Source organism: Chenopodium album, chromosome 2 (assembly GCF_948465745.1).
Source record: "Chenopodium album chromosome 2, dcCheAlbu1.1, whole genome shotgun sequence".
NCBI lineage: Eukaryota > Viridiplantae > Streptophyta > Magnoliopsida > Caryophyllales > Amaranthaceae > Chenopodium > Chenopodium album.
In genome coordinates, this window is record NC_137835.1 from 50,289,613 (window position 1) to 50,361,701 (window position 72,089).

Genomic DNA, 72,089 nt, shown 5'->3' on the forward strand with positions numbered 1-72,089 from the left:
CACATGCGCCAACTCCCATCTTTCTTTGGGACAAGTAAAGTAGGCACGGCACAAGGGCTCATACTTTCCCTCACGTATCCTCTAGTCATAAGCTCTTCAATTTGCCTTTGCATCTCCTTTGTTTCTTCCGGATTACTTCTATAGGCTGCCTTATTAGGTAAGGGTGCTCCCGGAATCAAGTCAATTTGATGCTCTATCCCACGAATAGGAGGTAGTCCCGGAGGTAATTCCTTAGGAAAGACATCCTTGAATTCTTCTAAAACAGATTCCAATTCATACGGCCTCTTTGCTTGTTTATCTTGATCAATTCGAATCTCATTAGAAACAAGTATATATACCACATTGTTGCTGCAAATCTCTTTTTCTAATTCCCTCTCACTAATCAAATAAGAATTCTTCAAATTAGAGGTAACATTAGAAGACTTGTTGCTTATCAAAGGTTTTAAAGCAACCGGTCTCTCTTTTTCTCCTTTTCTCACAACATACACATTAGTCCTTCCATCAAACTTCACAAATCTATCATATTGCCAAGGACGGCCTAATAGTATATGACAAGCATCCATAGGACAAACATCACACAAAACTTTATCATGAAATTTACCAATTGAAAAGGAGATTAAGGCTTGTTTAGTTACCTTAACATCACTCGAATTATTAAGCCAATGAAGCTTATAAGGGCTTGGATGTTCAGTAGTTGGCCACTTCAATTTGTCTACCAAAGTAGTAGATACCACATTAGTGCAACTCCCCGTGTCTATGATCATGTTACACAACCTATCTTCTACCTTGCACCTTGTAAGAAAGATTTTCTCCCTTTGATTGTTTTCCATAGGTACGGTTTTAGAGTGTAGCGCCCTTCTTAGAACCAAACTTTGACCATGAGTCTCGGGATCAATTTCGTCAATATGCCCCTCCTCTTCTTCAAAGTTTTCCTCTTCGTTCTTTTCTTCATAGTCACTACCCTGCTCACACTTAGCTTGTTCTTGTTCCCACTCTTGAGCAGTCATTACTCTTTTTGATGGACAATTAGTTGCAATGTGACCAACACTACCACACTTGAAGCACTTCCTATCTTCAACAAGCTTTTTAGGAGCTTCAAAATTTGATTTAGTCTCCTTGTAGTTCGAACTAGAACCACTTTTCTCCAAGCTGTTCTTCTCAAAAGGTTTAGTGAAACCTTTTACAAAGGGCTTAGTGTACGTCCCTTTCTTCCCCTTTATCTGTTTTTCAACTTTCAAAGCTACCTTGCAAACATCCTCAAAGGACCAATATTGTTGCAATTCAACTTTTTCAGCAATATTATCATTCAACCCCGAAATAAATCTAGCAATCTTATGCTCAACAATCTCTTTTAAGCTACATAGCATGCATAACTTTTCAAATTCACCAATATAATTCTCAACAGTCATAGAATTTTGTTTAAAAAGTTGCATCTTAAGATAAACATCTTGAATATAATCAGTAGGTACGAACCTTTTTTTCATGTGCTTCTTGAGTTGTTCCCAAGTTGAGATTCTTGCACGCCCCTCCTTATGCCTCTTCTTCTTTAGATTATCATACCAAAGACTAGCATAACCGGTCAGTTTTAATTCAGCCAATTTGCATCTTTTCCTTTCATCATACTCCTTGTAATCAAAGAGTGTCTCGGCCCTTCTAATCCACTCAAAGTATTTTTCAGGTTCATTCATACTCCCATTGAATTCGGGAAGATCTAATCGAAGGTTCCTATCATCATCCTTTGGTCTATCTCTTCTCCTAGGCCTTGGTGATTCATCACTTGAGGAATAATTATTTCGTGGCCTCCTTGGGTTCCTCCTTGGTTGTTCTTCCTCACTTGAACCAGAATTAGGGTTAGAATTCCCTTTCCTTGAAGAATCTCCAGCAAGAGTATCAAGCCTTTTTAATATCTCATCCATCCTTGCTGCCAACTCGTCAATTCGCCTGTCTCTTCTAAGATTTTGAGCCTGTTCCAAGGTTAATCCCCTTGGAACTTGTGGAACCTCCTCGTCACTCATGATTCCTACACAAACCAAGTCAGTTTATGCAAAAATCTTGATTAAAAGATCGAATCTTGAAGGAAAACTAGGCAACACAAAAACCGGACTCCCATCCGCAAATCAGTGCACAAACACCAAATGTTTGAGGCTGTGTAGAACGCTTTACTCAACTTAAAATTATGAAATTTTATATGGTGTTATCTGGACGTTTTTAGAGTTCAATGAAAAAAAAATCACGCAAAAATTCCCAGCCAATTGTTCCCAGTTTAATTTTTGCCGAAGTTGCGCAAACCTGCTCTGATACCAAAGATGATGTGAATTATTGATCCGAAAATCAACAAAACACAAGGGATATGTTTAAGTCTAATTCTATACAGGAAATCCACCAAGAATTAAACAAAAACTAAGATTAATCAATTAATAATCCACCTAATTAATCAATCCAAACGAATGTTTTAACTAAAACAAGCAAAACAGCAATTGATCGCAATCAACCAAAACTCAAGTATGCAACTTAAGAAATAAATCTGAATATTAATCTATGTATGTTTATTCGTGTGTTTACAGCCCTATTTATAAGACTTAGTTTACCTAGGAAGATTAGGACAAGTCCCTAATTCAATCCTAATTAAACTAGAATTCTAACTTGCTTGAAGAGCAAGCACCTTGGAGCACAAGCATATGCCAATCTCCTTGGAGAACAAGCACACGCCTAAACTGATTTATTTTGCTAACTAACTGATTTTAAAAGCAACTAAATAAAGATTAAAGATCCTAATGCTTGAACCAAGAAAAACCCTTTCAAGTGAAAGGTAAAAACTTGTAAGCAAAATCTAAGTAAAGAAAATTCAAGAAAGTTCAAGAAAGTGAACTAGACTCCAAGAAAAGTCACTAAGCAAACCGTGGCTTTGCTTTGATATCCAAGAAAGTGTCCATGCAATGCTTGGCTTGAATCAATGTTTAGGGACAAGCTATCTTGATGCATGATAAGCAAATCTTCGAAGTTCTCCATGCTTAGACTTGCATCACATCGCCGCCTGCGAGTTTCAGAACTTGAACCCCAGTTTCTCTGCCTTCGCTCACATGCACTACTTGAGCAAGGCTTTAGGCGGCCATGGGGCATGGTATACTCTGACTACCTTGCCCCAATACTTAATGACTTTGGACAAAGTGTCCAAATGGTCCGGGTGGAAGGACAAGTTTTATTTGATTTCCTCCCCCACCCTAAGACACAACCGGACACTGCGCCGGTACAATACTGAACCGGCTCTCCTTGGACGCAAATGCCCTCTCTCGGCACTATCTACTAAGGCCCGGGAGCAAATAATGGAGCCGGGATTCTTTGAAACAACAACTGAGCCCATGGGGGATGGGACTCATATTATTGTACCCAAAAACTAGATCCCCCATCCGGACTTCTTCAAGGACGAGTGCTTCTTGTCCGCCTGCGGGCTAAGTACCATGTTTCCAAAGGGTAGAATACTTCTCATCCGGAATGATTGTTATTTTATTTTAATTGCAAACTTGCCTTAATTTTCTCTAACTTTAAATTCTTGTTCTTGCAGAAGAAGCCTTGAGGATGGTAGACCAGGAAAAAACTCCGGCTAAGTCCGCGGCGCTGCTGCGCAAGGAGGCGGCACTTGCCAAAAAGGCAGTCGTCGAGGCTAAGGATTCGAAGAAAGGCGGGGTAAGACCGCCTGACTTTATGTGTTTGTATTTTTTTTTTAACCGGTTAGGTATACTTACATTTTGTTTTTCTCTCAGGAGTCCGTCAAGAGGATTCCACGATCATTCTCCAAGCTGCCCAAAAGGCAAGGAGATGATCTAGAGAAGGCTCTGGCTGCGAAAGCCGCCAAGAAGGACCCCCCTCCTCCCCAGAAGCAAACATCTGCCCAATCCGGTCGTCCAACGACTGGGGGCAAATCTCCTGCTGTACTGAGAAAAATGAGCGAAAGCTCAGAACGCTCACAGCAGAAAGCGTCGGATGTCTCTACGGCATCAAAGGGTGGCGAGCCACCTGAGGTTGCAAGCGATGCGGCAACCACTGGGGAGGAGAAGAAGCCAGAGACCCATCCGGAAGCTTAAGGTAAGGAACGAACTGAAATACCTTGGCCACTTGATTTTATGAGAGTCAAGACCCATCCTTCAAAAGGGTCGGTTAGCAGCCGGCAACGTATGAATACCGACTACCCTGCTTTTATCTCACAAAGCGCTACTTTTAATGCAGATGTGACTTTTGACGAGCCGGATCTTGCAAGCTTTGCAAAACGGATGGTGAGGACCCTCACCCGGTCTGAGAAGAACTCCATACCTGATCTGCAGGTCGTGGACTTCGACCGGATAATGGGTTCTCTAGCCGAGGTAAAAAATCCCTCTACCCTTGTTTCGGGGGTTTTTGTCCCTCGGGAGAGTTACAACACTGAAACTGGATTCAACTGAGGATGCCTGTACCTGCAAAGCAAACGGACCGCCGGATGGTCGGTGGTCCGCCTCCGAAGATTAAGTCAGTAAATGTTCGGAGATAAAACGTGCGGAAGTAAAGTTATCTGCTTGGATTCCAAGCTCAGGTAAAGTGCTGTGTGTTCCTTGAAAACGACAGCTCTGTGGTAAGTGACGTATTGTCTCGTATTGTGTGTCAAAAATTCTCCCTCTGTCATAAATGACATAATGTCCCTATTTATAGGGTCCTTTTGAAAAGTGTGCCTTCCTAGGATCTGGGGACCTAGGAATTAGGTCACGCCGTTTTGCGGCGCCTCGGGATTTGGGCCTTAGAAGGCCGCCATCCCAAGGCCAATGCCTGAGTGACACGTGTCACTGTGCCCAAAGGATTTTGAAGCACTTTTTGTGTGACACGCGTCGCCACCTGAATGGTCCCTGCTGGACCTTCAGTCCACGTAGGACGGAGAAGAGTCCACCCTCCACGTGTCATCATTCTATAGGTCCAAATGGGACCTTTACGGAGGACACGTGGCACTTTCTGATTGGGCCACCTGGCCGGGTATAAAATACCCAAATCATTTGCCCCTCACAGGGGCCACGTGCATTGCACGTGACTCCTGTGACAGGTGTCAGTATCTGAGTGGTCAGATTCGAAAATTTACTGGAGGGAAAAAATTAGGGTTTTACCCCCCTATAAATAGTAAGGTTTGACCCCCCCTCTTGGATTCACACCTTGGCGAATCTCTCGAGAATCTTGGACTTTTTGACTTAAAGAATCTCAAAATTCCCTAAGCGTTTTTCAAGCATCCGACACTCGGCTACCAGTTCGACTGTTCTTTAGTTAACCAGGCGTCTTTCTCCCTTCTTCTAAAGGTAACGCCTGTATTTTCTTTTTACTCTTCATTTTTTCTTTGTTTTCGAAAAAATGGCTCCCCAATTGCATGCGGCACGGCGTAGGATAGTGATCAGCCGGTCACCGGGGACGGCTGAATCTAGAACTAGCAGTGCCGAATGCTTGGCCAAAGACCCTGCTTTGCGAACTTCTCCGAATCCGACCGTTTCCGTGTCTGTGCAGGACACTATGGCCAGAATCAAAAGAACAGCAAGGCAGTGTAGCTCCGATGGAGTTTTCTACCATTCGGATGGGTCAACTGTTTTTTCAGACGGCTCAATAAGAGTGCCTCGAAGTGAGCTGTCGGAACACCCTGACAGCCCTTCCTATCTTCCTCCTACCCCCACTTATTACCATTCGCCCACATCTAGTGGAACTCCTAGTGATGGAATTCTGGGGGAGGCGGATGAAGAATATCAACCCGGGCCTTCTGGACAGGCGCCGGAAGAGAGTCTAGGGGAGGACCCCGCTGGCACCGGTCGGCGGTCCCCTAGCTCTGATGAGAGCTCTGATGACGAGTCGACCTCGTCATCTTCTTCAGAGAATGCCTCCGTAACTTTAGAGGAGGCTAGATCAAACATAGATTCTGCCAGAGAGTCCCTGGCAGTGGATAGGGGGGAAAGCTGGGCTGAGCCGAGTGCTTCCAGGCGCTTGGAGAGAGCCCCCTACTATCAGCATGTTCCGCCAGGCAGGCGGAGCGCCATGGCGTCCGACCTTGCCAATTTTAGGCGCAAGGTCGTCCTAGGCTATGGCTACACTTTGTCGGTCCCTAACGAGGGCGACACCATAACCTGGCCGAGCCTGGCCAGCTATCAAGACAAAGCATTCGGCTGCTATGAAGCGGCCTTCCAAGCTGGCCTCCGCTTCCCTCTCCATCCGGCCGTGGAGAGGATCTTGGACGGATACCAACTGGGTATCTGGCAACTTGTACCCAACTCCTCGATCAATATTCTGGGGTACGTTGCCGCCTGTGAGATGCTGCAGGTGGAGGCGAGCTTTGAAGCGTTCGCCCACATGCACTATCTGAGCAGGGCGCCTGCTAGGGGCGGTGAAGGGTGGTACACCTTGACCACTTGCAAGGGGTACATGATGGCTGTTGGCAAAGAGAACAAGTGGAAAGACTTGAGGACTAAGTTTTACATAGTCAAGTCTGCCGATAGCCGCTTGAACCAAAAGTATAACAGGTGGAATAAGGATCCACCTCTCCTAGCAGGCAGGAGCGCATTGCCGCCTATTCCCAGGCGGGCAAAGGAGGAGATCATGGACGCGGGGTTGTTTACCGTGTCCGTGTGGACGAATGATGTGGGGGACAAGGAGGTCACCCCTCAATGCTATCTCCCTTTGTACAAGTGGTTTGAAGAAGGGACATTCTTAGCCGCCTGTGGGCTAAGTTCTGAGATGTCGAGAGGTAGTCGGCCGTCTATTTTTTATGCAATTTACTTCTGCTTTTCAGTACTTGTTTAATGATGCTAGTCACTTGTTCATTTTTGCAGACAAAGCAATGGAAAAGCTCTCGGCCACAAGGAAGCCGGCTGTATCTGCTGCTCGATACAGGTCGAATGTCTTAAACAGGGCAGAAGTAACCACTCACACCAAAGTGGACGAACAGAAAACTGGCGGCACCTCCAAGGTAGAAAATTGTTATACTTTCATTTCTGACCAATATTAAATTTGCCCGAATGATTTCTAACTTGCGTTTATCTTGTGTTGATGTAGGGTGCGCCTTCCAAATCTCCTTCAAAACCATCCGACCCTAAAATCCAAAAGACTAGGGCGGGTGACGTGAGCGCATCCGGCAAGGGGCGGCCGGAAGCACATTGCTCATAGGCCCAAGAAGGGCCCAGACGCCTCTTCTCTCGATGCTGAAAAGGAGATCAGCAAACCGGATGCCCAGAGGGCATCGAAGGGTGGCTTTAAGCAACCCACCACTGCTGTCGGCTCAGCAGGAGAGAAGAGGAGCCTGGGGAGAGAGGAGGAACAGAAGGACGACGGTAAAATCCATTCGCCCCTATTGTTCTTCCATTTAGATGTACCTCTTTATTTTTTCTAACTTTCTCTCCTTCTCAGTTCCTGTGCAGAGGCCGACTGTAGTTCAGATGGCCAAGTCCATGCTGAGGGCGGTTGATCCTGACGACAAGGCGTCTGTCAGAGGAGTCGGCACCCTTGACTTGGATGGCATCTTGGGGAACCTCTGCGAGGTATGAGTCTTAGCTCAAGCAATTTTTTATTAAGCATTATTTCTTTTTCCGCCTGGTTTTAACCATTCGGCTCTTTTGCAGGCCATGCTGCGCGTCCAAGGGCTCAGGCAACCCCTCAAGGAGAAATCCAAAGAGGTAACAGTCGCTAAAGCTCGGGCCGAGTCCGCCTTGGATCGAGCTCAATTTGATATTGCTCAGAATGAGTATCTGACGCTTGATATGATGTATTCGCAGGCGGAAGCCAATATGCAGGTGAAGAAGGACCTGGACTCGGCCCGCCTGCGCATCACTTCCCTTAAGAAAGAGATTACAACTCTTAAGGAGAAGCTCGAGCCTCTTCAAGATGCCAAAGAAGAGGCCGAGAGAGCCAAGCAGAAGGTGGGCCGCCTGGAGCAGCGCCTCAGCAACCAGGAGCATCAGCTGAAGTCCAAGTTTGAGTCCGTGGCTGATCAAGAGAGTGAGGCTCTTGTTAAGCAAATGATGAGCGATTATGAAGCCATCATGCGGGACACTTGGGCGGCTGTACAGCCGGACTCGGACTATCAGATTTGGAAATCCAAATTTGACGAAGCCAGCAAAGCATTCGACGCTCGCCTTATTGAAGAGGCTGAGAATGCTGAGGCCGAGGAAAGTTCTGGGTCCGACTCTTCTGGGGAGTCGTCCTCTGGTGGCGAGGAGGATCAGGCGGAGGAGCAAGAGAAAAAGGATGAATAGCAGCCGAAGGACGACAAGCCAGCTGCCACTGAAGAGGCTCTCCCCTGATCACTTAAGCTTTTATGCTTTTCTGCGGCCGAATGGCCATGTACTTTTCTTTTCCGGCCTGTGTGCCGAGTATTTGTATCTTTACCGACCGAGGGGTCGGGTAATTTGACAATCTTTCTGGCTTTGCCAGATAACAATCTTAACCAATCGTCTGGTGACGATTGGTCTTTTTTAATTTAAATCCTTCGGCCATTTGGCTGACGTTATCCATATTGTTGTTGTCCTTTGCATTTTGAATTTTTCATTGCATGTTTTTGGCTAAGTATTATAACCTGTATACCATGCGAATGTTCTTACCCCTGGACGGATGTCGAGTGGTTTTGGTTTATTGGATTGATTGACTTAGAAATTTTTGATACTTAGAAGAGTATGCATGGTTTCTAAGTCAATCAATCACTATGGTGATTGTCCCAAACCACGCGACAGACGTCCATCCAGAATTGGCAAACATAAGTGTTCATTCGGCCATTGGCTCGAACTAACTCAAATTTCCCAACTTAGCTAATTTGCTAAGGGTAAACCTCCGCTTGTTCTGCCCCATAAGCAAAAACAAGCGCCTCCGGCCATAGGCCTCTTTGAGATAAAATGCTAAGTTTGTAACTTAACCAATTTTCTTTAAAAGTAATTGTCCGCCTGTCTTGCCCCATAGGCAAGGATCAGGCGTCATCCGGCCAATAGCCTCAATAAGTGCTAAGTAGTTAACTTAACTTGTATATTAATCAAATATTCCGCCTATTTTGCCCCTGAGCAATAACAGGCGCATCCGGCTTTATGCCTCAATTAGCCTCTACTCATGAAACAGTGACAACTGCGTTAAATAGAAAATTCAGGTCTTTTAGATTTCACTTTCGATTAAAACAAACGACTGCGAATGCTGCCTTAGCATTCGGTAGGGCCGCTTGATATATTCGTAGAGCAATGTGCCACCCAAATGGGAGATGCTTCTCCTCGACGAATTCGCCCAAATGGACGTCGCCGGTTATCTGACTCATGTTGGAGCAGACTGTGACCATTCGGTCTCTTTTTGTTTATTAACATCCGGCCATGGGCCTCATCATGATTTTATCTGGCCTTAGGCCTCTTAAATGATTAAGTAAATATTCGTCAAGTGTTGGTGTAAACTTAATGAATTTCGTAGGAACGACTGTTCTACAACAATCGGTTCCTTCAGAAGGATTGGAATGTCTGCTGTTGAGACAAACACTCTACAAACGTATTGGTCGTCTGTATTGTATACAGGCGACACTAAGAGCTTAAATAAAAAGACAAGTTGGGAAATGAAGGCATATTCTCATTAACAATACGTGAGATTTACAAAATTGAGGTTTTTACATGCGTACTTAGAAGTAGTACTTTTTCAAGTTGTCTACATTCCAAGTTCTGGGCAGCTGCCTACCGTCTGGGTTTTCCAGGCGGTAGGTGCTGTCTCTTACTTCCTCATAGATTCGGTAAGGGCCTTCCCAATTTGGGGTTAGCTTTCCCTGTTCGTTCGTCCTACCGACTGCCTCCATTTTCCGTAGCACAAAGTCCCCCACTTTGAGAGGACGCTTGTGTACTCTTTTGTTGTATGCCCGAGTCATTTTCAGACGGTATATCTCATGACGCAAGGCAGCATTGCCCCTGCGCTCTGGAAGTGAGTCCAATGCTAGGCGCATGGCCTCCCAATCCGCCTCTTCATCATACAACATGATTTGAAGGGTCGGCTCATAGTGCTCAATGGGCAGAACAGCTTCTGCACCATACACCATTAAGAATGGGGTTTCTCCCGTTGCCCCTTTAGCAGTCGTTCTGATGGACCAAAGGACGTGTGGTAATTCATCCGCCCAAAGGCCACCAGCCCGCTCAATTTTCTTTTTAATCCCGTCTGAGATTAACTTGTTGAAGGCTTCGACCTGGCCGTTCATGGCCGGATGAGTGGCCTCGTACGTTCCATTAACCTGGAGTACGACCAGTTGAGAATCAGAGCAGGCGGATATCTTCTTCGCCCCTGCCGCCTTGCAATACCGGATGCCGGCCAGCAGGGCCTCATACTCGGCCTCATTATTAGAGACCTGAAACTTGAACCGTAGTGCGTATTCGTACTTATCTCCTTCAGGAGATTGACAGATAATCCCCGCACCACAGCCGTTCACAGTGGAGCTCCCATCCACATACACTTTCCAGACCTGGTCCGCATTGTCCGGAACAACCGGCCTTGTCATTTCGACAATAAAGTCAGCGAATGCTTGTCCCTTTATTGCCTTCCTTGATTCATAAGTGATTTCTAATCCTTGTATTTCAATCGCCCATTTGAGCATTCGTCCAGAAGACTCCAAGGTTGTGAGTGGCCGTTTGATCGGTTGGTCAGTATAGACCTCTACCGCATGCGCCAAGAAGTAAGGTTTAAGCTTCTTGATGGCCATGTAAAGGGCAAGGCCGAATTTCTCAACCATGGGGTACCGAAGCTCCGCATTTCTCAAAACATGGCTTATGAAATACACCGGGAGCTGGATGCCGTCTCTTTCAGCTAAGAGGACAGCACTGAGGGCATGATCAGAGACGGCTAAGTACATGAAGAGCTTCTCTTTAGGCAAAGGGCTGACAAGCCTCGGCAAAGAGTGCAGATGAGTTTTTAGCCTTTGAAAGGCCGCCTCTACATCATCCCCCCTGTTGTATATTTGGAGTATCAACCCGAAATATACAAGGGATAAACCAAGATAAGTAAGACTAATGAACCAAATAGCTTCTTAGCTACAGTCACACCACTAAGAAACGAAATGGGTTCATAAGATCACAAGCCAACTAGTAGTCTAAGCTAGTTAACTAAGCAAAGGAATTGAAATTCCAAATCCAAGAATTTCTGGTTTGTTTCTAATCCAAGAAACGAGTGTAAAGCACAAAGTTTGTTTGTTCGAATAATCTGCTTTTTTCATTCACATTTGCTTGCTATTTATAGTAAACAAGCATCCTTAAGTACAAGCTAATTTAAGTGGCTGTTTAGCTCACTTGTTACACGCCTAAGCTAAAGCTAAGTACAAATCAGTTTTTTGTTGTCTAGATACATTAATAAAAGAAGCCTTATTTAACTAGATACATCAAAGAGAAAATGGTGGCTTATAACCTCCAAATTAAGGCTGAAATAAAATCAGAATTAAGAGAGTGTAACTCCCCTTAATTCACGCCCATCCAAGCAGCAAGTTGGAGATGTATTTCCTCCAATATTCACGCCCAAATTCAAACAGCAAAGAAGTGTAAATCTTCCTTGGTTCAAGCCTTGAAATAAGCTTGAATGAATGTGGACAAGGGTGTACTTGGACGTCCTTTAGTTGCTCCAAAAGCTGACTGAATTAAACAGCCAATTGAAGGCTGAAATTAAGGCTTAAGATGCTCCAATGTTGACTGATATCAACGGCCACTTGAAGGCTGAAGTTAAGGCTTGTAATGGCTTGTAATTCCTCTTTGAAAACTGATTGTAACTCCCAAGTCAAAGCTTTGAAATTCCTTGTAAAAGAATTTCGGATTCCAAGCTTAAATGGCTGCCATTTTGATGTATCTTTTGCACTTGTACTTTTGTGTGAATGTGACAATATTTTTTGAACTAAAATCAGCTAAAAAGAACTAAGAAAAATATAACTAATTTGCAAACTTAAAATGACTAAAGTTTACAATTTATTCAAAGCATAAAAAGAACTAGAATAAACTAGTTAATAAGAACAACAAGAAATTTAAGGGATTGAATATCTTGCTGCCCATGGATAGAATGCATAGCACCAATACATGATGCTACGTCTTGAACCAAAGAAATGTCCATAACCAAGTTGTTAGGCTTGGCTACAACATTCCCCCCTTCTTGAAAAGAGTTTGCCCTCAAACTTGGCAACTCTTCAAACTCATCATAGTAAGGTGATAAATCAGCCACATTAAAGGTGCTAGAAACACCATAATCTCCGGGCAACTCAACTTTGTAAGCATTATCATTCACCTTTTCAACAATAGCAAATGGACCATCACTACGAGGACTAACCTTGGAACGCCTCTTGGAAGGAAATCTTTCCTTTCGAAGATGAATCCAAACTAAATCACCAGGTTGAAAACGGACCTCCTTTCTCTTCTTGTCATAGTAGGCTTTAGTCTTTGCATTAGTTTGTTCAATTCGAGAACGAACTTGCTCATGCATAGACTTGATTTCTTTGGCACGCACCTCGGCATCATGACTAAACTTGTTAGGTGAGGGAATGGGAGCAAGATCAATAGGAGTACAAGGATTGAATCCATACACAACTTCAAAAGGACTCAAACCGGTTGTCTTGCTAGGCACTCTGTTGTAAGCAAACTCCGCATGAGGAAGCATCTCTTCCCATTGCTTGGGACGTTTAGTAGCCAAAGACCGCAACAAGGATCCCAAAGTTCTATTAGTCACTTCGGTTTGACCATCTGTTTGAGGATGACTTGAAGTGCTAAAGTTCAATTTCGTGCCCATCTTTCTCCATAATGTAAGCCAAACATGACTTAGAAATTTTGGATCACGATCACTCACCATGGATTTAGGTACACCATGCAAACGAACAATCTCATTGAAGAACAAGTTAGCAACATGAGTAGCATCATAAGTTGTATGACAAGAAATAAAATGAGCCATTTTAGAAAAACGGTCCACAACAACCATAATGGAATCTTTCTTTCGTTGGGTCATAGGAAGTCCCACAACGAAATCAAGACTAACATCTTCCCATGGAGCTTGCGGAATAGGTAAGGGCAAAAGATAGCCTTGTGGAAGACTATGACTCTTGGCCTTTTGACAAACCACGCATCTTTTCACAATAAACTCCACATCACGAACCAATCTAGGCCAATGAAAGTACTCTTGCACAAGAAGAGTAGTCTTCTCTATGCCAAAGTGTCCCGCCATTCCTCCTTCATGAAACTCTTTGATAAGAGATTCTCTTAGGCTTGATCTTGGAATGCACAACCTGTTTCCTTTGAACAAATAGCCATCTAAAATGTAATAATCTTTGTAAGCATGATTAGAACATTTTAGAAATAAATCACCAAAGTCATGATCATTTTTGTAACTTGCTTTCACATCTTCAACACTAATCACTTTTGCCTTGAAAGAATTCAAGAGTGTGTATCTCCTTGAAAGTGCATCAGCTCCTTTGTTCATGGCGCCTCTCCTATGCTTGATCACAAAATGAAAAGCTTGCAAATACTCCACCCATTTGGCATGGCGTGGTTGGAGTTTTTGTTGGCTTTGAAGATATTTGAGAGCTTCATGATCTGAATGAAGGATGAACTCCTTGGAAATGAGGTAATGTCTCCAATGGTCCAAAGCACGAACAAGAGCAAAGAACTCCTTATCATAGGTGCTATACTTCCGTTGTGCTTCATTGAGTTTTTCACTAAAGTAGGCAAGGGGACGCCCAACTTGTGACAAAACAGCACCAATACCAACTCCACTAGCATCACATTCTACTTCAAAAACTTCATCAAAGTTAGGTAAAGAAAGAATAGGTGCACTAGTAAGTTGATGTTTTACCTCATCAAAGGCCTTTTGAGCCTTATCATTCCAAACTAACTTCTGATTTTTAGTTAGCTCGGTGATAGGTGCCATGAGAGTACTAAAATTTCGCACAAATCTCCTATAGAAAGAAGCAAGTCCATGAAAACTACGAACTTGTTGAATTGTTTGTGGCGTGGGCCACTCACGAATTGCAGCAACTTTCTTTTCATCAACTTCTATGCCTTGAGAGGAAACTTTGAAACCAAGAAAAATAACTTGGGAAGTGAAAAAATGACACTTCTCTAAGTTACCATATAGTTGCTCACGAGCAAGGGCTTCAAAAACCTGTTGCAAATGCATAGCATGCTCTTCTTCTTCCCTACTATACACCAAAATATCATCAAAATAGACTACAACAAATTTACCCATGAAAGGTTGCATAACCTGATTCATAAGGCGCATAAATGTAGATGGTGCATTAGACAAACCAAATGGCATCACAAGCCACTCATAGAGGCCCTCCTTTGTCTTGAAAGCGGTCTTCCATTCATCTCCTTCGAAAATTCGAATTTGATGATAGCCACTTCTCAAATCAATTTTAGAGAAAACTTTAGAACCATGCAAATCATCAAGTAAATCATTCAACCTTGGAATAGGAAACCGGTACTTGATAGTGATTTTATTGATTGACCTACTATCAACACACATTCTCCATTCTCCATTTTTCTTAGGTACAATCAAAGTAGGACAAGCACATGGACTAAGAGACTTACGAATAAGACCCTTTGATAACAATTCCTCCACTTGTCTTCTAATTTCCTCGGTTTCTTTGGGATTGGTTCTATAGGCTGGTTTGTTTGGGAGCATGGATCCGGGTACAAGATCAATCTTGTGTTGGATGTCACGCTTTGGGGGTAATCCGTGAGGGATATCTTTGGGGAAAACATGGGAATAGGTTTTGAGAAGAGAGGTGAGGAGTGGGTGGTTTTCTTCTTTGGACGGTTGAGAGGGGGTATCAAGTTGGCTCAAAATGAAGTGTTTGTGAACTCTATATTCATGGAATTCAGATTTTATGAGAGTGGTGAGGGAAGTGGGAGGCGTGGATATGGGGTGATCATTTTTGAGGATTAAAGGGGTAAGGACAATTTTCTTTCCATCCTTAGAAAAGGAGTAGGTGTTTTTGTAACCATCATGCATCACACGCCTATCAAATAACCAAGGTCTACCAAGTAAAACATGACATGCATCCATAGGCACAACATCACACCATAATTCTTCCTCATAAGTTTTACCAATGCTAAATGATAACAAGACTTGTTGTGTGACATGAATCCCTTTACTATGACTTAACCATTGAATTTTATATGGTTTAGGATGAGGGATAGTTTTCATTTTCAGCTTGTCTATCATTACTTGTGAAGCTACATTGGTACAACTACCTCCATCAATAATCAAAGTGCATACCTTTCCACCAATGGTGCAACGAGTGTGAAAGATTGCCTCACGTTGCAAGCTCCCTTCTTGGTCCAACATATTGCTAAGCGTACGTCGAACCACCAAGCATTCTCCTTCATCCGGACCTAGGCACGCATACTCATCATTCTCTTCAAGATTGCTGTCCTCTTCAACCTCTAATTCGTTCTCCTCTTCATACTCTACCAAAGTAACAATTTTTTTATTTGGACAATCACTAGCCATATGTCCAAGGCCTTGACACCTAAAGCATCTTCTTGGGGCTGGTTTTGGGTTGGAATTTTGGGTGTTTTGTGAAGGTGGTTTAGAAGTAGGCTGATTGGATGTGGGTTTGAAAGGTGGGAAATTGGATGTTTGCTTTCTTTGGGGAAATGAGGTTTGAGATGCAAAACGTGATGATTCACTTTTGCCTCTTGCTTTTTGTTGCTGCTCAATCTTATGTGCTAAGATAATGAGCTCTTCAAGGGTGGTGTAAGGGTGTAGTTCGGCCACATTGGCTATTTTTGGGTCAAGTCCACCTAGGAACCGAACCAAAGTTTGAGGCTCATCTTCCTCTACTCCACACTTCATAACAAATCCTTCAAACTCCCTAGCATATTCCTCTACTGATTTCGTACCTTGCTTCAGGTTATGGAATTTTGAAAAGTTTTCTTGCACATAGTATGTGGGAAGAAACTTTTGTTTCAACAATTTCTTCATCTTAACCCATGATCTCACTTTTTCTTTGTCTTGCCTTTCCCTCTTGGCGCACACACTAGCCCACCAAGTTGAGGCATATTTTCGTAGCTTCAAGGCCACAATTTTCACCTTTTTCTCTTCCGGTGTTTGCTTATAGTCAAACACTCTCTCCACCGTTCTTAACCATTCTACAAACTCATCAGCATCGAGTTTGCCATCATATTCAGGAATGTCTGCTTTTATGTCATTATTAGGCCGTGACCGTTCTCTTTCATGAGAAGGTCTATCATTGTGATTGAAATTATATTCACTCAATTCTTCATCACTATGATTGGGTGAGCCCTCTTTTTGATGGCGCAACTTAGTAGAAAGATCTTTTAACTGATCTTGCAAATATTGCATTCGTTGCTCCATATCTTCTTTCTCTTGTGCAACCTTATTGACATATTCTTGCCAATTAGGGGGTGGGATGTCGGACATGGTTTGTGTTTGGGTATGTGTTTGGGGTATGTGTTTGGGTATTTGTTTTGCTAGATCCCCCTCCTTCTAGCGCCAAATGTTGTATATTTGGAGTATCAACCCGAAATATACAAGGGATAAACCAAGATAAGTAAGACAAATGAACCAAATAGCTTCTTAGCTACAGTCACACCACTAAGAAACGAAATGGGTTCCTAAGATCACAAGCCAACTAGTAGTCTAAGCTAGTTAACTAAGCAAAGGAATTGAAATTCCAAATCCAAGAATTTCTGGTTTGTTTCTAATCCAAGAAACGAGTGTAAAGCACAAAGTTTGTTTGTTCGAATAATCTGCTTTTTTCATTCACATTTGCTTGCTATTTATAGTAAACAAGCATCCTTAAGTACAAGCTAATTTAAGTGGCTGTTTAGCTCACTTGTTACACGCCTAAGCTAAAGCTAAGTACAAATCAGTTTTTTGTTGTCTAGATACATTAATAAAAGAAGCCTTATTTAACTAGATACATCAAAGAGAAAATGGTGGCTTATAACCTCCAAATTAAGGCTGAAATAAAATCAGAATTAAGAGAGTGTAACTCCCCTTAATTCACGCCCATCCAAGCAGCAAGTTGGAGATGTATTTCCTCCAATATTCACGCCCAAATTCAAACAGCAAAGAAGTGTAAATCTTCCTTGGTTCAAGCCTTGAAATAAGCTTGAATGTATGTGGACAAGGGTGTACTTGGACGTCCTTTAGTTGCTCCAAAAGCTGACTGAATTAAACAGCCAATTGAAGGCTGAAATTAAGGCTTAAGATGCTCCAATGTTGACTGATATCAACGGCCACTTGAAGGCTGAAGTTAAGGCTTGTAATGGCTTGTAATTCCTCTTTGAAAACTGATTGTAACTCCCAAGTCAAAGCTTTGAAATTCCTTGTAAAAGAATTTCGGATTCCAAGCTTAAATGGCTGCCATTTTGATGTATCTTTTGCACTTGTACTTTTGTGTGAATGTGACAATATTTTTTGAACTAAAATCAGCTAAAAAGAACTAAGAAAAATATAACTAATTTGCAAACTTAAAATGACTAAAGTTTACAATTTATTCAAAGCATAAAAAGAACTAGAATAAACTAGTTAATAAGAACAACAAGAAATTCAAGGGATTGAATATCTTGCTGCCCATGGATAGAATGCATAGCACCAATACATGATGCTACGTCTTGAACCAAAGAAATGTCCATAACCAAGTTGTTAGGCTTGGCTACAACACCCCCATTCAAAGTTTGTCTTCTTTTTGATTGCTTGGAAAAAGTAGAGACACTTGTCGCCTGAACGGCTGAGGAATCTCCCCAGGGCCGCCAGACAACCTGTTAGTTTTTGCACTTCCTTCACAGTACGGGGCAACTGCATGTCGATTACCGCCTGTATTTTCTCAGGGTTGGCCTCTATTCCTCTTTGGTCAATCAAAAATCCGAGAAACTTCCCAAACTCAACACCAAAGACACACTTTTTTGGGTTAAGCATGACCTTGTGCCGCCTGAGTGTGGCGAATGTTTCTCAGAGATCAGCAAGGTGATCCGCCTGCTGTTTGGATTTGACTATCATATCGTCAATGTACGCCTCTATATTCCTTCCGATTTGATTAATGAAGACCGTATTAATCATTCGTTGGAAGGTAGCAGGCGCATTCTTCAAACCAAACGGCATCACCGTATAACAGAACAACCCCTGATCAGTGACGAATGCCGTCTTTTCTTGATCTTTTTTCCACAGGGGCATCTGATGGAAACCTGAATAGGCGTCCATGAAACTCATCAGGGCATGTCCGACTGTTGAGTCGACCAGACTGTCGATCTTAGGCAGTGGATAGCTATCCTTTGGACATGCCTTGTTGAGGTCTGTGTAATCAACACACATCCGCCAAGTTCCATTCGGCTTTTTTACTAACACAACGTTAGCTACCCACTCAGGGAAGTTGCACGGCCGAATGAACTTGGCATCTAACAGCTTTTTTACTTCGGCAGCTGCCGCCTGACTTCTTTCTTCGTCGTGGTTTCTTTTCTTTTGCCGGATGGGCTTCTTTTTAGGATCCACGACGAGTTTGTGGACAGCGAGATCCGGGCTGATGCCTGGCATCTCTTCCACTTCAAAGGCAAAGATGTCTTTGAATTCCTTGAGCAGCTGGTGAAGGTTTTCACCCAACTTTGCAAAGGCAATCGTCCCCACCTTAACAGTCCGCTCTGGACGGCTATCATCCAGAGGGATATCAATGTGCTCTCCAGTAGGCTGGGGACGAAGATCATCCGACCTTTCCCCGGTCAGTGATTGCTATTGCTTTTCTTTTTTGACCACCACCAGCTGATCAGTCTTTCTTTTCTTTCCGGCTGGTGGGGCCGACTGTTCTTCCTCGACATCGTCGAGGTCAATCATTTGCTTGCCCCGGCCGGATGCTGCGGCCGCAGGCTTGACGTCCGAGAGATAACACTCTCGAGCCGTCTTTTGGTCCCCATTAAGGGAACCAACTGTTCCATCATCCTTCTCATACTTGAGTAGCATGAGAGTAGGGATGATGACGGCGTTACACTCATTAAGAGTGGGTCGGCCAAAGATGAGGTTGTAAGCCGTGAGCTCTTCAATCACTAGGAAACGGATGGTCATGTGCCGACCGTCTCCCCTGCTTCCCAGGCGGACAGGTAGGTCGATTCGTCCGACTGGGTGCACAAGTCCTCCCCCAAACCCAACTAAGGTGTGGGTGACCTCCATCATGCTATCCGGTTTGTACTTGAGATTGGACAAGCATTTGAGGCTGATGAGGTCAGAGGAACTTCCTGTGTCAATCAGAATTCGGCCAACCAGCTGGTTGGCGACTTTACACTCAATAACAACAGGGTCATCATGCGGCCGACGGACTTTGCCTCTGTCCTGCTCGGTGATGACAACTTTAGGGAAGGTGGATGTGCTAGCTGTATCCCCCTCCTCAACAGAATTGACCATCTTTCTCAGATGGTCCTTGGTACCCCGAATGGTCGGGCCACCACCGGCAAATCCGCCTGCTATGGTATACACCGGTTCTTCATCAGTTTCGGCACTCACAGCAGGCTGGGGAGTCTTTTTCTTGGACTGCCCCGGATTTGCTTTTGAAGTAACTTTGGACTTCACATAGGACTTCAGCTGTCCTTTGTCGGCCAGACGGTCGAGCTCCCGCTTGAGACTAAAGCAGTCGTTCGTGTCATGGCCAACATCCTCATGGAAACGGCAATGCTTGTTCTTGTTCCGATTTTCAGCGGAACCTTTCATAGCAGTCGGCTTTTCAAGAGTTAGCCGATCCTTAATTTCCAAAAGGATGGAGCAGCAGTCCTTGTGGAATTCGTACCTTGGGACGTACGGTTTCCACTCTTTTTTCTTCTTCTGGGCCGGTTGATCAGAGTTATCAATGGCCCAGACTTGCTTTTTCTTTTTGCTCTCTTCTGGCTTAGGAGCTGGCTGAGCAGGCCGACTCTCTTTCTGTCGGTCGGACTTCTTATGGTCCGACTGCTTATTGGAGGAGCAGAGTTCGGTCGCCTGTATGTAGGCTTCCGCCTCTCGCAAGGCTCCTTGCAGGGTAAAGATTTGTTTGCGGACGAGTTCGTACTTAAAAGTAGACCCGTCCTTCAGACCCTTAAAGAAGTCAATGAAGGCGACCTCATCAGACAGCCCATGAATCTGGATTCGAACCAGATTGAACCGCCTGACGTAGGATCGCAAACCTTCTCTATCTCCCTGCTGTACATTGCCCAAGTCAAGACTTGTCTTTTTGGCAAGGATGTTCATAGAGAAGTTTGATGCAAACAAGAACGCAAGCGTCTTGAAGCTATTTATGCAGCCAGCCGGCAGGTTGCCAAACCACTGCTGGGCTATGCCCTTCAGGGTGGCTGGAAAGCAACGACACCATGCGGCATCATCCAACCCCTGTAAATACATGAGGTGGGTGTATGCTAGCAGGTGGTCTTCTGGGTTGGAGGTCCCGTCATAGGCTCCAACCAGAACGTTTTTAACTTTAGCCGGCTGTACGACTTCAGTTATTTCCCTGGAGAAAGCAGAGGGTTGATCTCCAAGGTGTTGCAGCCTAAGCTGCCAGTCCATCGGCTGATAGCCGTATGCCGCCTGTCCTCCATAGAGGGTAGGTTGCATGTAAGGTACAACTGGTGCCTGGTACAATGGTTGTGCCATGTACTGGGCGGACTGAATCACATGCGGCCCAGACTGAACCCTTTGGCTGCTTGCTGGGGTCTCATGTACAGACTGGGAACACCTCACATAGGTATTCTGAAAGCTATCATGATAAGTCGACGTTGAAGCCGACTCTGATTGCTGGGTTCTCCTCTCCTCAATGTATTGTCGAGCGTCAGAGAACGTTTTCTTGCTACCATCCGGCTGTATGTGCCGGATGGGTTTTCTTGCGCCCATTTCTGGGAAACGGAGCCGATTAAGGTCAAATTGGGGCCTGGCCTTCTCCTTAGGAGCAGGATGAGGAGTCGGCTGACGGTCCCTGACCGACTTCTGTTTGCCAGCTTGGGCTGGCTTCTTGGCCGACTGCTCCTTTCTAGGAGTAGGCGACTTCTTTGAGGCGAGCTGCTTGATTTCACCCCTGAGGCTGCTCAGGAGTGACATTAGCTCATCCCGAGTGACGGGAGTTGATCCTGCCGCCTGGGAAGGATCAACCGGCCGCCCCGAGGGCTTCTTTGGCTGGCCAGCAGTTTTGCTTGGTCCTTCCTGAACATGGGGACGCTCTCGCCGTTCCTTACTGCGGATGCGTTTAGAGATGAGGGATCCATTTGGATCCACATAGGTTTCGACATCAGCGTCGTCACCTGAGTCATGGTCCGTTTGGACCAGTACATCATTTGGAGGCCGAATGGCCTCCGGATTTGGTACAGGTTCTTGTGAAGCCATTCCAGAGGTACTCTCCCCATAGACGGCGCCAAATGTTTCGGGGGTTTTTGTCCCTCGGGAGAGTTACAACACTGAAACTGGATTCAACTGAGGATGCCTGTACCTGCAAAGCAAACGGACCGCCGGATGGTCGGTGGTCCGCCTCCGAAGATTAAGTCAGTAAATGTTCGGAGATAAAACGTGCGGAAGTAAAGTTATCTGCTTGGATTCCAAGCTCAGGTAAAGTGCTGTGTGTTCCTTGAAAACGATAGCTCTGTGGTAAGTGATGTATTGTCTCGTATTGTGTGTCAAAAATTCTCCCTCTGTCATAAATGACATAATGTCCCTATTTATAGGGTCCTTTTGAAAAGTGTGCCTTCCTAGGATCTGGTGACCTAGTAATTAGGTCACGCCGTTTTGCGGCGCCTCGGGATTTTGGCCTTAGAAGGCCGCCATCCCAGGGCCAATGCCTGAGTGACACGTGTCACTGTGCCCAAAGGATTTTGAAGCACTTTTTGTGTGACACGCGTCGCCACCTGAATGGTCCCTACTGGACCTTCAGTCCACGTAGGACGGAGAAGAGTCCACCCTCCACGTGTCATCATTCTATAGGTCCAAATGGGACCTTTACGGAGGACACGTGGCACTTTCTGATTGGGCCACCTGGCCGGGTATAAAATACCCAAATCAACCCTGTTATCTTTTATCTTTAATTTGGCTAAGTATCTCATAAACCAACTGTTATTGTCTCAGGCTATGCTGGGAGTGGACAGTCTCCGGGGCCCCTTTAGGCGGAAGCAAGAAGAGGTAAATGACGCCGAACGGAGGGCCCTAGAAAACCTCAACTTTGCTGAACATTCTGATTATATGTGTAATTTAAAGATTAAAGCAGTAGAGTTGAAACAGGAGGAGATCCGGAGTTTGACGGCTGCAAACGATGAAGCTAACAGCCGGGCTGATGACCATGATAAGCAGCTGAAAGATGCCAAATCAGATCTCAAGGCATTAGAAGATGTTGACAAGGAGAATGCCCAACTCCGAACAGACAATAACCGCCTGATGGTCGAGCTCATAAATCTGCGCAACAAGCAGTTGGACGAGCTGGCCCAAGAGCAGAACCGGCTGACTGAGGAAAATGAGCGGGACAACTTGGCCCGTCTGAAGATCACCTGGAGCCTCCTTTACCCATAAATAGACTTTGAGGTCTATAAGATGAGGTATGATTACGCCACCGCGGTGTATGATGCCCAGCAACTGGGTGATGCTCCACCGCCTCGCTTCAAAGACTAGGCTGCTGAGCAGGGATATAAAGTCTCTGATGACGAGGAGCCGGCGGCGGATGATCATAACGAAGGCCAAGCCAGCCAGACTCAGCCGGAGCAGCATCCACCTCAGCCTTAGGCGGGCCTCCCCAACTTCTGCGGCAGTATGCCAACCATTTTCTTTACTGGCTTGTATGCCGTGTTTTGTTGTATCTTTACCAACCATGGGGTTGGATTAACATTTTATTTTTTGTTTCTTCGCCGGATGTAACTCCGGTTAAAACATCTTCTGGCCTTTGAGCCAGTTTAATTATTTAATGAAGTATTCCGGCTCAGCCGGTTGTTTATACTTGTTTGTGTTTGAGTTTTTCAATTTGAATTTTGCATCTGTTTGCAATTCTTTAATATTTTGCCTAACTTAAAAAAGCATGCGGCAATTTGCAATCCGGGTGCTCTTGTGTTGTATATTTGGAGTAACACTCGAAATACACGAGGGATAAACAAAGAGATAGTTAAGGCTAAGAACCAAAGGCTTCTTAGATAAAGTCACACCACTAAGAAACGTTTTGGATTCCTAAGATCACAAGCCAACTAGTAGCCTAAACTAGCTAACTAAGCAAAGGAAACGAAATTCCAAATCAAAAAATTTCAGGTTTTTGTTTCTAATCCAAGAAACGAATGTAAGACAAGATTTTTTGTTTGAATAATCTGATTTTTTCATTCACATTTGCTTGCTATTTATAGTAAACAAGCATCCTTAAGTACAAGCTAACTTAAGTGTCAGCTCACTTGTTACACGCCTAAGCTAAGTACAAATCAGCTTTTGTTGTCTAGATACATTAATAAAAGAAGCCTTATTTAACTAGATACATCAAAGAGAAAATGGTAGTTTGTAACCTCCAAATTATGACTGAAAATAAAATCAGAAATGAGAGCATAACTCTCCCTTGATTCACGCCCAACAAAGCAGTAATTAGGAGATGTATTTCCTCCAATATCCACGCTCAAATTCAAACAGCAAAGAGGTATAACTCTTCCTTGATTCAAGCCTTGAATAAGCTTGAATGAATGTGGACAAAGATGCACTTGGACGCCCTTTAGATGCTCCAATGCTTGACTGAAATAAACGGCCAATTGAAGGCTGAATTTAAGGCTTTAGATGCTCCAATGTTGACTGACATAAACGGCCACTTGAAGGCTGAAGTTAAGGATTGTAATTCCTCGTTGAAACTGATTGTAACTCCAAGTCAAAGCTTTGAAATTCCTTGTAAAAGAATTTCGGATTCCAAGCTTAAATGGCTGTCATTTTGATGTATCTTTGCACTTGTACTTTTGTGTGAATGTGACAATATTTTTCAAACTAAAATCAGCTAAAAAGAACTAAGAAAAATATAACTAATTTGCAAACTTAAAATGACTAAAGTTTACAATTTATTCAAAGGATAAAAAGAACTAGAATAAACTAGTTAATAAGAACAACAAGAAATTCAAGGGATTGAATATCTTGCTGCCCATGGATAGAATGCATAGCACCAATACATGATGCTACATCTTGAACCAAAGAAATGTCCATAACCAAGTTGTTAGGCTTGGCTACAACACAATGTATTTCACTTTCATTTGATTCCATTAGTTTTGTAGAATGCATTTGACTTTTATTGATTTAAAAATCTTTGTCTGAATCAGTTTGACATTCATTTACTTAAAAAGCTTTGTTTGAATGTATTTTACTTTCATTTGATTCCATTATCTTTTTAGAATGCATTTGACTTTCATTCAATTCAAAAAGCTTTATCTGAACGTGTTTGACTTTAATTTGAGTCAAAAAGCTTTTTATTGAATGCGTTTCACTTTCATTTATTTCATTTAGCTTTGTAAATTGCATTTGACTTTCATTGATTTAAAAATCTTTGTTTGCATGTATTGGACTTTCATTTGATACGAAAAGCTTTGTAGAATGCATTTGACTTTAGTTTGATTCAAAAAGCTTTGTCTTAATTGGTTTTACATTCATTTTATTCAAAAAGATTTGTTTGAATGTATTAAACTTTTATTTGATTCCATTATCCGTGTAGAATGCATTTAACTTTCATTCAACTTAAAAAGTTTTGTTTGAACTTGTTTGTTTTTCATTTAAGTCAAAAAGCATTGTTTATTGTATCTCACTTTCATTTGATTCCATTAGTTTTGTTTAATGCATTTAACTTCATTTGATTTTAAAAGCTTAGTCTTAATTGATTTAACATTCATTCACACAAAAAGCTTTATTTGAATGTATTTCACTTACATTTGATTCCATTAGCTTTGTAAAATGCATTTGACTTTCTTTTGATTTAAAAATCTTTGTCTGAATTGGTTTGACATTCATTTAATTCAAAAAGATTTGTTTGAATGTATTTGACTTTCACTTGATTCCATTAGCTTTGTAAATTGTATTTGACTTTCATTTGATTCAAAAAGCTTTGTATGATCTGGTTTGACTTTCATTGGATTGAAAACGCTTTGTTCAATGTATTTCACTTTCATTTGTTTCCATTAGTTTTGTAGAATGCATTTGACTTTTATTGATTTAAAAATATTTGTCTGAATTGGTTTGACATTCATTTACCTAAAAAGCTTTGTTTGAATGTATTTTACTTTCATTTGATTCCATTATCTTTTTAGAATGCATTTGACTTTCATTCATTTCAAAAAGCTTTATCTGAACATGTTTGACTTTAATTTGAGTCAAAAAGCTTTTATTGAATGCGTTTGACTTTCATTTATTTCATTTAGCTTTGTAAATTGCATTTGACTTTCATTGATTCAAAAAGCTTTGTTTGCATGTATTGGACTTTTTTTTTTTTTTTTTGGTAAATAATATTTTTTTACCAAAGAGAGAAAGTTACAACTTACAAGAGCTAAGTTATAACTACCACTATAACACCACAAGACCTGAAAAAACAGGCCAATCCCCAAAAACCAGTTCTAGATCCTACCCTAGCCACCTTCTAGGAAGGGCCTAGAACAAACTAGACTCAGATTTCTAGCTACCTTCTAGGAAGGGTTCTGGAAACCAGGATCAGACAACAACACTAGCAGAAGCAGACAAACCTGCAAACTACACCAGCAATTAAACAGTAGCCTAAACATACAAATGTTTTCTATCAGAGTCAAGGCATCTACAAGCTACAGAAAAAATAATATCCATAAAAGCAATATCTGCATGCTTGTAATCTCCAGTGAACATCAAAGTATTTCTCTGAATCCAAATGCAATGATAGTCTCTGCAAAACAGATAAGCAACATCCTTCCTTTAGCATTGGCTCTTCTACCTTGCTGCAGCACCCAATGAACTTCAGAGTCAAACTTCTGCCCAACTCTAACATAACCAAGAAGCTGCAAAACTCTGTTCTAAATACTAGCAGAATAAAAACAATCAAAAAACAAGTGAGAAACATTTTCTGCAGCATTAGAACAGAAAAGGCACAAAGGATCACAGGGTATATTCCAAGTAGCAAGTCTATCTTTAGTGACTAGCCAGTTCCAAGGAGCCAACAAAGTGATAAACACACTCTTAGGAGAAGCCTTATTATTGCAAATGATTCTCTTCCAAGTCACTTTCTCAGCTTGAGGTCTGATTTGAGTGTGGAGCTGTCTAATGCTCATTTTGCCATTAACTGTAATATCAGACTACCCACCAACACTATCAACCAAAGCTCTACAATTCATGATCTTCCTTAAGACCCAAGAACACTTCTTCGGGACAGGGGCAGACCAGAAATCCTTGTTCTTGAAATAGTAAATGTGGACCCATTTAACCCACAAGTTATCAAATTTGTGAGCAATATCTCAAAGAACTTTAGTAACTGCAGCTTTATTCCAATCTTCAAGAGAAGTTAAATTCCAGCCACCACAAGTCTTGGGCAAACACAAATATTTCCAAGAAACTAGGGCTTTCTTACTAGGATTACCTTTACCAGTCCAAAGAAAGCACCTAAACCTTGAATCCATTTCTCTCAGAATCTTCTTAGGCAATATAAAAATTTGAGACCAGTAAGCCTGTATTCCAAAAAGAACGCTCTTAATCAACTGAAGCCTGCCTGCATAAGAGAGATGCCTAATAGCCCAACCCTCAATCCTAGCAGTCACTCTCTCAATCAGAGGCTTACATTGAGAAATTGTAAGCTTCTTAGAAGATAGAGGTACACCCAAGTATCTAAAAGGTAAAGCCCCTCTAGCAACCCCAGCACAGACTGAAGCTTAGTTTGAACTTGCTCACTAATCCCCCCAAAATAAACATCACTCTTATCCAAGTTGGCAGCCAAACCAGAAGCAGTAGAGAACTTCTGAAAAGCTTGAAAAACCAGTTGAATAGAGACAAGATCAGCTCTAGAGAATAGGAGTAAGTCATCTACAAACATCATATGAGTAATACCTAACTTTGAGCACCTTGGATGAAAATTGAAGTCAGGATTCTCATTCATCTCCTTGAGGCACCTTGAAAGATACTCCATACAAATAGTAAAAAGGAAAGGGGACATAGGATCACCTTGCCTTAGCCCCTTTTTTGCAGCAAAAGGAGCAGAAGGGAACCCATTAACAAGGACAGAGTAAGAAACAATAGTAACACAGCTCATAATCCAAGAATTAAATCTATTAGGAAAGCCTAACTCCTGCAACATAGTTTCCAGAAAGCACTTAACAGAATCATAAGCTCTCCTAAGGTCAATTTTAAGTAAGCATCTTGGAGTTACAATCTTATGAGAATAACCTTTGATAAGCTCAGTAGCAAGGAGAATATTGTCACCAATATGCTTACCAGGAATAAACCCAACCTGAGCATCATTGATAACAGAACCAATGACCTTGGAGAGCCTAGCAGTGATACTTTTAGAGATCAGTTTGTAGACCAAAGTACAACAAGAAATTGGTCTAAACTCTTTAATAAAGGAAGGATTAGAAACTTTAGGAACTAAAGTAATAGTAGTACAATTCCATTGCCTAACCAATTTTCCATGAGAAAAGAAATCAAGAACAACAACATAGATGTCACCTTTGATAATAGGCCAAGCTTGCTTGAAAAAAATTAGCATTAAAGCCATCAATCCCAGGAGCTTTGTCATTACCAATATCATTAAGAGCATGATCAATCTCAGTGTAAGTAACATCTGCCAGAAGGAAGTTCTTAGCATCTATATCAAGATGCTCCCCTTTTCTCACAGTAATCAGGTCCACCCCAAGGAGAGAAGAGGCAACAGACCCCAAAAGACTCTTGTAAAAGCCAATAATTTCTGCATTTATAAGCTCAGGATCATTAAGGAGATCCCCTTGACTATTGCAAATAGAATCAATTCTATTCTTGTTTTGCCTTTGCTTCATCATGGAGAAGAAAAAGTGAGAGTTAGCATCCCCAAGCTTGATCCAGTCAATCCTAGACTTCTGCCTGTAAATGCTACTTTGAATATTCATCCAATGCTTAACCTTATCAATAGCTGCATTTTCAAGACTCTACAAATGAGCACTGGTCCAATCTCCAGCCAGTCTAACCTGAATCTCACTAAGATCAGTGTAAGCTTGATCCAAAGTCTAAGTGATCTTAGCAAAATGTTTGACATTTAACTCCTTGAGTCCTGCTTTAACAGATTTTAATTTAATCCAAACAGTCATCATTGGAGAAGCATGCTGACCACCAGAAATCCAAGAATCCTTAACAGTCTTCTGAAAGTCCTTGTGCTCAGCAAGACAATTCAAAAACCTAAAAGGTCTTCCTTTCCCAAAACCAGCAGTAACAATATCAATCAACAATATCAATATCTTGTGAACCAGCATGTATTAGACTTTCATTTGAGTCGAAAAGCTTTGTAGAATGCATTTGACTTTTACTTGACTCAAAAAGCTTTGTCTAAATTGGTTTAACTTTCATTTGATTCAAAAAGCTTTATCTGATTTGTTTGATTTAAAAACCTTTGTTTGAACGTATTTAACTTTCATTTGACTTCATTAGCTTTGTAATGTGCAGTTGAGTTTTATTTGATTTTAAAAACTTTGTATGAATTGGTTTGACATTCATTTAATTCAAAAATATTTTTTTGAATTTCTTTGAGTTTCATTTGATTCCATTAGCTTTGTAAAGTGTATTTGACTTTCATTAGATTCAAAAATCTTTGTCTGAATTGGTTTGACTTTCATTTGATTCAAAAAGCTTTGTTCAATGTATTTCAATTTTATTTGATTCCATTAGTTTTGTAGAATGCATTTGACTTTCATTTGATTTAAAAAGCTTTGCCTAAATTGGTTTGACATTCACTTACATAAAAAAGTAGTGTTTCAATGTATTTGACTATCATTTGATTCCGTTAGCTTTCTAGAATGCATTTGACATTCATTCGATTCTTAAAGCTTTGTCTGGATTGGTTTGACTTTCATTTGATTCAAAAAGGTTTGTCTGAATGTATTTCACTTTTATTAGATTCCATTAGCTTTGTAGTACGCAATTGACTTTCATTTGATTTAAAAAAGCTTTGTCTGAATTTGTTTGACATTCATTTAATTCAAAAAGATTTGTTTGAATGTATATTAAATTCATTTGATTCCATTATCTTTGTAGAATGCATTTGACTTTCATTCAATTAAAAAAGCTTAATCTGAAAGTGTTTGACTTTCATTTGAGTCAAAAAGCTTTTATTGAATGTGTTTGACTTTCATATATTTCATTAAGCTTTGTAAATTGCATTTGACTTTCATTGATTCAAAAAGCTTTGTTTTCATGTATTGGACTTTCATTTGATACGAAAAGCTTTGTAGAATGCATTTTACTTTAGTTTGATTCAAAAAGCTTTGTCTTAATTAGTTTTACATTCATTATATTCAAAAAGATTTGTTTGAATGTATTAAACTTTCATTTTATTCCATTATCTGTGTAGAATGCATTTGACTTTCACTTAACTTATAAAGATTTGCCTGAACTAGTTTGACTTTCATTTAAGTCAAAAAGCTTTGTTTAATGTATCGCACTTTCATTTGATTCCATTAGTTTTGTAGAACGCATTTAACTTTCATTTGATTTAAAAAGCTTAGTCTTAATTGGTTTAACATTCATTCACACAAAAAGCTTTTTTTAAATGTATTTCACTTACATTTGATTCCATTAGCTCTATAGAACGCATTTGACTTTCATTTGATTCAAAATTCTTTGTTTGAATTGGTTTGACATTCATTTAATTCAAAAAGATTTTTTTGAATGTATTTGACTTTCATTTATTCCATTAGCTTTGTAAATTGTATTTGACTTTCTTTTGATTCAAAAAGCTATGTCTAAATTGGTTTGACTTTCATTGGATTCAAAACGCTTTGTTCAATGTATTTCACTTTCATTTGATTCCATTAGTTTTGTAGAATGCCTTTGACTTTCATTGATTTAAAAATCTTTGTCTGAATTGGTTTGACATTCATTTACTTAAAAAGCTTTGTTTGAATGTATTTTACTTTCATTTGTTTCCATTATCTTTGTAGAATATATTTGACTTTCATTCAATTCAAAAAGCTTTATCTGAACGTGTTTGACTTTCATTTTAGCCAAAAAGCTTTTATTGAATACGTTTGACTTTCATTTATTTCATTTAGCTTTGTAAATTGAATTTGACTTTCATTGATTCAAAAAGCTTTGTTTGCATATATTGGACTTTCAGTTGATTCGAAAAGCTTTTTAGAATGCATTTGACTTTCATTTGAGTCAAAAGCTTTGTCTGAATTGGTTTAACTTTCATTTGATTCAAAACGCTTTATCTGATTCATTTGATTCAAAAAGCTTTGTTTGAATGTATTTCACTTTCATTTGATTTCATTTTATTCAAAAAGCTTTGTATGAATTGGTTTGACAATCATTTAATTCAAAAAGATTTTTTTTGAATGTATTTGACTTTCATTTTATTCCATTAGCTTTGTAAAGTGTATTTGACTTTCATTAGATTCAAAAAGCTTTGTCTGAATTATTTTGACTTTCATTTAATTCAAAAATCTTTGTTCAATGTATTTCAATTTTATTTGATTCCATTAGTTTTGTAGAATGTGTTTTGGGTAATTTATACCCGGCCAAGTGGCCCAATCGGAGTCTGACATGTGTCACTAGAAGGGGCGCCACCTTGGACCTTCCAGTTGGTGACACGTGTTAGGCAGATACCACCCTTGATTTGAGGTATTTGATGGTCCAAAGTATACCAATAAGAGAGCGACACGTGTTGCCCTAAGAGACGCCCAAATGGCCTCTTAGGATGAGCGACACGTGTCACTCAGATATTGCTTCTGAAATGGCAGCCTTCAAAGGCCCAAACTTTGAGGCGTCGTTTTGCGGCGTGCCCTAATCCCTAGGTCACCAAACCCTAGGGAGGGCACACTTCCCCAAAAGATCCTATAAATAGGGATAGTTCCCTCATTCATGGGGACAATCGAACAACCTTGCATTAATTATTGTAATTAATACTGAGCTGCCGTTCTCAAGAAACATACAACACCTGAGCTTGGAATCCGAGCAGTTACCTTAATTTCCGCACGCTTTACTCCGAACCCTATACTAACTTAATCTTCGGAGGCGGACCACCGATCATCCGGCGATCCGTTTGTTTTGCAGGTACAGGCGACCTTGTGAATCCAATCTTGAGCTGTTGCTCTAGTATTGGAAACTCTTGGGTTTTATCCATTTTCTTCTAAGGCCGAAATTCTATGTTGCATTTCATGGGTGGATTGAAGATTGAAGCTTGTAGGAAAAAGCGTATGGCACAAATCACACTTTGGCCCATTTTCACTACTATTTTGGGCGTGTGATTCATGGTCCATTTACTTATTATTATAAGCTTAAGTTTTATAATTTTATTTGCTGAAATAATGCCAAGAGTTGAGCTCTTTGGCCGGTTGTAATAGGAAGATGTCAACTCACCATCATTAGGCATTATTAGAGCATTTAATGCTTAGCTAGAATTAGGGAAAACTGTTGGCTTTTGGCTCTCCATTTTTGACGGTTTTTCCTTGTCTTTTGGTGTGTTAATTTGCTGCTCCTTTCCACTATAAATTGGAGAGCAGACCAGAAATAAAAGGGGGTATTGAGTTAGACATAAAAAAAAAAACCGTGAGGTTGCCTAGCATTCTTCTTTGTGTTTGTCCAAAGTGTGAGTGTTGTTCCTTGTTGCTTTGAGTTAGTTCTTGAGTGACAAGATTAGGGAGAGATTGAGTGTGTCTTGTCTCTAGCCTAAGAACCCAGAACTTTGAGTGTGTTCTTGAGTTTTGGTTAATTTCACAATTTTAAGTTGTTTCAAGGTGAATTGTTTCTCATCCGAGTCTAATACCATAACAACTTGTTGGAGGGGTATATTTCATTTACATCATCTGGTATCAGAGCCTAGGTAAGGATTTTCGTGAGGAAAATCGTGTTTGAAGGAGTTTTGATCAAAGCAGCAGATTCGGTCAGTTTGGAGTTGCGGTTTGTAAAGGCGATAACTCCTTCATTTTCTGTCCAAATTGAGTGATTCTTTTTTTCAATTTGGGTGTTTTTCTGTTTAGAATACGCATATAAAATTTCAGAATTTTTGGAATTTTTTTACTATTAATCTGGGCAGATCTTTCAAAGCAGCGCAGAAAGGGGGCAAATCCGGGAAGGCAGATTTGAACAGAAGATTTCTTCCTCATCCGAAGAGCTTTTGAGGGGTTTTTTTTTGTTTTTCAAATTGGTTGTTTTAATCTGAATTTTCTGAATTTGTAAGCCTTTGAGAGTCTCAAGGCACTTTTCATTTTGCATTTGTCTCTGTTTTCGACAGTTTTTCAATCATTGTAATTGTAATAGTCTAGCAAAATAGTGGAAAATCATGGCCAGTGAGGAGGTTGCTAGAATGTTGAAAACAATTACTGACAAATTGGAGAGTTTGGAGAGAAAAACAGAAGAAAGTGAGGAGGAGAAGGCTAGGCAAAATACTAGGATGGATGCAATTGCCGAAATGGTGTTGCAAACAGCTAGAAAATTGAATGAGTTAGAAAATGAGGATGTGAGTAGTGGGAGCAATCTTAGGCAGTTTGATGAAGATAGGGGACTTAAGATTGACCTACCAGAATTTGATGGGGGGCATGATAGTGAGGCCTTTCTAGATTGGGTGAGGCAAATTGAAACCGTTTTTGAGTATAAGGGGTTTGATGATAAAAAAAGATTCAAATTGTCTGTGCTTAAACTCACTAAACTCGCTGCCCTATGGTATGAAAACCTCAAGGCAAATAGAAGGAGAGAGGGAAAAGAAAAAATTGACTCATGGGAGAAGTTGAAAAAGAAGATGAGGGATAAATGGGTAAATAGGGAGTATGAACAAGAACAATACTTAAAATTGACCCATCTTTCCCAAGAAAATATGAGTGTAGGAGATTAAATTAAGGAATTTGAGAAGTTGTGTTTGGTGTGTGACTTGCAAGAGAAGGAGACCTTCAAAATTGCTCGTTTTATAAAAGGTCTTTCGAAGCATATTAGCCCAAAGGTGGAAGTGACTCACTATACCACTTTTAGTGATGTTTGCAAATTGGCTATTCGTTATGAAACTCAATTGAGAGAAGAGAAGCCCAAAACTTCTTCTTCCAAAAGTCCTATGAAATTTACTCCTACTTACTCAAAGGGGAGTACATTTCAAAACAAAACAGGTGGTTCTTTTCAAAATAAGTCCTCCTCTTTTGGTTCTAAGTTTGACAAAGGGAAAGAAAAGAATGTAATTTCACCTAGTGAACTTGCTACTAGGAGAAAGTGCTTTAAGTGTCATGGTAGAGGGCATATAGCATCCGAGTGCCCTAGCAAAAATGTGTTGACTGCCTCACAATGTGCACTATTTGAAGAAGAAGATAAAGTCTATTGTTTTGGGTGTTTTAGTCCCTCGGGAGAGTTACAACACGAAGACTGATCCGGCATGAGCTGTACCTGCAAAACAAACGGAGACACCTGTTGGGTGGTGCTCCGCCTCCGACGGTCAAGTTAGTAACTTGAAAAGGAATAAAGAGTACGGAAATTTAGGTGGGTATCTGCTTGGATTCCAAGCTCAGGTGTAATCAGTGGTAAAAACCTTCTCCTCAAAATGAGGGACATCTCCCTATTTATAGGGTCTTGGGGAATTGCCCCTGATTAGGTCACTGAACCCTAATCATTGGTGGGCTGCGCCGTTTTTCGGCGCTCTCGGGATTTGGGCCTGAAGGCCGCCTTTTTCCCTAATAATCAGAGAATGACACGTGTCGAGCAGGGATTGGTCCACTTTGGGCCATCCTGAGGCTGACACGTGTCATCCTCTGATTGGACCACATGGCGGGGTAAAATTACCCTAAACATTTGCCCCTCACAGATGTGACGTGGCACGCCACTTGGCATCTGTGACACATGTCACGCTCCGGTTGGCGGTAATTTTACCGTTACAGAGTAACCGTTCACCTTCCAGGTAAATTACGGAAATGCCCCCATATTTACCCTATATATATAGCTGTTTTACCCTCATAATTTTGTACGTTTACAAAAATTTTCTAGAGAGAAAAACTTTGAGAGAGCAGAAGTCATCCGTTTGAGTCAGGTGCGAGCAAGAAACTTTGTTCTTCCGCAACCCAGCCGGACCCGCCTTCCTTCATATATCAAATCCAAAGGTACCGTCTCTGTCTCTCTCAGCTCTTTTCTTTTTTCACCGCTTGTACATATTTCTTGCAATAAATGGATGCATCACCAACACACACGGCACAGCCTAGGTTAGAGTCCAGCCGGTCACCAGGGACGGCTGAGTCTAGGACTGGGAGTGCCGGCTCGGGGTGTTGGGACCACCCTTTGCCATGGATTCCGACCAGTTATGTGTCTGTGCAGGACACCATGGCTCGGACAATGCAGACGGCCACTGATCCAAATTACAGAAGCGAAGGCTCAGGCGGCCAAACGCCTGAGGGAGAAACGTCTGGTCAGGGAGACCAGACGGCTCTGGAGAGATCCCCTCCGCGCGCCCCTTCAACCCCCGCTGACTCTTTCTTGGAAGAGTGCGACCAAGGCGGCGACGAGGCCGCCTCTGCCCCCATAGACCAAAGCGAGGGGGAGACGGAGAGCGACAGCTCCGCCTCTACCTCCGAGAGCAGCGATGACTTGCCCCCTCTTCCGGATAGCGAGGAGGAAGAAAGGAAAAAGTGGAGTGAGAAGGACGATCCCTTCAGCATCCACGTCTCCTCCAAGGACCGAATCCAGATGGGGGAGAGCTTAGAGAACTTTAAGAAAATGCACCCGCTTGGAGACAGGTATAAGATCCGGGTGCCGCCTGAGCTGGGCAACATTGCTTGGGGAGATGATCAAGAGAACGCCAACAACTATTTTGGCTGTTATGAGGCGGCGTTCAAAGCCGGCCTTCGCTTCCCCCTTCACCAGGCGGTGAAGGCAATTTTGAGAGGCTACGGCCTGGGGCTTTGGCAACTTACCCCCAACTCCTGGACCAACATTCTGGGGTATGTTGCCGCCTGCGAGTTCCAAGGGCTTAACCCCGGCTGGGAGGCTTTTGCAAGCATGCATTACCTCAGCAGGAGCCCAGGCGGCTGGAGAGCGTGGTATACTCTAACCACACAGCCGCAATACATGATGACCTTGGACAAGGTCTCAAAGTTCGATGGCTGGAAGCACAAGTTCTACCTGATGTCAGCCCCAACCAGACGGGAGAATTATGAATTCCGTCTGTACAATAAGAAGCCTGACTTGTTGGGCAGGAAGTGCGCTCTTCCCCGGATCCCAGAGGAAGACTTTGACAAAATAATCGAGGCAGACTTTTTCGGCCTCACAGACGCAACTCTGTCAACCGGGGAAACAATTAAAGTCCCTAAGAACTGGATTCCCAAGAGCGCCTGGTTCAGGGATGAATGTTTCCTAGCCGCCTGCGGGCTAGGGCACATGTTTAACAAACGTATGCGCCTGAGTTCACACTGTCTGTAGTATTTTTCTATCGGAATTGATTTATGATTGACCAATTTCTTTCTTTTTGCAGAAGAAGCACTAAACATGCTAGAAGCGGAGAAAACTCCCAAGCGGTCTTCTGCAGCCATCCGCAAAGAGCTTGCGGAGAAAGCTGCGGCCGAGCTTAGGGCCAAGGTATTGAGCGCCTTACCCTTTCTTAAGTTTATTTTATAAACTGTCTTGTTCGGATACTAACCTTTACTTGTTTATTTTCACAGGGGGGAGAAGTTGGGAAATCGTTTGAGAAGAATCTCAAACGGGCTAGAGAGGAGGCCCCAGCCGTTCTCAATAAAATAAAAAAGTCTGCCTCTGTGTCAACTCTTGGCGCCTCAACCGGGGCTAAGACGATGCGAATAGCGGGGCGACTCGAGAAGGTAGGCGGCAACCTGTGCCTTGATCTTGCCAACCCCTTAGCAGCCGCCGGGTTCACCACGCCTGCAAGCGTTTCCCGCTTGGCCGGCTCTGAAGGTAAGAACCCTTTTGAATCCCCGCTTGAGCTGGGGTGGCCTTTACGGGTGAAATCCCACTCCCAACAGACGTCATCCTCAAACGGTCGGCAACAGATAGGTGCTGCCTTAGTTTCGCACTCATCACGTGTTGATTGTGGTGCAGATCAATCTCCCCGCTGGCCAGACGTCCAGAAGCACGCCAAGGCCATGCTGGACGCCGTCCGGAAGAGGGATAAGGACAATATCCCTGGGATATAGACGTTCAATCTTGAACGCATTCTATCCCTTCTGGCTGAGGTAAGAAACTTGTCAATTCCATGTTATATTTTTCAAGTAAGTACCCCGCCTGTAATTCTTATGTCGCCTGCTTTTTTGCAGGCCATGCTGCGGGTGGACGGGCTCAAACGTCCTTATTCCCGCAAACGGGAAGAGGTAAAAAGGGCCAAGAAGTCTGCCATAGACGCTGATAATATTGCTTTCCACTCAACTATCGTAAATGAACTTGAAACTAAAACAATAATTATGACACAGGCGTCTAAAATCCAGCAGCTGGAGCTTGATCTGAAGGCGGCCGACCAGCGGGTAACGGATGCTGAGACGGCCAAGAAGGGGGCGGAGGAGGCCCAGAAGAAAGCAGACGAGAGCGCCAAACAGGCTGAAGAGGCGCTCAAGAAGGCCCAGGCGGACCTTGGCAAACTGAAATCCAGGGTAGAGACGCTGGAGAAGGATGCTGCTCAAGCTCAGAAGAATTTTGCAGCAACCTTGGAGGCGGAGCAAAACCGCCTTGTTGCTGAGAGTGATGCTGACAACGACGCCCGTATGAAGATTGCTTGGGCTGCCTTGTATCCAGACGCTGATTATAGCATCTGGACAATGGCACACAGCTATGCAGAGTACGTGGTGTACTTGAGAGAGCAAGGTGAGCCAGAGCCTGCCTCCTTTGAAGCCTGACTCAGCAATAATGAGCCGTCTGCGCCTGAGCTTCCTGGTCCCGGCGAAGCACATCAAATTCTCTCAGATGATGAGGAGAAGGGGGAGAACCAGGAGACTCCGTCTGCAGGCCAGAAGTGACTTTTCAGCGGCAGTATGCCAATCTTTGCTTTTGTCTTTTTCTCTTATTCAGCGGCTGTATGCCAAAACTTGCTTTTTTCGGCCTGCGTGCCGAGTATTCTTGTATTTACCGGCTGTGGAGCCGTGTTAATTAACAATTTCTTTCTCCCGGACGAGGTCCGATTAACATTTGATCCATTACAACCGTTTGGTTGGATGGACTTTTATGAATTGCACCGACTAAGTCGGTTTTGATTATTTGCAATTGAATTTTTAATTTTTGCCTATCTTATGAAAAGCATGCGGCGATTCTTTGCCTAACTAGTCAATAGTCTGGCTGTCCTTGCCCCTGGACGGCTGTGTGATTGGTTTCAGTTGGAGCTGGTTGATTGACTGGAAAACGTCTGATGCTGCAAAGAGCATGATATGTTTGTAAGTCAATCAATCACAGTAGTGATTGCCCCATACCAAATGCACAGCCGTACACCTACAGGCGTTTCGGTCACTACCCAGACGGGTTACGCCCGTCTTGGTAGAGATTTCATAGCCATTGAACTCTTGCCCCAATTGGGGTGAGGTGCAATTTTGGAATGGATAACCTAAGTGAGAACTTCAGCCGGTGACCGGCTGATGCCTATGGGCATCCGGTATTTAGGGACTTATTCGTTCTTCGTAGGTTATTTCGGTCAGACGGCTATGAGTTGACCAATTAGGTCGTTCAATTTTTGCCGTCTGCATGGATACGTAGAACCGACAGATAATCTGTTCTCTGCGACGATTGCACCCGGAGGGGTGTCGCCGGACGCCTTTGTCCATGTTGAGACATGCGATTTTACAAAAAGAGCAACCATCCGGCCATTTTAGCCTCTGGTCTTGTTTGAGACCGGTTGTGTAGCCACTAAACGTTTTTGTGCTTAGTTTCTTAATCAGTGTTGAATTTACACTAAGTATCGAACTTAGTTTTTTAATTAAACGAGTTTGTCTGGGTATTACCCAGGCGGATCATGCTAAGTATCAAACTTAGTTTAGAAAAATGGAGAATCCGTCTGAGTATTACCCAGGCGGATGGTTAAGCAGTTGAATAAACAAAGTATCCAACTTAAGTAAACAAGGGATCTGAGCATTACCCAGGCGGATAAACAAATGTAATCTTCACTAAGTGTCGAACTTAGTCAGGTAGATGGGGAATCCGCCTGGGTATGACCCGGATGGATAATCAAACAATAACTCAATTTTGCAAACAAAGTCTGAATCTTCATTAATTGACTCACTGTTTACAAAAAGTTTACAATCTCAGAAGTAGTACTTTTTTAGATTGTCTACATTCCAAGTTCTAGGCAGACGCCTGCCGTCTGGAGTTTCCAAGCGGTAGGTGCCATCCCTTACTTCTTCATAGATCCGGTAGGGGCCTTCCCAATTTGGGGTTAGCTTCCCCAGCTCATTGGCCCTACCGGTTGCCTCCATTTTTCGTAACACTAAGTCGTCAACTTTCAAAGGACGCTTGTGTACTTTTTTGTTGTAGGCTCTAGTCATTCTCAGACGGTAAATCTCATGACGCAAGGCGGCATTGCCCCGGCGTTCTGGGAGTGAATCCAATGTCAGGCGCATTGCTTCCCAATTTTCCTCTTCATCATACAACATGATTCTGAGAGTCGGCTCGTAATGTTCGATGGGCAAGACGGCTTCAGCACCGTAAACCATGAGAAACGGGGTTTCACCGGTTGCCCCTTTCGCTGTTGTCCGGATGGCCCATAGGACATGGATTAATTCTTCTGCCCATAAGCCACCGGCTCTTTCTATTTTCTTTTTGATGCCGTCTGAGATGATTTTGTTGAAAGCTTCAACTTGGCCGTTTGCTTGGGGCCGACCAACAGATGCAAAATAACTTGAGATCCCCTGATCTCCCAACCAAGTTTTTAGCTGAGGCGTCTCAAACTGAGGACCATTATCAAACACCATAGACATGGGTACCCCGTACCGGGTGATAACATTCTTCCAGATGAAGGAAATGACGTCTGAGGTCTTGATGTTTTTAACCGCCTCAGCCTCAACCCACTTGGTGAAATAATCCACAGCCACTAAGATATAGCGCTTTCCGCCTGGAGCAGGCGTGTAAGGACCTAGAATGTCCATGCCCCACTTTGCAAACGGGATTGGACTGTGGATTGCCGTCAGATCAGTAGCCGGTCGGTGAATAAGTTTTCCAAACTTTTGGCACTTGTCACATTTTTTCACCAATTCCTTGGCGTCTGCCTCAAGAGTGGGCCAAAAGTAATGTCGTCTGGCTCTGACGGCTAGGGACCTGCCGCCTATGTGAGAGGCGTAGAATCCTGAGTGCAAGTCTTCGAGAACTTCTTTCCCCTTTTCTGGGGTGACACACTTCAACAAAGGCTTCAGAAACCCCGCCTTGAAGAGTTCTCCATTTTTCAACTCGAATCTTGCAGCTTGCTTTTTCAGGACGGCTGTTTCCTGTGGCGAATCAGGAAGTGTGCCATCTAAAAGATAGGCCCGGATGCCATCCATCCAGGTAGAGCTTCGGTCCAGAATTCCAACGGGATCCTCATAGATGCTTCTCTTTTCAAGAACTTCCCAGAAGACTGACCGAGGCGTATCATGGCAGGCGGAAGATGCCAGCTTTGACAATGCATCCGCCTGGTTGTTTTCAGACCTAGGCACCTGATTCAGTCGGAATTCCTCAAGTGCCCCGGCCTCTTCTTTGACTGCTTGAAGATATTTGATCATAGCCGGATGGGTAGCCTCATAACTTCCCTCATACTGGCTAACGACTAATTGAGAATCAAAGTAGGCGTCAATTTTCATGGCCTCATTCGTATGCCGGCTAGCAGGGCTTCATATTCTGCCTCATTGTTAGAGGCCTGAAACTTAAAGCGTAGTGCATATTCAAATCTGTCTCCTTTAGGAGACTCATAAATTACGCTTGCACCACAGCCGTTCTTTGTAGAGCTCCCGTCTACATACACTTTCCAAACCTGATCAAGATTATCCGGAGCCACCGGACGAGTCATTTCTACAATGAAGTCGGCAAACGCCTGACCTTTCGCTGTCTTTCTTGGTTCGTAAGTGATTTCAAGACTTTGCATTTCAATAGCCCATTTCAACATTCTCCCGGATGAGTCCAAGGTAGACATCGGCCGCTTGAGTGGCTGGTCCGTGTAGATCACCACCGGATGTGCCAAAAAGTAAGGCTTCAATTTCTTGAATGCCATATACAAAGCAAGGCCAAATTTCTCAACCATGGGGTACCGGAGTTCAGCGTTTTTAAGAACATGACTAATGAAGTAAACCAGGAACTGCACGCCGTCTCTCTCAGTAAGGAGAACGGCACTGAGGGCATGGTCTGAGACGGCTAGGTACATATACAACGTCTCTCTAGGCAAAGGACTGACCAACCTAGGCAGAGAGTGCAAATGATCTTTCAACCTCTGGAACGCCGCCTCAGCATCATCCCCCCACTCAAATCTGGTCTTCTTCCTGATTGCCTGGAAGAAATAGAGGCATTTGTCGCCTGACCGACTGAGGAACCTCCCCAAGGCGGCCAGGCAACCGGTGAGTCTCTGGACTTCCTTGGCAGAACGGGGTGACTTCATGTCTATCACCGCCTGTATCTTTTTAGGGTTAGCCTCTATCCCCCTTTGATCAATCAGGAATCCGAGAAACTTCCCAGACTCAACACCAAAGACGCATTTCTTAGGATTTAACATAACCTTATGCCGCCTGAGGGTGGTGAATGTTTCTCGGAGATCCGTCTGTAGCTTGGATTTGACTATCATGTCATCAATGTACGCCTCCACATTCCTCCCAATCTGATTAATGAAGACCGTATTAATCATCCGTTGGAAAGTGGCAGGCGCATTTTTCAAGCCAAACGGCATCACAGTATAACAAAATAGCCCCTGATCAGTGACGAAGGCTGTCTTCTCTTGATCTTTCTTCCATAGGGGTATCTGATGGAAGCCGGAGTAGGCATCCATAAAGCTCATCAAGGCGTGACCGGCTGTTGAATCGACCAGACTGTCGATCTTTGGAAGCGGGTAACTGTCCTTTGGACACGCCTTGTTGAGGTCTGTGTAGTCAACACACATGCGCCAGGTCCCATTCGGTTTCTTAACAAGGACCACATTGGCCACCCAGTCGGGAAAATTACAGGGCCGGATGAACCTGGCGTCTAGCAGCTTTTTGACTTCAGCAGCTGCCGCCTGACTTCTTTCCTCGCCGTGGTTTCTTTTCTTTTGCCGGATGGGCTTCTTTTTGGGGTCCACGGCGAGCTTGTGGACAGCAAGATCCGGGCTGACGCCTGACATCTCTTCCACTTCAAAGGCAAAAATGTCTTTGAATTCTTTCAGCAGAAGGTGCAAACTTGCACCCAAGGTAGCATGAGCTACCGTCCCAACTTTAACAGTACGTTCTGGACGGCTGTCGTCCAGAACGAGATCAATGCTTTCACCAGCCGGTTGGGGACGGAGCTCGTCTGACCGTTCACCGATCAGTGATTGCTATTTTTTCTCTTTCTTCACCTCCACCGGCAGGGGAGCCTTTCTTTTCTTCCCGGCTGCTGATGGGGCGGGAACTGGGTCGGCATCCTTGACGTTGTCAAGGTCTATTGGTTCCTGGCCGCCTGGGGTCACTATATCTCGGACGGCTGAGAGATAACACTCTCGGGCCGTCTTCCGATCCCCATTCAAGGAACCAACAGAGCCGTCATCCCTCTCATATTTGATGAGCATGAGAGACGGGATGATTACGGCCTTGGCTACGTTGAGGGTTGGCCTGACAAGGATGATGTTATAGGCGGTCAATTCCTCAACGACCAAGAATCTGACGACCATATGTCGTCCCTGGCCTTTCTCTCCCAGCCGGATAGGTAAGTCAATTCTCCCGGCTGGGTAGACCATCCCACCCCCAAAACCAACCAAGGGGTGGGTGACCGGATGCATGCTGCCGACGTTGTATTTCAGCTTTTGCAGGCACCGGAGGCTGATGATGTCTAATGAGCGGCCGGTGTCTATAAGGATCCGTCCAACCAGCTGGTTGGCAACCTTACATTCAATGACCACCGGGTCATCATGCGGGCGGCGGACGCTGCCCCTGTCCTTCTCAGTGATCAAGACGTCTGGGAAGGAGGAGCTGGCTTCCGCCTGCTCATCATCATCTTTATCCATCTTTCAAAGATGGCTCTTGGTGCCCCGGATGGTAGGGCCACCACATGAGAACCCGCCTGCTATAGTGTAGACCGGCTCCTTGTCGGTATCCGAGCTACTAGCAGGCTGGGGGGTAGTCTTGGAGGACTGACCCTTGTTTTTCTTTTTTACCCCAGCTGGGGACTTAGAAATGTAGGACTTCAACAGCCCTTTGTCAGCCAGACGGTCCAACGCACGCTGAAGACTGAAGCAGTCGTTGGTGTCATGGCCGACCTCCTCATGGAACTGACAGAATTTATTCTTGTTCCGTGACTGGACAGAACTCTTCATAGGATTCGGCTTCTCAATGGACAGCCGATCCTTTACCTCCATGAGGATGGAGTTGCAGTCTTTGTTAAACTCGTACTTGGGGACGTACGGTTTAAACTCTTTCTTTTTCTTCTGGGACGGCTGGTCAGAGTCAGTAACCGCCCAGACTTCTTTTCTTTTCTTGCTCTCTTCTTTGTTTTTGACCGGCTGATTTGACCGGCTGACTTTCTGTTTGTCGGACTTCTTAGAGTCCGACTGGCTACCAGGCGAGCAGAGGTCGGTAGCTTGGATGTAGCTTTCCGCCTCCCTCAGGGCCGCCTGTAAGTGAAAGCCCCTTTTCTGACGAGGTCGAACTTAAAGGTCGACCCGTCTCTCAGACCCTTGAAAAAGTCTATAAAAGCTACCTCGTCAGACAATCCTTGAATCTGAATTCTTATCAGATTGAACCGCCTGACATATGAGCGCAGCCCTTCTCTCTCTCCCTACTTAAAAGTGCTCAAATCAAGGCTTGTTTTCTTAGCAGGGATGTTCATTGAGAAGTAGGTTTTTTACTTCTCACCGGCTGTTGGGGCCGGCGAGTGTTATTGGTGTTCCTCCCAGGAAGGAGAATCTTCGACCAATCAATGGTCCCGGCTGCCTTCTCCTTTGGATGAGGAGTGGGCTGCCGGTTTCTGACTGACTTCCCCTTCTCTGGAGGAGTCTTCTTAGCCGACTGACCTTTACTTGGGCCAGCCCGGCTTTTTGTGATCAGCTCTGTAATTTCACCCTTGAAACCAATCATGAACCTCATGAGTTCGTCTCGGGTGACAAGGGCTGATCCAGCTGCCGTTTGGGTTGCCCCTTCCGGCTGCCCAGTGGGTCTGCTCGGACCCGCCTGGGAGGCGCCCCGCTCTAGAGTCTCTCTGGGCCGGATGCGCTTGACTCTGAGAGAGCCATCCTCGGCTGTAGAGGTTTCGACCTGAGGATCCTCATCCTCCTCATGGTCTGTAAAAACTTCTAGGTCTTCACCTAGACGGTTAGGTGGCACAAACTCTTGAACCATCTTCGAGGTACTCTCCCCACAGACGGCGCCAAATGTTTTGGGTGTTTTTGTCCCTCGGGAGAGTTACAACACGAAGTATGATCCGGCCGAGCTGTACCTGCAAAATAACGGAGACTCCGGGTGATTGGAGCTCCGCCTCCGACGGTCAAGTTAGTAACTTGAAAAGGAATAAAGAGGACGGAAATTTAGGTGGATATCTGCTCGGATTCCAAGCTCAGGTGTTTCTCTGATGTGAGAGAATGCAAATGTAATAAATGGTAAAACGTGCCCTCGAAATGAGGGACATCTCCCTATTTATAGGGTCATTGGGAATTGCCCCTGATTAGGTCACTGAACCCTAATCATTGGTGGGCTGCGCCGTTTTCCGGCATTCTCGGGATTTGGGCCTGAAGGCCGCCTTTTCCCCTTTATTTCTGGAATGACACGTGTCAAGCAGGGATTGGTCCATTTTGGACCAATCTGAGGCTGACACGTGTCACCCTCTGATTGGGCCACGTGGCAGGGTAAAAATACCCTAAACAGTACCAATTGCACAATGTGCAGGCGGACCTAAATCTTTAAAAAGGAACATTTGAGTACCGCCTGTATGATATGAAGGCGGCAAACACCGAGACTCTGCAAGCTACCACCTGCCCAATGGGCAGACGGCTAAGCATATTGTTAATCTAAATATAATTTTGGGGTCGTCTGCTCCAACAGTAGACGCCCAAAAGATAATCTGACTGCACCAAAGCAGTCGCCCTTAAACTTATGATTAAGCTAAGTTAACAACTTAGTAGCTAACTTCTAAGCTACAAAGAGGCCAATGGCCGGATGAAAAAACTATGTTAATAATTTAGTCATCTTTTATTCTAAGCTAAGTCAATGATACTTACACGCTAACCAATTCTTTAATCGAGGCCAATGGCCGGATGAACATTATTTAAAACTACCGTCCGCTCCAACATGAGTACGACTGTTTGCTCCAGCATGAGTCAGGCAACCGGCGACGTCCATTCGGGCGAATTCGTCGAGGAGAAGCATCTCCCATTTGGGTAGTGCTCGTAGTCGTTTGATTCAATCTAACTTGAAATCTAAAAAGCACCGAGTTGTCCGCCTGTTATAGTGCAGACTGATGACAGCTACTGTTTTAGGATTAGAGGCTATCAGACCGCCTGTTTTTTCTATGGGGCAAGGCAGGCGGACCAATAAGTTCTTAATTAAAATGTTAAGGTAAAAGACTTAACAATTTTACCATATTACGCGAGGCCTTTGGCCGGATGAATTTTGCTCTATGTAGCCGTATGCCGCTTGGTTTGGGGCAATCACCATAGTGATTGATTGACTCGGAAACCATTCATACTATTCAAAGTATAAAAATTTCTAAGTCAATCAATCCACTCAACCGAAACCAAGCGACATCCGGCCAGGGGCAAGAATATTCGCATACTATACATGTTAATATACTTAGCCAAAATGCACAAAAATTAGAAGCGTTTAAAATTTTTGAAACATAAAACACCAGTATAAATAAAACCGGTCAAACAACCAGATGCTTCATAAAAATTAACAACCGTCAAAATTAACGACTGTGAATGTTAATTGGCCAAGCCAGGAATTGTCAAATCACCTGACCCCCTGGTCGGTAAAGATACATATTAACTTGGCACACAGGCCGGAAAAGTAGAGTTTAAAGATCAAGAGAGCTTCTCAGCGTTGGCATCCGCCTTGTCCTCCGGCGCATGCACCTTTGGTTCCTCATATCCCTCCTGATCGTCCTCCTCGTCCCTAGAAGATGAGCCGCCAGACGATCTGGACTCCTCATAGGCATTCTTGGCAGCTGCCTCCTTCTCGGCCGCCTCCTTAGCCTCCTTGAGGAGCCGGGCATTGAACTCGTCATTTGCCGTATCAAACTGGACCTTCCAAGTTTGATAATCGGCAGACGGATGAGCAGCCCCCAGGCCGCACGCACGATGACCTCATTGTCTTCCATCATTTGTTTGACCAGGGCTTGTTTCTCCTCCTCTCTCAAGGACCTATACTTGGTCTGGAGTTGGGTCTCCTGGTTGCTCAGCCGCCCTCGGAGTCTCTTAACCGTCTTCCCCAGGCTAGCAGCCTTGGACTCCGCCTCCTTGAGAGTGTCCAGATTCTCTTCAAGGCCCTTGACCTGGTCCTAGAGCTCCCTCACTCGCTGCTTGGCCGCGTCCAAGTTCTGCTGAACTTGCAGGTTGGCAGACGCCTGGAAGTACAACATATCAAGTGTCAGAATCTCATTTTGAGCAATCTAAAACTGAGCTTTGTCCAGAGTAGAGGCGGCCCGAGCATTTGTTGCCTTTGCCTCCCCGGTCTTCTCATTGAGGGGCCCTTTGAGACCGCTCACGCGCAACATAGCCTGTAGGAGTCCAAACCAGAGAAGCTCATTAGAAACCATTCGACAAAAATATGTATATTAACTAAGTTATAAGAAGTTGTACTTCGCAAAGAAGCGCGCCAGAATGCCATCCAGGTCCAGGGTGCCGACCCCTCTGACGACAGCCTTGTCCTCAGGATCAAGCGTCCTGAGCATCCATCTGGCCATCCTGAGGACAGTTGGCCTCACTAGGGCATCTATCAATAAAAATATAGCTAACTCAAGATTTTAAGCAAGGTGACATTTCATGAAGCGCATGGTCGAATGGTCGGATGACCTACCTCCTTCTCCCTCTGCGGCTTCGTTGCCGCCTACTGCACCGACAGCAGTGGTGAGTGGCTATTTTCCACTCTTCGACACTCGTTGTTGAGTGTTCGGCTTTGTAGGAGTTTAAGTAGGGGAGGAGGTGCCCGTTCCCTTCTTGGCAGGCTTGCTGGCGACGTGATTCCTTTGGCTCTGGGAAACGTCGCCAGCCGACTGCTTGCGCAGCTTGGGATCTTGCTGAGAAGAGGGGGCAGGCTTAGACGAGCCACTCTGAAAATAATTCTAAGTATGAGTCTTAGAAACATAATATGCTAAGCATTTCATTAAGAGAAACTTTGCAAGCTCGTTACCTTAGGAGTGCCGCCTGGTGGCTGCTCATCCGCCTGCTTGAGGTTAGAGCGGTAGAGGGCGGCTGAGAGGGCTGGCTTTTTGTGAGCAGGGAGCTTGGCCATTGCCTTGTCTTCAACAAACAACAAAGAGTTAGCAAAGAAACAAATAAACAAAAGCAAGCAAAGTTAATAAAATCATGCACCCAGCTACATCTAGGCATCTCAGTACTAAGGCCGCAGGAGGCCAAGTACGTCCCGTCCGAGAGCCACTCGAATCGGGGAATATAGCTTTGGGGGGTGATTTCCTTAACCCTCGTCTCGTTGTTCATCCGGACGGCCATAGTAAAGAGAGGCCCCGGTCAAAGATCTCCTCTTGTGCCCGCCTGGGAACAGGCGAAAGGGCCTTTTCCCAGCCAAGAGGCGTGGATACTGGGTCCAGCAGTTGTACCGCCTGTTTCTTTGGGCGTCTGGGGAAGAGACTATGTAAAATTTGGTCCTCTAGTCCTTCTATTTGTTCTCTTTCCCTAGCGTCAATATGTACCGGGTGTACCGCCTGTTTCTTTGGGCGTCTAGGTAAGAGACTATATAAAATTTGGTCCTCTAGTCCTTCCATTTGTTCTCTTTCCCCAGCGTCATTGTTGTAGCCAAGCCTAACAACTTGGTTATGGACATTTCTTTGGTTCAAGACGTAGCATCATGTATTGGTGCTATGCATTCTATCCATGGGCAGCAAGATATTCAATCCCTTGAATTTCTTGTTGTTCTTATTAACTAGTTTATTCTAGTTCTTTTTATGCTTTGAATAAATTGTAAACTTTAGTCATTTTAAGTTATATTTTTCTTAGTTCTTTTTAGCTGATTTTAGTTCAAAAAATATTGTCACATTCACACAAAAGTACAAGTGCAAAAGATACATCAAAATGGCAGCCATTTAAGCTTGGAATCCGAAATTCTTTTACAAGGAATTTCAAAGCTTTGCCTTGGGAGTTACAATCAGATTTCAAAGAGGAATTACAAGCCATTACAAGCCTTAACTTCAGCCTTCAAGTGGCCGTTGATATCAGTCAACATTGGAGCATCTTAAGCCTTAATTTCAGCCTTCAATTGGCTGTTTAATTCAGTCAGCTTTTGGAGCAACTAAAGGACGTCCAAGTACACCCTTGTCCACATACATTCAAGCTTATTTCAAGGCTTGAACCAAGGAAGAGTTACACTTCTTTGCTGTTTGAATTTGGGCGTGAATATTGGAGGAAATACATCTCCAACTCGCTGCTTGGATGGGCGTGAATTAAGGGGAGTTACACTCTCTTAATTCTGATTTTATTTCAGCCTTAATTTGGAGGTTATAAGCCACCATTTTCTCTTTGATGTATCTAGTTAAATAAGGCTTCTTTTATTAATGTATCTAGACAACAAAAAGCTGATTTGTACTTAGCTTTAGCTTAGGCGTGTAACAAGTGAGCTAAACAGCCACTTAAATTAGCTTGTACTTAAGGATGCTTGTTTACTATAAATAGCAAGCAAATGTGAATGAAAAAATCAGATTATTCGAACAAACAAACTTTGTGTTTTACACTCGTTTCTTGGATTAGAAACAAACCAGAAATTCTTGGATTTGGAATTTCAATTCCTTTGCTTAGTTAACTAGCTTAGACTACTAGTTGGCTTGTGTTCTTAGGAACCCATTTCGTTTCTTAGTGGTGTGACTGTAGCTAAGAAGCTATTTGGTTCATTAGTCTTACTTATCTTGGTTCATCCCTTGTATATTTCGGGTTGATACTCCAAATATACAACATTTGGCGCTAGAAGGAGGGGGATCTAGCAAAACAAATACCCAAACACATACCCCAAACACATACCCAAACACATACCCCAAACACAAACCATGTCCGACATCCCACCCCCTAATTGGCAAGAATATGTCAATAAGGTTGCACAAGAGAAAGAAGATATGGAGCAACAAATGCAATATTTGCAAGATCAGTTAAAAGATCTTTCTACTAAGTTGCGCCATCAAAAAGAGGGCTCACCCAATCATAGTGATGAAGAATTGAGTGAATCTAATTTCAATCACAATGATAGACCTTCTCATGAAAGAGAAAGGTCACGGCCTAATAATGACATAAAAGTAGACATTCCTGAATATGATGGCAAACTCGATGCTGATGAGTTTGTAGAGTGGTTAAGAACGGTGGAGAGAGTGTTTGACTATAAGCAAACACCGGAAGAGAAAAAGGTGAAAATTGTGGCCTTGAAGCTACGAAAATATGCCTCAACTTGGTGGGCTAGTGTGTGCGCCAAGAGGGAAAGGCAAGACAAAGAAAAAGTGAGATCATGGGTTAAGATGAAGAAATTGTTGAAACAAAAGTTTCTTCCCACATACTATGTGCAAGAAAACTTTTCAAAATTCCATAACCTTAAGCAAGGTACGAAATCAGTAGAGGAATATGCTAGGGAGTTTGAAGGATTTGTTATGAAGTGTGGAGTAGAGGAAGATGAGCCTCAAACTTTGGTTCGGTTCCTAGGCGGACTTGACCCAAAAATAGCCAATGTGGCCGAACTACACCCTTACACCACCCTTGAAGAGCTCATTATCTTAGCACATAAGATTGAGCAGCAACAAAAAGCAAGAGGCAAAAGTGAATCATCACGTTTTGCATCTCAAACCTCATTTCCCCAAAGAAAGCAAACGTCCAATTTCCCACCTTTCAAACCCACATCCAATCAGCCTACTTCTAAACCACCTTCACAAAACACCCAAAATTCCAACCCAAAACCAGCCCCAAGAAGATGCTTTAGGTGTCAAGGCCTTGGACATATGGCTAGTGATTGTCCAAATAAAAAAATTGTTACTTTGGTCGAGTATGAAGAGGAGAACGAATTAGAGGTTGAAGAGGACAGCAATCTTGAAGAGAATGATGAGTATGCGTGCCTAGGTCCGGATGAAGGAGAATGCTTGGTGGTTCGACGTACGCTTAGCAATATGTTGGACCAAGAAGGGAGCTTGCAACGTGAGGCAATCTTTCACACTCGTTGCACCATTGGTGGAAAGGTATGCACTTTGATTATTGATGGAGGTAGTTGTACCAATGTAGCTTCACAAGTAATGATAGACAAGCTGAAAATGAAAACTATCCCTCATCCTAAACCATATAAAATTCAATGGTTAAGTCATAGTAAAGGGATTCATGTCACACAACAAGTCTTGTTATCATTTAGCATTGGTAAAACTTATGAGGAAGAATTATGGTGTGATGTTGTGCCTATGGATGCATGTCATGTTTTACTTGGTAGACCTTGGTTATTTGATAGGCGTGTGATGCATGATGGTTACAAAAACACCTACTCCTTTTCTAAGGATGGAAAGAAAATTGTCCTTACCCCTTTAATCCTCAAAAATGATCACCCCATATCCACGCCTCCCACTTCCCTCACCACTCTCATAAAATCTGAATTCCATGAATATAGAGTTCACAAACACTTCATTTTGAGCCAACTTGATACCCCCTCTCAACCGTCCAAAGAAGAAAACCACCCACTCCTCACCTCTCTTCTCAAAACCTATTCCCATGTTTTCCCCAAAGATATCCCTCACGGATTACCCCCAAAGCGTGACATCCAACACAAGATTGATCTTGTACCCGGATCCATGCTCCCAAACAAACCAGCCTATAGAACCAATCCCAAAGAAACCGAGGAAATTAGAAGACAAGTGGAGGAATTGTTATCAAAGGGTCTTATTCGTAAGTCTCTTAGTCCATGTGCTTGTCCTACTTTGATTGTACCTAAGAAAAATGGAGAATGGAGAATGTGTGTTGATAGTAGGTCAATCAATAAAATCACTATCAAGTACCGGTTTCCTATTCCAAGGTTAAATGATTTACTTGATGATTTGCATGGTTCTAAAGTGTTCTCTAAAATTGATTTGAGAAGTGGCTATCATCAAATTCGAATTTTCGAAGGAGATGAATGGAAGACCGCTTTCAAGACAAAGGAGGGCCTCTATGAGTGGCTTGTGATGCCATTTGGTTTGTCTAATGCACCATCTACATTTATGCGCCTTATGAATCAGGTTATGCAACCTTTCATGGGTAAATTTGTTGTAGTCTATTTTGATGATATTTTGGTGTATAGTAGGGAAGAAGAAGAGCATGCTATGCATTTGCAACAGGTTTTTGAAGCCCTTGCTCGTGAGCAACTATATGGTAACTTAGAGAAGTGTCATTTTTTCACTTCCCAAGTTATTTTTCTTGGTTTCAAAGTTTCCTCTCAATGCATAGAAGTTGATGAAAAGAAAGTTGCTGCAATTCGTGAGTGGCCCACGCCACAAACAATTCAACAAGTTCGTAGTTTTCATGGACTTGCTTCTTTCTATAGGAGATTTGTGCGAAATTTTAGTACTCTCATGGCACCTATCACCGAGCTACCTAAAAATCAGAAGTTATTTAGTCATGATGCCGAGGTGCGTGCCAAAGAAATCAAGTCTATGCATGAGCAAGTTCGTTCTCGAATTGAACAAACTAATGCAAAGACTAAAGCCTACTATGACAAGAAGAGAAAGGAGGTCCGTTTTCAACCTGGTGATTTGGTTTGGATTCATCTTCGAAAGGAAAGATTTCCTTCCAAGAGGCGTTCCAAGGTTAGTCCTCGTAGTGATGGTCCATTTGCTATTGTTGAAAAGGTGAATGATAATGCTTACAAAGTTGAGTTGCCCGGAGATTATGGTGTTTCTAGCACCTTTAATGTGGCTGATTTATCACCTTACTATGATGAGTTTGAAGAGTTGCCGAGTTTGAGGGCAAACTCTTTTCAAGAAGGGGGGAATGTTGTAGCCAAGCCTAACAACTTGGTTATGGACATTTCTTTGGTTCAAGACGTAGCATCATGTATTGGTGCTATGCATTCTATCCATGGGCAGCAAGATATTCAATCCCTTGAATTTCTTGTTGTTCTTATTAACTAGTTTATTCTAGTTCTTTTTATGCTTTGAATAAATTGTAAACTTTAGTCATTTTAAGTTATATTTTTCTTAGTTCTTTTTAGCTGATTTTAGTTCAAAAAATATTGTCACATTCACACAAAAGTACAAGTGCAAAAGATACATCAAAATGGCAGCCATTTAAGCTTGGAATCCGAAATTCTTTTACAAGGAATTTCAAAGCTTTGCCTTGGGAGTTACAATCAGATTTCAAAGAGGAATTACAAGCCATTACAAGCCTTAACTTCAGCCTTCAAGTGGCCGTTGATATCAGTCAACATTGGAGCATCTTAAGCCTTAATTTCAGCCTTCAATTGGCTGTTTAATTCAGTCAGCTTTTGGAGCAACTAAAGGACGTCCAAGTACACCCTTGTCCACATACATTCAAGCTTATTTCAAGGCTTGAACCAAGGAAGAGTTACACTTCTTTGCTGTTTGAATTTGGGCGTGAATATTGGAGGAAATACATCTCCAACTCGCTGCTTGGATGGGCGTGAATTAAGGGGAGTTACACTCTCTTAATTCTAATTTTATTTCAGCCTTAATTTGGAGGTTATAAGCCACCATTTTCTCTTTGATGTATCTAGTTAAATAAGGCTTCTTTTATTAATGTATCTAGACAACAAAAAGCTGATTTGTACTTAGCTTTAGCTTAGGCGTGTAACAAGTGAGCTAAACAGCCACTTAAATTAGCTTGTACTTAAGGATGCTTGTTTACTATAAATAGCAAGCAAATGTGAATGAAAAAATCAGATTATTCGAACAAACAAACTTTGTGTTTTACACTCGTTTCTTGGATTAGAAACAAACCAGAAATTCTTGGATTTGGAATTTCAATTCCTTTGCTTAGTTAACTAGCTTAGACTACTAGTTGGCTTGTGTTCTTAGGAACCCATTTCGTTTCTTAGTGGTGTGACTGTAGCTAAGAAGCTATTTGGTTCATTAGTCTTACTTATCTTGGTTCATCCCTTGTATATTTCGGGTTGATACTCCAAATATACAACATTTGGCGCTAGAAGGAGGGGGATCTAGCAAAACAAATACCCAAACACATACCCCAAACACATACCCAAACACATACCCCAAACACAAACCATGTCCGACATCCCACCCCCTAATTGGCAAGAATATGTCAATAAGGTTGCACAAGAGAAAGAAGATATGGAGCAACAAATGCAATATTTGCAAGATCAGTTAAAAGATCTTTCTACTAAGTTGCGCCATCAAAAAGAGGGCTCACCCAATCATAGTGATGAAGAATTGAGTGAATCTAATTTCAATCACAATGATAGACCTTCTCATGAAAGAGAAAGGTCACGGCCTAATAATGACATAAAAGCAGACATTCCTGAATATGATGGCAAACTCGATGCTGATGAGTTTGTAGAGTGGTTAAGAACGGTGGAGAGAGTGTTTGACTATAAGCAAACACCGGAAGAGAAAAAGGTGAAAATTGTGGCCTTGAAGCTACGAAAATATGCCTCAACTTGGTGGGCTAGTGTGTGCGCCAAGAGGGAAAGGCAAGACAAAGAAAAAGTGAGATCATGGGTTAAGATGAAGAAATTGTTGAAACAAAAGTTTCTTCCCACATACTATGTGCAAGAAAACTTTTCAAAATTCCATAACCTTAAGCAAGGTACGAAATCAGTAGAGGAATATGCTAGGGAGTTTGAAGGATTTGTTATGAAGTGTGGAGTAGAGGAAGATGAGCCTCAAACTTTGGTTCGGTTCCTAGGCGGACTTGACCCAAAAATAGCCAATGTGGCCGAACTACACCCTTACACCACCCTTGAAGAGTTCATTATCTTAGCACATAAGATTGAGCAGCAACAAAAAGCAAGAGGCAAAAGTGAATCATCACGTTTTGCATCTCAAACCTCATTTCCCCAAAGAAAGCAAACGTCCAATTTCCCACCTTTCAAACCCACATCCAATCAGCCTACTTCTAAACCACCTTCACAAAACACCCAAAATTCCAACCCAAAACCAGCCCCAAGAAGATGCTTTAGGTGTCAAGGCCTTGGACATATGGCTAGTGATTGTCCAAATAAAAAAATTGTTACTTTGGTCGAGTATGAAGAGGAGAACGAATTAGAGGTTGAAGAGGACAGCAATCTTGAAGAGAATGATGAGTATGCGTGCCTAGGTCCGGATGAAGGAGAATGCTTGGTGGTTCGACGTACGCTTAGCAATATGTTGGACCAAGAAGGGAGCTTGCAACGTGAGGCAATCTTTCACACTCGTTGCACCATTGGTGGAAAGGTATGCACTTTGATTATTGATGGAGGTAGTTGTACCAATGTAGCTTCACAAGTAATGATAGACAAGCTGAAAATGAAAACTATCCCTCATCCTAAACCATATAAAATTCAATGGTTAAGTCATAGTAAAGGGATTCATGTCACACAACAAGTCTTGTTATCATTTAGCATTGGTAAAACTTATGAGGAAGAATTATGGTGTGATGTTGTGCCTATGGATGCATGTCATGTTTTACTTGGTAGACCTTGGTTATTTGATAGGCGTGTGATGCATGATGGTTACAAAAACACCTACTCCTTTTCTAAGGATGGAAAGAAAATTGTCCTTACCCCTTTAATCCTCAAAAATGATCACCCCATATCCACGCCTCCCACTTCCCTCACCACTCTCATAAAATCTGAATTCCATGAATATAGAGTTCACAAACACTTCATTTTGAGCCAACTTGATACCCCCTCTCAACCGTCCAAAGAAGAAAACCACCCACTCCTCACCTCTCTTCTCAAAACCTATTCCCATGTTTTCCCCAAAGATATCCCTCACGGATTACCCCCAAAGCGTGACATCCAACACAAGATTGATCTTGTACCCGGATCCATGCTCCCAAACAAACCAGCCTATAGAACCAATCCCAAAGAAACCGAGGAAATTAGAAGACAAGTGGAGGAATTGTTATCAAAGGGTCTTATTCGTAAGTCTCTTAGTCCATGTGCTTGTCCTACTTTGATTGTACCTAAGAAAAATGGAGAATGGAGAATGTGTGTTGATAGTAGGTCAATCAATAAAATCACTATCAAGTACCGGTTTCCTATTCCAAGGTTGAATGATTTACTTGATGATTTGCATGGTTCTAAAGTGTTCTCTAAAATTGATTTGAGAAGTGGCTATCATCAAATTTGAATTTTCGAAGGAGATGAATGGAAGACCGCTTTCAAGACAAAGGAGGGCCTCTATGAGTGGCTTGTGATGCCATTTGGTTTGTCTAATGCACCATCTACATTTATGCGCCTTATGAATCAGGTTATGCAACCTTTCATGGGTAAATTTGTTGTAGTCTATTTTGATGATATATTGGTGTATAGTAGGGAAGAAGAAGAGCATGCTATGCATTTGCAACAGGTTTTTGAAGCCCTTGCTCGTGAGCAACTATATGGTAACTTAGAGAAGTGTCATTTTTTCACTTCCCAAGTTATTTTTCTTGGTTTCAAAGTTTCCTCTCAATGCATAGAAGTTGATGAAAAGAAAGTTGCTGCAATTCGTGAGTGGCCCACGCCACAAACAATTCAACAAGTTCGTAGTTTTCATGGACTTGCTTCTTTCTATAGGAGATTTGTGCGAAATTTTAGTACTCTCATGGCACCTATCACCGAGCTACCTAAAAATCAGAAGTTATTTAGTCATGATGCCGAGGTGCGTGCCAAAGAAATCAAGTCTATGCATGAGCAAGTTCGTTCTCGAATTGAACAAACTAATGCAAAGACTAAAGCCTACTATGACAAGAAGAGAAAGGAGGTCCGTTTTCAACCTGGTGATTTGGTTTGGATTCATCTTCGAAAGGAAAGATTTCCTTCCAAGAGGCGTTCCAAGGTTAGTCCTCGTAGTGATGGTCCATTTGCTATTGTTGAAAAGGTGAATGATAATGCTTACAAAGTTGAGTTGCCCGGAGATTATGGTGTTTCTAGCACCTTTAATGTGGCTGATTTATCACCTTACTATGATGAGTTTGAAGAGTTGCCGAGTTTGAGGGCAAACTCTTTTCAAGAAGGGGGGAATGTTGTAGCCAAGCCTAACAACTTGGTTATGGACATTTCTTTGGTTCAAGACGTAGCATCATGTATTGGTGCTATGCATTCTATCCATGGGCAGCAAGATATTCAATCCCTTGAATTTCTTGTTGTTCTTATTAACTAGTTTATTCTAGTTCTTTTTATGCTTTGAATAAATTGTAAACTTTAGTCATTTTAAGTTATATTTTTCTTAGTTCTTTTTAGCTGATTTTAGTTCAAAAAATATTGTCACATTCACACAAAAGTACAAGTGCAAAAGATACATCAAAATGGCAGCCATTTAAGCTTGGAATCCGAAATTCTTTTACAAGGAATTTCAAAGCTTTGCCTTGGGAGTTACAATCAGATTTCAAAGAGGAATTACAAGCCATTACAAGCCTTAACTTCAGCCTTCAAGTGGCCGTTGATATCAGTCAACATTGGAGCATCTTAAGCCTTAATTTCAGCCTTCAATTGGCTGTTTAATTCAGTCAGCTTTTGGAGCAACTAAAGGACGTCCAAGTACACCCTTGTCCACATACATTCAAGCTTATTTCAAGGCTTGAACCAAGGAAGAGTTACACTTCTTTGCTGTTTGAATTTGGGCGTGAATATTGGAGGAAATACATCTCCAACTCGCTGCTTGGATGGGCGTGAATTAAGGGGAGTTACACTCTCTTAATTCTGATTTTATTTCAGCCTTAATTTGGAGGTTATAAGCCACCATTTTCTCTTTGATGTATCTAGTTAAATAAGGCTTCTTTTATTAATGTATCTAGACAACAAAAAGCTGATTTGTACTTAGCTTTAGCTTAGGCGTGTAACAAGTGAGCTAAACAGCCACTTAAATTAGCTTGTACTTAAGGATGCTTGTTTACTATAAATAGCAAGCAAATGTGAATGAAAAAATCAGATTATTCGAACAAACAAACTTTGTGTTTTACACTCGTTTCTTGGATTAGAAACAAACCAGAAATTCTTGGATTTGGAATTTCAATTCCTTTGCTTAGTTAACTAGCTTAGACTACTAGTTGGCTTGTGATCTTAGGAACCCATTTCGTTTCTTAGTGGTGTGACTGTAGCTAAGAAGCTATTTGGTTCATTAGTCTTACTTATCTTGGTTCATCCCTTGTATATTTCGGGTTGATACTCCAAATATACAACAGTCATAATGTGAGCAAATGCCTCGAAGCCCAAAATGTTGACCCAAGAGTTGGGGGCTAGTTGCCAAATACCCAGCTGGTATCCGTCCAAGATCCTCTCCACAGCCGGATGGAGAAGGAAGTGAAGTCCGGCCTGGATGGCTGCCTCGTAGCAGCCGAAGCATTGGTCACCATAGACGGCCATTTCAGGCCAGGTGACCGTGTCAATAGCATCCGGCACGGATAGAAGAAAACCATGTCCCATGATGGTCAGAAAGAAACTTGGGAAGATCATTCTTCATGATCTTTCGCCTGCCTTCCGGGACGTGCAAATAATAAGGTGCACGTTCATGCCGCCTGGAAGCAGACGACTCTTCCCAGCTCTCTCCCTTCTCAACGGAGAGGGACTCTTTGGCAGCTTTAAGATTTGACTGTGCCTCCTCCGAGTCAAGAGGGACGCAGTTAGAAGATGATGCCGCAAGGTCATCGCCAGAGCTTTCTTCAGAGCTGGGGGCCTGCCGGCTGGTACCAACAGTGTCCTCCCATAGCTCATCATCCGGCCCGGGGTTCTCATATTCCTCGTCGCACTCCTCCAAAAATGAGTCATTTGGAGTGCTGACGGTGCTAGGAGGGTCTCTACTTATTTCAAAGACAGACACCCTAATGGAGCTGTCAGATACGACAGTCTCACTATCCGAATGGTACCAAGAACCATCCGCCCTATATCTCCTTGTTGTTTGCTTTGTTTTGGCCATCGTGTCCTGCAGAGGCGCAGACACTGTCGGATTTGGAGATGTACTTAAAGGAAAGTTCTCGAACGAGCATTCGGCACTCCTAGTTCTAGATTCAACGGTCCCTGGTGACCGGCTGATTGCTAATCTAGGCCATGCCGGGTGCGTTTAGGAAACCATTTTTGATAAAGAAAAAATGCAAAGAAATAAGGAAAAAAAAAATCAGGCGGTTACCTTGGAAGAAGGTAACGAGAGTCGTCGGTCTTGGGCGTCTGGTTGTGCAGGCGAACTAAGGGGGACGACTGTCGGATGCTCTGGAAGTCAAAGTCTTTGAAAGTTAGAAGATTCAAGATTCTCTTAAAGATTCTCGCAAGTGTGAATCCAAGGAGAAGTCAACCAACTATTTATAGAGGGGGTGAAAACTTGAGGTGAAAACCCTAGATTCTTCAATAGTAAAAAGTAACAATTTGGCCAATCAGAGGCCGACACCTATCACAGGCGTCATGTGCCAAGCACGTGACCCCTGTGAGGGGCAAATCTTTTAGGTATTTTATACCTGACCAAGTGGCCGAATCGGAGTCTGACATGTGTCACTGGAAGGGGCGCCACCTTGGACCTTCCAGATGGTGACACGTGTCAGGCAGATACCACCCTTGATTTGGGGTATTTGATGGTCCAAAGTAGACCAATAAGAGAGCGACACGTGTTGCCCTAAGAGATGCCTAAATGGCCTCTTCGGATGAGCGACACGTGTCACTCAGATATTTCTTGTAAAATGGCGGCCTTCAAAGGCCCAAACTTTAAGGTGTCGTATTGTTGCGTGCCCTAATCCCTAGGTCACCAAACCCTAGGGAGGGCACACTTCCTCAAAAGATCCTATAAATAGGGACAGTTCCCTCATTTACGGGGACTGTTTTGGGTGTTTTTGTCCCTCAGGAGAGTTACGTCACAAAGATTGGTTCGGCTGAGCTGTACCTGCAAAAACAACGGAGACTCTGGGTGGTGGAGCTCCGCCTCCAAAGATCAAGTTAGTAACTTGAAAGAGAATAAAGAGTATGGGATCTGCTTGGATTCAAAGCTCAGGTGTTTCTCTGATGAGAGAGAAAGTAGCTTTGTCTTAACTGGTTTGACTTTCATTTGGGTCAAAAAGCTTGGTTTGAATGTGTTAAACTTTCATTTGACTCCATTAGCATTTTAAAATGCATTTGACTTTCATTTGATTACAAAAGCTTTGTCTTAATCGGTTTGACTTTCTTTTAAGTCAAAAAGCTTTGTTTAATGTATTTCACTTTCATTTGATTCCGTTAGTTTGTAGAACGCATTTAACTTTCATTTGATTTAAAAACCTTAGTCTTAATTGGTTTAACATTCATTCACACAAAAAGCTTTATTTGAATGTATTTCACTTACATTTGATTCCGTTAGCTTTGTAGAATGCATTTGACTTTCATTTGATTCAAATAGCTTTGTTTGAATTGGTTTGACATTCATTTGATTCAAAAAGCTTTGTTAGAATGTATTTGACTTTCATTTGATTCCATTAGCTTTGCAGAATGCATTCGACTTTCATTTAATTTAAAAAGCTTTGTCTAAATTGGTTCGACTTTCATTAGATTCAAAATGCTTTGTTTCAATGTATTTCACTTTTATTTGATTCCATTAGCTTTGTAGAATGCATTTGACTTTCATTAATGTAAAAAGCTTTGTCTGAATTGGTTTGACATTCATTTACTCAAAAAGCTTTGTTTGAATGTTTTTGACTTTCATTTAATTCCATTAGCTTTCTAGAATGCATTTTACTTTCATTCATTTCTAAAAGCTTAGTATTATTTTTTTTTTACTTTCATTTGATTCAAAAAGCTTTGTTTGAATGTCTTTGACTTTCATTTGATACCATTATCTTTCTAGAATGCATTTGCCTTTCATTCAATTCTAAAAGCTTTGTCTGAATTGGTTTGACTTTTATTTGATTCAAAAAGCTTTGTTCAACGTATTTCACTTTTATTTGATTCTATTAGTTTTGTAGAATGTATTTGAATTTATTTGATTTTAAAAGCTTTGTCTAACCGTATAATCATCCGTTGGAAAGTAGCCGACACATTCTTCAAGCCAAACGACATCACTGTGTAACAAAATAACCCCTGATCAGTGATGTCTTCTGGTGATCTTTTTTCCACAAATCTGATTGAAGCCAGAGTAAGCATCCATAAAACTCATTCAGGCAAGCCTGGATGTGGAGTCGACAAAACTCATTCAAGTTAATGTAATCTATGCACATGCGCCAGGTACCATTCGGCTTCTTTACAAGCACCACGTTTGCATCCCAATCAGGGAAGTTACATGATAGAATGAACCCGGCGTCTAACAACTTTTTTACCTCGGCAGTTGCCGCCTGACTTCTCTCCTCGCAGGAATTTCTTTTCTTCTTCCGAATGGACTTCTTTTTAGGATCCACGGCGAGTTTGTGGACAACAAGATCCGGGCTGATGCTTGACATCTCTTCCACTTCAAAGGCAAAGATGTCTTTGAATTCTTTCAGCAAGAGGTTCAAGTTTGCACCCAACCTTTCAAAGGCGAGCCGTCCCCACCTTAAGAGTTCGCTGTAGACGTCTGTCGTCCAAAGGAATATCAATGTGCTCACCAACCGGCTAGGGATGGAGATCGTCTGACCGTTCCCCGGTCAGTGATTGCTATTTCTTCTCCTTCTTCACCTCCACCAGCTGATTACCTTTTCTTTTCTTTGCGGCTGCTGGAGGGGGTGAATCAGGGTCCTTGACCTCGTCAAGGTCTATTGTCTCCTTTGACTGCAGCAGTCGTTGGCTTGACGTGTGAGATGTAACACTCCCTTGCCGTCTTTTGATCCCCGTTGAGGGAGCCAACAGAGCCATCATCCTTTTCATACTTTAGAAGTATGAGAGTTGGGATGATGACGGCCTTGCACTCGTTAAGAGTGGGTCGGCCAAGAATGATATTGTAGGCGGTCAGCTCTTTAACCACCAGGAACTGGACGATCATATGTCGTCCTTTTCCCTTCTGCCCTAGCCGGATGGGTAGGTAAATTTGTCCGACTGGGTGCACGACTCCTCCACCAAATCCAACTAGAGGATGCGAGACGTCGCGCAGGTTGTTCAACTTGTAGTTAAGCTTGGACAGACACTTCTAGCTGATGAGATTAGAGGAGCTACCCGTGTCTATAAGGATTCAGCCAACCAGCTGGTTGGTGACCTTTTCCTTGTTCCTTCTCAAAGATGAGGACGTCTGGGAATGTCCCGCTGGTAGACAGCATGTCCATCATCAACCGAGTGGATAATCTTCTTAAGAAGATCCTTGGTGCCCCGTGTTTTGGGGGTTTTTGTCCCTCGGGAGAGTTACAACACGAAGACTGATCCGGGATGAGCTGTACCTGCAAAACAAACGGAGACACCTGTTGGGTGGTGCTCCGCCTCCAACGATCAAGTTAGTAACTTGAACAGGAATAAAGAATACGGAAATTTAGGTGGGTATCTGATCGGATTCCAAGCTCAGGTGTTTCTCTGATGTAAGAGAATGCAGGTGTATTAAATGATCAAAAAACGTTGTCCCTGAAATGAGGGACATCTCCCTATTTATAGGGTCATTGGGAATTGCCCCTGATTAGTTCACTAAACCCTAATCATTTGGTGGGCTGCGCCGTTTTCCGGCGTTCTCGAGATTTGGGCCTGAAGGCCGCCTTTTTCCCCTTTTATTTCTGGAATGACACGTGTCAAGCAGGGATTGGTCCGTTTTGGACCAACCTGAGGCTGACACGTCTCACCCTCTGATTGGGCCACGTGGCAGGGTAAAAATACCCTAAACATTTGCCCCTCACAGATGTGACGTGGCATGCCACGTGGCATCTGTGACACATGTCACGCTTCAATAGATGGTAATTTTACCGTTGCAGAGTAACCGTTCACCTTCTAGGTAAATTACGGAAATGTCCCCGTATTTACCCTCTACATATAGCCGTTTTACCCTCATTATTTTGTACTTTTTACAAAAATTTTCTGGAGAGAAAAAACTTTGAGAGAGCAGAAGTCATCCGTTTGAGTCAGGCGCAAGCAAGAAACTTTGTTCTTCCGCAACCCAGCCGGACCCGCCTTCATTCAGATACCAAATCCAAAGGTACCGTCTCTGTCTCTCTCAGCTCTTTTCTTTTTTCACCGCTTGTACATATTTCTTGCAATAAATGGATGCATCACCAACACACACGGCACAGCCTAGGTTAGAGTCCAGCCGGTCACCCGGGACGGCTGAGTCTAGGACTGTGAGTGCCGGCTCGGGGTGTTGGGACCACCCTTTGCCATGGATTCCGACCAGTTATGTGTCTGTGCAGGACACCATGGCTCGGACAATGCAGACGGCCAATGATCCAAATTACAGAAGCGAGGGCTCAGGCGGCCGAACGCCTGAGGGAGAAACGTCTGGTCAGGGAGACCAGACGGCTCTGGAGAGATCCCCTCCGCGCGCCCCTTCAACCCCTGCTGACTCTTTCTTGGACGAGTGTGACCAAGGCGGCGATGATGCCGCCTCTGCCCCCATGGACCAAAGTGAGAGGGAGTCGGAGAGTGACAGCTCCGCCTCTACCTCCGAGAGCAGCGATGACTTGCCCCCTCTTCCGGATAGCGAGGAGGAAGAAAGGAAAAAATGGAGTGAGAAGGACGATCCCTTCAGCATCCACGTCTCCTCCAAAGACCGGATCCAAATGGGGGAAAACTTAGAGAGCTTTAAGAAAATGCACCCGCTTGGAGACGGGTATAAGATCCGGGTGCCGCCTGAGCTGGGCACCATCGCTTGGGGGGATGATCAAGAGAACGCCAACAGCTATTTTGGCTGTTATGAGGCGGCGTTCAAAGCCGGCCTTCGCTTCCCCCTTCACCAGGCGGTGAAGGCAATTTTGAGAGGCTACGGCCTGGGGCTCTGGCAACTTACCCCCAACTCCTGGACCAACATTCTGGGGTATGTTGCCGCTTGCGAATTCCAAGGGCTCAACCCCGGCTGGGAGGCTTTTGCAAGCATGCATTACCTCAGCAGGAGCCCAGGCGGCTGGAGAGCGTGGTATACTCTAACCACGCAGCCGCAATATATGATGACCTTGGACAAGGTCTCCAAGTTCGATGGCTGGAAGCACAGGTTCTACCTGATGTCAGCCCCAACCAGACGGGAGAATTATGAATTCCGTCTGTACAATAAGAAGCCTGACTTGTTGGGCAGGAAGTGCGCTCTTCCCCGGATCCCAGAGGAAGACTTTGACAAAATAATTGAGGCAGACTTTTTCGGCCTCACAGACGCAACTCTGTCAACCGGGGAAACAATAAAAGTCCCTAAAAACTGGATTCCCAAGAGCGCCTGGTTCAGGGATGAATGCTTCTTAGCCGCCTGCGGGCTAGGGCACATGTTTAATAAACGTATGCACCTGAGTTCATACCGTCTGTAGTATCTTTCTATCGGTATTGATTTGTGATGTTGACCAATTTCTTTCTTTTTGCAGAAGAAGCATTGAACATGCTGCAGACGGAGAAAACTCCCAAGCGGTCTTCTGCGGCCATCCGCAAAGAACTTGCGGAGAAAGCTGCGGCCGAGGTCAGGGCCAAGGTATTGAGCGCCTGTCCCTTTCTTAAGTTTATTTTATAGACTGTCTTGCCCGGATACTAACCTTTACTTGTTTATTTTCACAGGGGGGAGAAGTTGGAAAATCGTTTGAGAAGAATCTCAAACGGGCTAGAGAGGAGGCCCCAGCCGTTCTCAATAAAATAAAAAAGTCCGCTTCTACGTCAACTCCTGGCGCCTCAGCCGGGGCTAAGACGATGCGGATAGCGGGGCGACTCGAGAAGGTAGTCGGCAGCGTGTGCCTTGATCTTGCCAACCCCTCAGCAGCCGCGGGGTTCACCACGCCCGCAAGCGTCTCCCGCTTGGTCGGCTCTGAAGGTAAGAACCCTTTTGAATCCCCGCTTGAGCTGGGGTGGCCTTTACGGGTGAAATCCCACTCCCAACAGACGTCATCCTCAGACGGTCGGCAACAAATAGGTGCTGCCTTAGTTTCGCACTCATCACCTATTGATTGTGGTGCAGATCAAACTCAATCTCCCCGCTGGCCAGACGTCCAGAAGCATGCCAAGGCCATGCTGGAGGCCGTCCGGAAGAGGGATAAGGACGAAATCCCTGGGATAGAGACGTTCAACCTTGAACGCATTCTGTCCCTTCTGGCTGAGGTAGGAAACTTGTCAATTCAATGTTATTTTTTCCAAGTGTTTTACCCCGCCTGTAATTCTTATACCGCCTGCTTTTTGCAGGCCATGCTGCGGGTGGACGGGCTCAAACGTCCTTATTCCCGCAAACGGGAAGAGGTAAAAAGGGCCAAGAAATCTGCCATAGACGCTGATAATATTGCTTTCCACTCAACTATCGTACATGAACTTGAAACTAAAGCAATAATTATGACACAGGCGTCCAAAATCCAAAAGCTGGAGCTAGATCTGAAGGCGGCCGACCAGCGGGCTGCTGATGCTGAGACGGCCAAGAAGGAGGCGGAGGAGGCCCAGAAGAAGGCAGACGAGAGCGCCAAGCAGGCTGATGAGGCGCTCAAGAAGGCCCAGGCGGACCTTGGCAAACTTAAGTCCAAGGTTGAGAGGCTAGAGAAGGACGCTGCGCAGGCTCAAAAGAACTTTGCAGCAACCTTGGAGGCGGAGCAAAACCGCCTGGTTGCTGAGAGTGACGCTGACAACGACGCCCGTATGAAGATTGCCTGGGCTGCCTTGTACCCAGACACTGATTACCGCGTCTGGGCACTGGCGCACAGCTACGCCGAGTACGTGGTGTACTTGCGGGAGCAAGGCGAGCCAGAGCCTGCCTCCTTTGAAGCCTGGCTCAGCAACAATGAGCCGTCCGCGCCTGAGCTTCCTGGTCCTGGCGAAGCGCAGGAAATTCCCTCAGACAATGAGAAGGGAGAGGACCCGGAGGCTCCGTCTGCAGCCCAGAAGTGACCCTTCAGCGGCAGTATGCCAATCTTTGCTTTTTTAATTTTTATTCAGCGGCTGTATGCCAAAACTTGCTTTTTCCGGCCTGCGTGCCGAGTATTTGTGTTTTTACCGGCTATGGAGCCGGGTTAATTAACAATTTCTTTCTCCCGGACGGGGTCCGGTTAACATTCGATCCATTACAACCGTTTGGTTTGATGGACTTTAATGAATTGCACCGACTAAGCCGGTTTTGATCATTTAGCATTTGAATTTTTTGCCTAACTTATCAAAAGCATGCGGCGATTTCTTGCGTAACTAATCAGTAGTCCGGCTGTCTTTGCCCCTGGACGGCTGTGTGATTGGTTTCAATTGGAGCTGGTTGATTGACTTGGAAACGTCTGATGCTGCAAATAGCATGATATGTTTGTAAGTCAATCAATCACAATAGTGATTGCCCCAAACCAGGTGCACAGCCGTACACCAACAGGCGTTTCAGTCATTACCTAGACGGCTTATGCCCGTCTTGGTGGAGACTTCATAGCCATTGAACTCTTGCCCCAATTGGGGTGAGGTGCAATTTTTAAATAAATGACCTAAGTGAGAACTTCAGCCGGTTACCGACTGATGCCTATGGGCATCCGGTATTTAGGAAATTCGTTCTTCATAGGATATTTTAGTCAGACGGCTATGAGTTGACCAATTTGGTCGTTCAATTTTTGCCGTCTGCATGGATACGTAGAACCGACAGAATCTGTTCTCTGCGACGATTGCACCCGGAGGGGTGTCGCCGGACGCCTTTGTCCATGTTGGGACAGGCGATTTTATAAATATAGCAACCATCCGGCCATTTTAGCCTCTGGTCCTTTTTGGGACCGGTTGTGTAGCCACTAAACGTTTTTGTGCTTAGTTTCTTAATCAGTGTTGAATTTACACTAAGTATCGAACTTAGTTTTTTAAGCATACGAGTCTATCTGGGTAATATCCAGACGGACAGACAAATATTTGATCATACTAAGTATCAAACCTAGTTAGATAAATGGAGAATCCGTCTGAGTATTACCCAGGCGGATAGTATCATACTAAGTATCAAACTTAGTTAGATAAATGGAGAATCTGTCTGAGTATTACCCAGGAGAATAGTCAAGCAATTGAATAAACAAAATCAAACTTAAATAAACAAGAGATCTGAGTATTACCCAGGCGGACTAACAAATGAAATCTTCACTAAGTATCGAACTTAGTTAGGTGAGGAATCCGCCTGGATATTACCCGGATGGATAATCAAACGATAATTTTGCAAACAAAGTGAATCTTTATTAACTGACACTGTTTACAAAAAGTTTACATTCTCAGAAGTAGTACTTTTTTAGATTGTCTACATTCCAAGTTCTAGGCAGGCGCCTGCCGTCTGGAGTTTCCAGGCGGTAGGTGCCGTCCCTTACTTCTTCATAGATCCGGTAGGGGCCTTCCCAATTTGGGGTTAGCTTTCCCAACTCATTGGCCCTACCGGTTGCCTCCATTTTTCGTAACACTAAGTCGTCAACTTTCAAAGGACGCTTGTGTACTTTTTTGTTGTAGGCTCTCGTCATTCTCAGACGGTAAATCTCATGACGCAAGGCGGCATTGCCCCTGCGTTCTGGGAGTGAATCCAATGCCAGGCGCATTGCTTCCCAGTTTGCCTCCTCATCATATAGCATGACTCTGAGAGTCGGCTCGTAATGTTCGATGGGTAAGACGGCTTCAGCACCGTAAACCATGAGAAATGGGGTTTCACCGGTTGCCCCTTTCGCTGTTGTCCGGATGGCCCACAGGACATGAATTAATTCTTCTGCCCATAAGCCACCAGCTCTTTCTATTTTCTTTTTAATGCCGTCTGAGATGAGTTTGTTGAAAGCTTCAACTTGGCCGTTTGCTTGGGGCCGACCAACAGATGCGAAATAGCTTGAGATCCCCTGATCTCCCAACCAAGTTTTTAGCTGAGTCGTCTCAAACTGAGGACCATTATCAAAAACCATAGACATGGGTACCCCGTACCGGGTGATAATGTTCTTCCAGATGAAGGAAATTACGTCTGAGGTCTTGATGTTTTTAACCGCCTCAGCCTCAACCCACTTGGTGAAGTAATCCACAGCCACTAAGATGTAGCGCTTTCCGCCTGGAGCAGGCGTGTAAGGACCTAGAATGTCCATGCCCCATTTTGCAAACGGGATTGGGCTGTGGATGGCCGTCAGATCAGTAGCCGGACGGTGAATGAGTTTGCCAAATTTTTGGCACTTGTCACATTTCTTCACCAACTCCTTGGCGTCCGCCTTAAGAGTGGGCCAAAAGTAATGTCGTCTGGCTCTGACAGCTAGGGACCTGCCGCCTATGTGAGAGGCGCAGAATCCCGAGTGCAAGTCTTCGAGAACTTCTTTCCCCTTTTCTGGGGTGACACACTTCAATAAAGGCTTCAGAAACCCCGCCTTGAAGAGTTCTCCATTTTTTAACTCGAATCTTGCAGCTCGCTTTTTCAGGACGGCTGCTTCCTGTGGCGAATCAGAAAGTGTGCCGTCTGAGAGATAGGCCCGGATGCCATCCATCCAGGTAGAGCTTCGGTCCATGATTCCAACGGGATCCTCATAGATGCTTCTTTTTTCAAGAACTTCCCAGAAGACTGACCGAGGCGTATCATGGCAGGCGGAAGATGCCAGCTTTGACAATGCATCCGCCTGATTGTTTTCCGACCTAGGCACCTGATTCAGCCGGAATTCCTTAAGTGCCTTGGTCTCTTCCTTGACTGCCTGAAGATATTTAATCATAGCCGGATGAGTAGCCTCGTAGCTTCCCTCATACTGGCTAACAACCAATTGAGAATCAGAGTAGGCGTCAATTTTCATGGCCCCTGCCGCCTTACACATGCGAATGCCGGCTAGCAGGGCTTCATATTCCGCCTCATTGTTAGAGGCCTGAAATTTGAAGCGTAGTGCATACTCAAATCTGTCTCCTTCAGGAGACTCATAAATTACACCTGCACCACAGCCGTTCTTTGTAGAGCTCCCGTCTACGTACACTTTCCAAACCTGATCAAGATTATCCGGAGCCACCGGACGAGTCATTTCCACAATGAAGTCGGCAAACGCCTGACCTTTCACTGCCTTTCTTGGTTCGTAAGTGATTTCAAGGCTCTGCATTTCAATAGCCCATTTCAACATTCTCCCGGATGAGTCCAAGGTAGACATTGGCCGCTTGAGTGGCTGGTCCGTGTAAATCACCACCGGATGTGCCAAAAAGTAAGGCTTCAATTTTTTGAATGCCATATACAAAGCGAGGCCAAATTTTTCAACCATGGGGTACCGGAGTTCAGCATTTTTAAGAACATGGCTAATGAAGTAAACCGGGAGCTGCACGCCGTCTCGCTCAGCAAGGAGAACGGCACTGAGGGCATGGTCTGAGACGGCTAAATACATGTACAACGTCTCCCTAGGCAAAGGACTGACCAACCTAGGCAGAGAATGTAAATGCTCTTTCAACCTCTGGAACGCCGCCTCAGCATCATCCCCCCATTCAAATCTGGTCTTCTTCCTGATTGCTTGGAAGAAGTAGAGGCATTTGTCGCCTGACCGGCTGAGGAATCTTCCCAAGGCAGCCAGGCAACCGGTGAGTCTCTGGACTTCCTTGACAGAATGGGGTGACTGCATGTCAATCACCGCCTGTATCTTCTCAGGGTTAGCCTCTATCCCCCTTTGATCAATCAGGAACCCGAGAAACTTCCCAGACTCAACACCAAAGACGCATTTCTTAGGATTTAACATGACCTTATGCCGCCTGAGTGTGGTGAAGGTTTCTCGGAGATCAGCAAGGTGATCCGCCTGCTGCTTAGATTTGACTATCATGTCATCAATGTATGCCTCCACATTCCTCCCAATCTGATTAACAAAGACCGTATTAATCATTCGTTGGAAAGTAGCAGGCGCATTTTTCAAGCCAAACGGCATCACAGTATAACAGAATAACCCCTGATCAGTGACAAAGGCCGTCTTCTCTTGATCTTTTTTCCACAGGGGTATCTGATGGAAGCCGGAATAGGCATCCATAAAGCTCATCAAGGCGTGGCCGGCTGTAGAGTCGACCAAGCTGTCGATTTTTGGAAGCTGATAACTGTCCTTTGGACACGCCTTGTTGAGGTCTGTGTAATCAACACACATGCGCCAGGTCCCATTCGGCTTCTTAACGAGGACCACATTGGCCACCCAGTCGGGAAAACTACAAGGCCGAATGAACCTGGCATCTAGCAGCTTTTTGACTTCGGCAGCTGCCGCCTGACTCCTTTCCTCACCGTGGTTTCTTTTCTTTTGCCGGATGGGCTTCTTTTTGGGATCCACGGCAAGTTTGTGGACAGCGAGATCCGGGCTGACGCCTGGCATCTCTTCCACTTCAAAGGCGAAGATGTCTTTGAATTCCTTCAGCAGAAGGTGTAGGCTTGCACCCAAGGTAGCATGCGCAACCGTCCCAACCTTAACAGTACGTTCTGGACGGCTGTCATCCAGAACGAGATCAATGCATTCGTCAGCCGGTTGGGGACGAAGCTCATCTGACCGCTCACCGGTCAGTGATTGCTATTTTTTCTCCTTCTTCACCTCCACCAGCATAGGTGCCTTCCTTTTCTTACCGGCTGCTGGTGGGGCGGGAGCTGGGTCGGCATCCTTGACATTGTCAAGGTCTATTGGTTCTTGACCGCCTGGGGCCACGGTATCTCGAACGGCTGAGAGATAGCACTCTCGGGCCGTCTTCTGATCCCCATTCAAGGAACCAACAGAGTCGTCATCCCTCTCATACTTGATGAGCATGAGAGACGGGATGATTACTGCCTTGGCTACGTTAAGGGTTGGCCTGCCAAGGATGATGTTGTAGGCGGTCAACTCCTCAACGACCAAGAATCTGACGACAATGTGTCGTCCCTGGCCTTTCTCCCCCAGCCGGATGGGTAAGTCAATTCTTCCGGCAGGGTAGACCATCCCACCCCCAAAACCAACCAAGGGGTGGGTGACCGGATGCATGCTGCTGACATTGTATTTCAGCTTTTGCAGGCACCGGAGGCTGATGATGTCTGATGAGCTGCCGGTGTCTATAAGGATCCGTCCAACCAGCTGGTTGGCAACCTTACATTCAATGACCACCGGGTCATCATGCGGGCGGCGGACGCTGCCCCTGTCCTTCTCAGTGATCAGGACGTCTGGGAAGGAGGAGCTGGCTTCCGCCTGCTCGTCATCATCCTTGTCCATCTTTCGAAGATGGCTCTTGGTGCCCCGGATGGTAGGGCCACCACATGAGAACCCGCCCGCTATAGTGTAGACCGGCTCCTTGTCGGTATCCGAACTACTAGCAGGCTGGGGGGTAGTCTTGGAGGACTGACCCTTGTTTTTCTTTTTTGCCCCGGCTGGGGACTTGGAAATGTAGGACTTCAACAGCCCTTTGTCAGCCAGACGGTCCAACGCACGCTGAAGACTGAAGCAGTCGTTGCTGTCATGGCCAACTTCCTCATGGAACTGACAGAATTTATTCTTGTTCCGTGACTGGACAGAACTCTTCATAGGATTCGGCTTCTCAATGGACAGCCGGTCCTTTACCTCCATGAGGATGGAGTTGGAGTCTTTGTTAAACTCGTACTTGGGGACGTACGGTTTAAACTCTTTCTTTTTCTTCTGGGACGGCTGGTCAGAGTCACTAACCGCCCAGACTTCTTTTCTCTTCTTGCTCTCTTCTTTCTTTTTTGCCGGCTGAGCAGGCCGGCTGTCTTTCTGTCTGTCAGACTTCTTAGAGTCCGACTGACTGCAAGGCGAGCAGAGGTCGGTAGCTTGAATGTAGCTTTCCGCCTCCCTCAGGGCCGCCTGTAGGGTGAAAGCCCCTTTTCTGACGAGGTCGAACTTAAAGGTCGACCCGTCTCTCAGACCCTTAAAAAAGTATGTAAAAGCTACCTCGTCCGACAGTCCTTGAATCTGAATTCTTATCAGATTGAACCGCCTGACATATGAGCGCAGCCCTTCTCTCTCTCCCTGCTTAACAGTGCTCAGATCAAGGCTTGTTTTCTTAGCAAGGATGTTCATTGAGAAGTTAGAGGCAAACAGGAAGGCAAGCTTCCTGAAGCTGTCTATGGACCCGGCTGGCAGGTTACCAAACCATTGTTGGGCAATGCCCTTCAATGTAGCCGGGAAGCATCGACACCAAGCGGCATCATCCAACCCCTGCAGATACATGAGGTTGGTGTAAGCCATTAGGTGATCTTCCGGGTTGGAGGTACCGTCATAGGTACCAACCAACACATTTTTAACCTTGGCCGGCTGTGCCGCCTCGGTTATCTCCCGAGTGAACGCAGAAGGTTGTTCACCCAGGCGCAGCAAACGAAGCTGCCAGTCCAAAGGTGATGCAAGTCTAAGCATGGAGAACTTCGAAGATTTGCTTATCATGCATCAAGATAACTTGTCCCTAAACATTGATTCAAGCCAAGCATTGCATGGACACTTTCTTGGATATCAAAGCAAAGCCACGGTTTGCTTAGTGGCTTTTCTTGGAGTCTAGTTCACTTTCTTGAACTTTCTTGAATTTTCTTTACTTAGATTTTGCTTACAAGTTTTTACCTTTCACTTGAAAGGGTTTTTCTTGGTTCAAGCATTAGGATCTTTAATCTTTATTTAGTTCTTTAATTTTTATTTATTTATTTAGTTGCTTTAAAAATCAGTTAGTTAGCAAAATAAATCAGTTTGGTGTATGCTTGTGCGCCAAGGTGCTTGCTCTTCAAGCAAGTTAGAATTCTAGTTTAATTAGGATTGAATTAGGGACTTGTCCTAATCTTCCTAGGTAAACTAAATCTTATAAATAGGGCTGTAAACACACAAATAAATATACATAGGTTAATATTCAGATTTATTTCTTAAGTTGCATACTTGAGTTTTGGTTGATTGCGATCAATTGCTGTTTTGCTTGTTTTAGTTAAAACATTCGTTTGGATTGATTAATTAGGTGGATTCTTAATTGATTAATCTTAGTTTTTGTTTAATTCTTGGTGGATTTCCTGTATAGAATTAGACTTAAACATATCCCTTGTGTTTTGTTGATTTTCGGATCAATAATTCACATCATCTTTGGTATCAGAGCAGGTTTGCGCAACTTCGACAAAAATTAAACTGGGAACAATTGGCTGGGAATTTTTGCGTGATTCTTTTTGCATTGAACTCTAAAAACGTCCAGCTATCACCATATAAAATTTCATAATTTTTAGTTGAGTAACGCGTTCTACACAGCCTCAAACTTTTGGTGTTTGTGCACTGATTTGCGGATGGGAGTCCGGTTTTTGTGTTGCCTAGTTTTCCTTCAAGGTTCGATCTTTTAATCAAGATTTTTGCATAAACTGACTTGGTTTGTGTAGGAATCATGAGTGACGAAGAGGTCCCACAAGTTCCAAGGGGATTAACCTTAGAACAAGCTCAAAATCTTAGAAGAGATAGGCGAATTGACGAGTTGGCAGCAAGGATGGATGAGATATTAAAAAGGCTTGATACTCGTGCTGGAGATTCTTCAAGGAAAGGGAATTCTAACCCTAATTCTGGTTCAAGTGAGGAAGAACAACCAAGGAGGAACCCAAAGAGGCCACGAAATAATTATTCCTCAAGTGATGAATCACCAAGGCCTAGGAGAAGAGATAGACCAAAGGATGATGATAGGAACCTTAGATTAGATCTTCCCGAATTCAATGGG